General features: G+C 34.0%; 10 protein-coding genes and 1 pseudogene across 13 annotated transcripts in view; 7 read left to right on the top strand and 4 right to left on the bottom strand.

Annotated features, from left to right (window-relative positions):
• Positions 1-332, bottom strand: part of LOC120161364 (transcription factor UNE12-like) — a 3,761-nt gene extending 3,429 nt beyond the window's left edge. Inside the window, exon 1 of the mRNA XM_039171643.1 lies at positions 1-332. This exon is cut by the window's left edge and continues 210 nt beyond it. Coding sequence (XP_039027574.1) covers positions 1-123 — 123 coding nt within the window. The 5' untranslated portion in view covers positions 124-332.
• The window catches only part of LOC120161367, an 18,739-nt pseudogene extending 3,718 nt beyond the window's left edge, over positions 1-15,021 (top strand).
• Positions 2,539-5,785, bottom strand: LOC120161369 (V-type proton ATPase subunit F). Its single transcript, XM_039171646.1, has 5 exons — positions 5,707-5,785; positions 5,547-5,626; positions 4,632-4,713; positions 3,706-3,788; positions 2,539-2,906 (listed from the first exon to the last, which is right to left on the bottom strand). The coding sequence occupies exons 2-5, from the start codon at positions 5,607-5,609 to the stop codon at positions 2,742-2,744; spliced, it is 393 nt and encodes a 130-aa protein (XP_039027577.1). The 5' UTR covers positions 5,610-5,626; positions 5,707-5,785; the 3' UTR covers positions 2,539-2,741.
• On the top strand, positions 8,764-11,513 carry LOC120161095 (light-inducible protein CPRF2-like). Its single transcript, XM_039171377.1, has 7 exons — positions 8,764-8,813; positions 8,939-9,395; positions 9,493-9,568; positions 10,460-10,655; positions 10,982-11,057; positions 11,144-11,269; positions 11,454-11,513. Exons 1-7 carry the CDS (start codon positions 8,764-8,766, stop codon positions 11,511-11,513), a joined length of 1,041 nt encoding a protein of 346 aa, XP_039027308.1.
• LOC120161365 (basic leucine zipper 25-like) lies at positions 11,552-12,506 on the top strand. The gene is made up of 3 exons (XM_039171644.1): positions 11,552-11,598; positions 11,697-11,760; positions 11,874-12,506. The coding sequence occupies exons 1-3, from the start codon at positions 11,567-11,569 to the stop codon at positions 12,291-12,293; spliced, it is 516 nt and encodes a 171-aa protein (XP_039027575.1). The 5' UTR covers positions 11,552-11,566; the 3' UTR covers positions 12,294-12,506.
• A 390-nt stretch (positions 15,022-15,411) lies between the features above and the next one.
• Positions 15,412-17,205, bottom strand: LOC120161225 (guanine nucleotide-binding protein subunit gamma 1-like). Of its 2 annotated transcripts, XM_039171487.1 has the most exons (4): positions 16,884-17,205; positions 15,979-16,031; positions 15,666-15,710; positions 15,412-15,573 (listed from the first exon to the last, which is right to left on the bottom strand). In XM_039171487.1, the coding sequence occupies exons 1-4, from the start codon at positions 17,010-17,012 to the stop codon at positions 15,489-15,491; spliced, it is 312 nt and encodes a 103-aa protein (XP_039027418.1). In that variant the 5' UTR covers positions 17,013-17,205; the 3' UTR covers positions 15,412-15,488. The 2 variants fall into 2 exon arrangements, with proteins under 2 accessions (XP_039027418.1, XP_039027419.1); XM_039171488.1 differs by lacking the exon at positions 15,666-15,710.
• Positions 17,206-24,636: 7,431 nt separating this feature from the next.
• On the bottom strand, positions 24,637-47,550 carry LOC120161334 (protein SPIRRIG-like). Its single transcript, XM_039171609.1, is given in 21 exon segments — positions 24,637-25,789; positions 25,913-26,059; positions 26,191-26,497; positions 26,701-27,009; positions 27,131-30,148; positions 30,259-31,607; positions 31,609-31,710; positions 31,712-31,896; positions 31,979-33,093; positions 33,197-33,299; positions 33,382-34,078; positions 34,312-35,471; positions 35,621-35,735; positions 37,308-37,373; positions 37,479-37,670; positions 37,792-37,968; positions 40,077-40,133; positions 40,235-40,370; positions 45,103-45,188; positions 45,272-45,344; positions 47,307-47,550. Coding segments are annotated over 21 exon segments (10,752 nt in total). The 5' UTR covers positions 47,519-47,550; the 3' UTR covers positions 24,637-24,643.
• Positions 47,551-52,112: 4,562 nt separating this feature from the next.
• Positions 52,113-63,552, top strand: LOC120161203 (protein LIFEGUARD 2-like). Of its 2 annotated transcripts, none has more exons than XM_039171465.1 (5): positions 52,113-52,487; positions 52,580-52,693; positions 53,712-53,869; positions 53,977-54,226; positions 63,540-63,552. In XM_039171465.1, the coding sequence occupies exons 1-4, from the start codon at positions 52,235-52,237 to the stop codon at positions 54,181-54,183; spliced, it is 732 nt and encodes a 243-aa protein (XP_039027396.1). In that variant the 5' UTR covers positions 52,113-52,234; the 3' UTR covers positions 54,184-54,226; positions 63,540-63,552. The 2 variants fall into 2 exon arrangements, with proteins under 2 accessions (XP_039027396.1, XP_039027397.1); XM_039171466.1 differs by lacking the exon at positions 63,540-63,552 and adding an exon at positions 54,297-54,394.
• LOC120161202 (anamorsin homolog) lies at positions 56,107-58,597 on the top strand. 2 transcript variants are annotated; one of them, XM_039171464.1, is made up of 9 exons: positions 56,107-56,127; positions 56,190-56,219; positions 56,465-56,609; positions 56,815-56,972; positions 57,053-57,142; positions 57,546-57,708; positions 57,813-57,949; positions 58,208-58,282; positions 58,417-58,597. In XM_039171464.1, exons 2-9 carry the CDS (start codon positions 56,217-56,219, stop codon positions 58,453-58,455), a joined length of 810 nt encoding a protein of 269 aa, XP_039027395.1. In that variant the 5' UTR covers positions 56,107-56,127; positions 56,190-56,216; the 3' UTR covers positions 58,456-58,597. The 2 variants fall into 2 exon arrangements, with proteins under 2 accessions (XP_039027395.1, XP_039027394.1); XM_039171463.1 differs by having other exon boundaries at positions 56,815-56,981.
• LOC120161204 (non-specific lipid transfer protein GPI-anchored 19-like) lies at positions 59,771-61,036 on the top strand. The gene is made up of 3 exons (XM_039171467.1): positions 59,771-60,111; positions 60,375-60,419; positions 60,836-61,036. The coding sequence occupies exons 1-3, from the start codon at positions 59,790-59,792 to the stop codon at positions 60,967-60,969; spliced, it is 501 nt and encodes a 166-aa protein (XP_039027398.1). The 5' UTR covers positions 59,771-59,789; the 3' UTR covers positions 60,970-61,036.
• Positions 63,553-63,639: 87 nt separating the features above from the next.
• LOC120161201 (probable inactive patatin-like protein 9) lies at positions 63,640-65,298 on the top strand. The gene is made up of 2 exons (XM_039171462.1): positions 63,640-64,804; positions 64,992-65,298. The coding sequence occupies exons 1-2, from the start codon at positions 63,875-63,877 to the stop codon at positions 65,214-65,216; spliced, it is 1,155 nt and encodes a 384-aa protein (XP_039027393.1). The 5' UTR covers positions 63,640-63,874; the 3' UTR covers positions 65,217-65,298.
• Positions 65,299-70,059: the final 4,761 nt, after the last annotated feature.

Here is a 70,059-nt window from a genome sequence, read left to right as displayed (position 1 = left end):
AGCGGTTCCAGCCAATCCACCGTCGGGTCCCGCTGAACCCGCCTCCGAAGGCGCGAAGTTAGGGAGACCGAGGATTTGCTCAAGGAAATCATCGGCGGGAGCTTCGTGGGGGTTATTAGCCATGAGAGAGTCGAAAGGAGTTTGAAGTGAGTGGAAGTAGCGAGTTAAAGCTACCAAATAGCATCAACATGCAAGAAATAGAAAACCCAACAAAAGAAAGAAAATGAAGTTAGTTCATATCTTTCCGTTTCTAGCTTCAATCTCTAGAGGCTTGGTGGGTTCTTCAGCTGAGCTCTGAGGGAGAAAGGAAAAGGGGAAGGGCAGATTTTTTATACGCTTGGTTAAAATGTACCCTTTTATGTAAAAGATCAAACTTTTGTGGGAAAACATGCTTTTCTTCGTCTCTTCTATGTCCAATACGAACAGAATATTTAGGAGTGTTCATGTCATTTTAATTAAATAAATAAATATAAACAATTAAATGAATATAAAATTTTGTTTTTATATTTGTATTTATTTTTCGTTGAAATAATAAATAAATATAAAAGAATATAATCGAACATAAATTTAAACAATTCAGAGTTTTCTTCAATCTAACGTTAAATGGAAAAAAGAATAAGTTGTTGGATGACAAATATATATATGAAAAAATTTAAAGGAACATAGAGAAATAAATTATCAAACGTTCACAAATATGAATGAGCGAACGAATATTTTTTTTGTCCGTTCATTTAATTAAACAAACATAAAATATTATCAATACTCATTTATTTAATAAATAAAAGAACATAAACAAATATAAATGAATACAAATTTAAACGATTTAGGGATTTTTTCAATCTACCATGAAATAAAATAGATGATGAGTTGTTGGGTAGGAAATAAATATATCAAAAAATTTAATTGGACATAAACAAACGAATATAAAGGAATAGATTAACGATCGACATAAATGAACGAATAAATGGATATAAACGTATTTTCTGACGAATGATACACAAACTATTTACTAAATATTCGATTCATGTATAGCTAGGCCTGTAAACGAACCGAACGCATACGAACGGAGATATGTTAATGTTCGTTCATTTAATAAATAAACGAACATGAACATAAACGAAGAAAAAAAATTTGTTCATGTTCGTTTATTAAGGAATACAGCTTGTTCATGTTCGTTCATTTAAATGATAAACGAACGTAAACGAACACAAACGAACGAACATAATAAACGAACATAAACGAACAACACAAACACAAAAGATAAACTTATTCGAACACAACAAATGAATGTAAAAAAAAGTAAACAACAAAAATAACAATTTAAAATTTATTAATATAACATGTAAATTTAGAGTTAATTTGTTCGAATACGATAAAAATATACATAAATCATAAATAAACTATATGAACATAATAAAGTCTTAAAGTTAATTTGTTCAACACAACAATATTCTTGAAATACAAACAACTTCAATAATCATGATAATATATTCAACTTATTCTCTGTTCGAACACAAATGAACGAACATAAGCGAACATATAATTGAACGTTCACGAACGTAAATGAACGAACGAGCCATTTGTTTGTGTTTGTTCATTTAATTAAACGAACGCAAAATCGTGTTCATGTTCATTCATTTAATAAATAAACAAACATAAATAAACTTCTTGCCACACGATTCATGAACGATTCACTGAACTTTCAGTTCATTTACAAGCCTATTTATAACCCTATTAAGTTGAAAACCAATGGTCTTAAAACGGCGTCCATTTTGTGCGGTATGGCCTGGGAGGCTATGGAACTGAGAACAGTTCGATTTTCAGTTTTATTTACTTTTATCCAATTTCACCACGTGTTCATGCACACCATCTTACAGTCAACTATCAATTTGTTCAGTGAAACTGTTTTCTATGTGATTTTACCGAAAAATCATCCTGACAGATTTTATTTACCTGTCATATATCCTTTCAGAAAATTTTACTGATTTAGTACCATAGTACCATTTACAGAAAGGCACAAATCATAATCCGCATCTTATCCGAGTTAGCTCCACATCAGCGTAAGACGCGAATGATGATATTTACACCCTTACTCCAATTGAACATAAATCAAACTAAATTTAAATGAATTAAATTGAACATCATGTGGATTTTAGAGTTCAAACTATGAAACCTAAGGAACTTAAGGATTAGTGGCATAATTTCACAATTTTTTGACTTACAAATAAAAGGATAAAAAAAATTATTGTTATCGGAACATTAAATGAACATAATATGTCGTTAAACAAACAAACATGAACACCTTCAAAAATAAATAAACATATACAAACATGATACTGAAAATTTAAATGAATACAAACCAAATATGAGCTCCTTCAAAAATAAACAAATGAACACGAACGTAACCTTACTTGTTGAAACACAATTCATTTACACCCTTACTCCAATTAAACCATAGACAAGTTGACATTTCAATCAACCCATTATTACGTCAAGAAGAAAGCATCAAACAGACTTTTGCCTGATAACACCTCCTACCTCCAAAAGTTTCTTCAAACATAATTATTCAATTCAAAAGGCCATAAAAGCATATCTTAGAACAACAGATGCATACTGTACCTAGAGGAAATTATGATGAAAACCCCTTACCAACTCTCGGGAAAAGGAATTTATATCATACAATGCGCAAAGGAATAGGAACATGAAGCAATCGAGAAGTGATATAAGTGTACATCTGGCATTTAACGCCTCCCAGATGCCACTGATTCTGCAGAAAAGAGGTATTTAACCCGTGAAAGGATAGAATCATGTGCAGGATCATATGGATGATCCTTAGATGGAATCTCCAAAATTGCTGGAACAGGCTTATTGTAGCTATCCACTAGAAACCTTATCATATTTGCAACCTGAAATTAAAAGAGTAGAGGGCCGCATCTTAAATTCGATACCAAACCTGAGCTGAAATGCAAATCAAATAGAAATTCTTTATTGCTCTATATTTGTGTCTGGATTGGTATCATTATAGATGAAAATATGAACGTTAAAGAATAAGAAGACAACACCTTCGGTTAGTCTAACTAGCTAGTAAACTAGTAACTCAACAACAGAATAAGATGGAGCTACCAAAGCAAAAGGGAAATTTATCAAAATGACAGTAAGAGCGTGCAAGATGAGACAGCCAATCTTGCCGATTTTAGCACCAGAGTTCAAGATGCTCTGGATGGACTGAAATATAAACTAATCGTGCAAAAGAGAGTTTAGAAGATCACCAAATTTTACAATGCATTTTATCAAATGGCAGATTTTGTATTTGACCAGATTTCACCATCAGTATTATGATTTACTAGTATCTTTGGTTGTTGTTGATCATGTGATTCATGTAAATAAAAGTTAGAACATGTAATCACTCAAATAATGCACGTCATTACTGAATCTACTATACGTGTCTTTGATGTTAAAACAATATAGGTTAACACATCACAGATAATTGACCAACAGTCACCTGTGGAGTGCTATAAGTGTGACTTAGTTATGATGATGGAAGCAAGAGATTTTACATGATATATGCTTGTTAGCATTTCATAGCCCTCCAGCCACACGTTAAGACTTCTGTGCATAATACAGCTTAACAAACAAATATACATTTGCGTAAAAGTGCAGAAAACAATTGATGTTTTACAGCAACATAATCGGCAAAAAACTTACATATTGGCTAATCAGAACAACAGCAATATCCTCTCTTGTCATGAACTCCTTAAAGGCATCCTCTATTTGTTTAACGGTGGTTTCTAAAAGGCAAAAGAAAAAAAAGCATCGAGTAAATGATAAAAAGTCTGGTGATATTTAATTTGATTATGAAAATAACTATACGAGATTATTTGTTTATAGAAAAAACAAACAAAGAAAGAACTAAGAGGAGATAAAATCTGATATTTATTCTGATCCCGACAGTCATATCAGAGGATTATACACTATCTTTCCTGTTCAAGCTTCCCTCCCTTGCTACCAAACGAAAGGACATTTTTTTGGGGGAGGGGGGGTTTCCTGAAAAATGATTAATTACTTCGTTTCCTTGTTGATACACATACAATGTAAAATGTAGAAACCTTCCTTTTGAGATATAAACCATTTTGTACTTCTATACAGGTAAAGGCACAAACATGTGGTTCCACCCAAACAAAAATTTAAAAACAAGACACCTGAAAGTTTAAAATAAAAAATGACTTGCAATCAGAAGTTCTGAGAACATAATTCAACTATGATAATGTGTAACAACAAATATTTAACAGACCATGTAGTTACAAAAATTAAAGAAAAAGTACCAAAAGGCATACATTTAATTTAACAATCCTGGATGGCATTTTCCTTACTACCAGATCATGTTCTTCCACTCGTTATCTAAACAGAAGATAAACCACGGCCAACCTGAACATAATTCGGCTAAGCTAAAGCAAATACCCTAAGGTGATTTAGAGAAAGTAAATAACTGATGAACCTTTGAAATGGATGAGAGAATGGAAGATAAAATAGCAAGTAACTATAAAATGTTGGCAAGAGTTTGGCAGAGACCATTCTTAAAAGGTGAGTTATTCAAATGATAGTAATAAAACACATAAAGTTACAGAACATACTTGAGTCTACAATAAGATAATTTGTCTTCCTCCGCAGGTCAACATTACCCACGCCAGCCAGCAGAAAACCAACCACAGTGTCCTAGCACAACAAATTATGAATCAGACAGGTTGAATAAAATGCATTGAAAATCACATGTAATGACACTATCATCATATTAACAACATTAGTAGAGGCAGAGCATATAATCATCAAACCATGACATACACATAGTCTTATTCATGCTATGGTAGGAAACATGGTAAATGAACGAATAGGTGTTTTGGGGGAATTCAATAAACTGTATGGCAATGAGTGAACTTTTCCTATAAAATACCAGAATCATTCAAAAAAGCAAAACCAGTCATGAAATTCATGGTGTTATGAACTTATGCCAATGTGTCATAGAGCTAAATCTAAATGGTATTTACTATTCATTCCCATAAAAAAAAAAACAAGCAAAATAAGTTTACGAATCAGCTAGCACAGCTAAAGCTTTATAGAAATGTGAACTTTTCCCTTAGCATACCAGAATCATGCAAACTCACCATGGAGTTTATTGTGTAATGAACTTATGATTGTTCACCATAGAGCTAAATCTGAATGGTATTTACTTTTCACCGTCTTCAAAAACAACAAACAGATTAAGCTGAGTTTGCAGATCGGTTAGCACGGTACTACTAAGTCCAAGCAACGTGCATCAAACTTAAAAAATATTTCGTACCGATTCACCCAATAGCGGCTTCAGTTAATCTAACTTATCCATTCTTTTTAAAGGGGGAAACTCCAAATTAAATCTGCTCTCACAGTGTGAGTTAATTCAAGAAGAATGACCGGCAAATTTACAAGAGCAAAATACAATAAAATGACAGAAAAGCGGAAAAAGGAGCCGAGATCCGTGTACTGATTTAGGCAGCTTCAAAAGCAAGACTCACCTCGTCGGCAATCATTGCAATAAGAGCTGAGTTGCTAGTGGGGATTTGAGCTCTGTTCGCCATTAATAAAGTTTTTTGAACTACAAAATCAAAAGATGATTTAAAACCTAGGCTTCTGATTGAGATTTGGGATCAAATATGAGGAGATAAATAACTCTACCTTTCTCTAATGAATCGCCTGTTACGTTCGATTTTAAGTACCTGGGCGAATTCAGAGAGGCTGACTCACTGTACGTAAGAAATTTACCGGATAATACGAGACCCGATCGAATCAAAACGCTTTGATTTTGAGTAGAAAAACATTACCTATTAAAACGGCAACGTCTCTATTTCTGCTCCAGAATGGTTTACGTGGAAACTTCCGGGGGCTAAAATATGTTTGACCCTAAATTTTAGCCAAAGATAATCTGAATAACTCACTCACGGCTAAACTAAAATATAATTATAAAATTATTTTTGGGGGTAACGTAGCACTTCTGGATTTATAGTTTCATTTATAATTTAAAAAAAATATTTTAATCTTTTTTCATGTCTAAGACGATAGTTTAGTGGGTTAATTTTTTCTATTATTTAATTCTTTTATTTAGATTTAAATATTTTTTTTATTTTTTTCCTTTTGATATATGTTTATAACGTTTATTTTTGTCTACTTTATATTATAATTGTTTTTCTGTTTTTATGACATTATTCTTTATATCGTTTTGATAATTTAGTGTTACGTGTCTATTTATCACGACACATCTCTTAATCAAAAAAATATAGACGGTCTTTTATAGTTAGATATCTTTCTATGTCATATTGTTGATTAATTTAAAATCTTTCACTGAACAATCTATCATATTAGTTCCTTCAATCTTCACATCTATACCAATGTTACGTCTAGTTTTAAATAGAGACAAAAATATTATTGAAAATTGTTAGATTTTTTTAAAAGATAAAACATATATTTAAGGGAATATTTTGATTGTATTTTCTTTACACTCTTTAAATTTTTTTTATATTAGATTGTGTTAGCTTTGTTGTATCATATCTTGTTATTTAATGAAAATTTATTTTTTATTTTTTAAAATATCCCCACGTGCATAAAAACAAAAATTCATGTGGGCTAAATTGGTACAAATAGTGGTGGGCATGGAGAGTGATTTTTATTTAATGATTATACGTCTTAAATTTTCATGGTATTCTATTTTTCTTGAATTTTAAAATAAATATTTATCTTTCAATCCGATTTGATAAAAGATTATTTTCGTTAATGATAAAAAATAATAATGTCTCTTATTTAATTATTATTGAACTCACTCGATGAATTATTATGAAATTTATGCATATTGTTTAAACATTAGACTAATTAATACATAAATATATATTTGAAGGCTTAAAACCACCCAACGTACGTATCCCTATTTAAACCCTAGCCTTCCATGGGGAGTTACTGTCCATAACCAACACAGCAATCATTTGGATTTTTGTACATAATTTTAATTTAACAAAATATGTAGACACAAAATAACCTTACAAATATTTGAAGAGGATTGGAATATGGATGTCTAAAAATTAATTTTTAAGATAAATTACACCATCAGTCACTTCACTTAGGAGTATTTTAACTGTAGTTATGAATTATTATATATATATATATATTTAGTTATAGCATTGCACTTTTTGAATTTATTTATTTTTCACTATATCATTAAATTTGAAACAGTGGATGATATAATATTTTGGGTAAAATAGACAAATGATCTCCGGCTATAGGATATTACTTTATTAAGTCCACAGGATATAAAAAGTTTCAAAATAGTCCTCCAATTATAGAACGTTGTTTTGTTGAGTTCATCGACTATTAAAAGTTACAAAATGGTCATATGAACTGGATGTTAACATGTTGATTGAAATATGATAGTTATTTGAGACTGTGAAATCAGATTTTTTTTATATCTCAGTTAGCAAGTTAACGTCAAACTCAGACTGCCATCAAATTTTTAACGATTAGCATAATGAATAATCGGGTGACTATTTTATAACTTTTAATAGTCGAGAGACTCAACAAAGAAACACCCTATAGTTGAGGGATAATTTTGTAACTTTTAATAGCAAGAGAACTTAATAAATCAATATCATATAGTCGGAGGATCATTTGTTTACTTTATCCTAATATTTTTCACGTGAAAGTTAAAATATATTTTTTCTCTTTGTTTTTTTATTGAATTTAAGAGTTCGAATGATAGCGTTTATGTATGAAACAAACTGGATTTGATGGGTCGGTCTCATAGTAGACCTTTACAAAACTCAATCTAAAATAGTTGATTAATAGATTTAAAGTCGATGATTAAACAAAAAATATTAATAACTTTTTTTTAATTATCGTTGAAACTCGAAAGTCATCATTTACAATATCCTTATATGATTATCCTATACACAAAAAAACTCATTTTATCATCTTATACTACTCTATTTATTTATATTTACCTACGACATATTAATAATGGTTGGTTGGTTGTCCCTTGTTCTCATATGTAATGGGGTAAGGGGGAGATAAGATAGTAGGCTGCCCCCAACACCAGGTTGAGAGCAACTTTCGTAGAAGACCTCCGAATTATAAAATGCAATAGCATGAACCGCCCAACCCCTCCCCCCCAAAAAAAATTTATATTAATATCTAATATTGTTTTCACCAACAAAAATGTAATTACCCTATTATTATGATTCTTAATTTAATTATCAATTTTAAATATATTAATCAATTAATTTGGATTAAATATTATAAAGACCTATTATAGGACAACTTTTTTAATTCAATTTATTTACATTCACAACGTCATAATTAGAATCTGTATTATTATTTATAAAATCTCACCTTATTAAATCATCCTAATATTAATTTTTATGAAAACCAAATTACACTTTCAACTAAAACACAAAAGTCACCTAATATACAAATTATTATAACATCTTGAAGGTAAAGAATCTCTCTGTAAAAAAATATTTAACGATAATTTATTTTATATTGAAACAAACTATTATATTATAAATATAACTTTACTCTTTTAATTTAATTTCATTACTATAATTTAAAATGTAGCTTAAGGATAGTCCAAACAAAATTCCCGACAAATGGGCCCACATTCGCATTTTGTCCCTAATGCGTTCAATTTTCATGGCATCCGCTCATCTTTCCCTCTTAATTTCTTTTTCGGCCTTAGCCCACAGATCTAACATGGCAAAATCAACTGTTCCAAATTTCAGGCATAGCTTTCCCATCACCCAGTAATAAACTAACACGTTCACGAAAGACCAGGATGTTATCCACGTGTCGTATTATTACTGGATTTATTTGTAGACAACAAAGCGGTAGATATTTGCTGTTTGTTCCCGCATAAATGATAAAACAGGAAGGAGGAAAAAGACGAGTTGCAAATTGCAAATAGGGAAGAAAGTGAGAAAATTAAGACTTCACTGAAAACGATGAATAGTGTGTTCTCAGTTGACGATTTCTGCGAACTTTTCTGGGCGGCTTCAACTTCAGGCGCGGCGGCGGGGATGAACCGAAGCCAATCGGAGTGGGCGTTGGACAAGTTTCTAGAAGAATTTTCTGGTGCGGGTGTGGCGATCCCGGGGTCACGTGCAGGCGAGAATGTGAATGGTCCGTCCTTGGCGGCACCTCAGCCGTCTGTTTCGAAAGCTGAAAAGGTTGACGGGGATGGTGGCGTGGTGGAGGTCAAAGAGCTTAATAATCATAATCGTCCGGCGTCTGATTCGACGCCGATGGTCCCGATTGACTCGGATGAGTACATCGCAATCCTCAAGAACAAGCTCCATCAAGCCTGCGCTGCCGTTGCCCTCTCTCGTGTATTTAATCTCTCTAATCTTCATTTTCCATTTGGATTTTGTTTATATTTTTTAAAACTGAAATGTTATATTTCAAAAAAATAAATAAAAAAATCAGGCGTCGGCTGTGAAGGCAGAAAGTTCGTCTGCCAAAGCTGAAAACCAAGCGCTTCAATCGGGATCAGATGTTCAAGGTAAGCTTTTGCTATAGCATGCCTCTGATTTGATATTTCTTTTTAATGAATCCGACTATTTGGACTTTTGTTTTTCCCTCTTATGCAACAGATGTAACTTTTTAATACTGAGGAAAGGAACAGTTACTGTTGTTATAATCTTATTTGTTGACATCCTTTTTTACCAAATTTGATTGCATTTGTTCAGGCGAATTTTCTTTACAAGGAAAAATCAACTTAGGTTTCTTTTATCAGTGTTATAGAATTTTCATCTGTTTTAATATTTAATTTCCGGTATTGTGTTCAACTAGTAAAATTTTATGTACGGCAACTCGTGTCGGTTGAGAGCTGTCTTTGCAGTAATTAGATTGGATGAAAGTCGGTTGGTAATGGTAATAAGTGTTTCTGTTCTGATGCAAAATGAGCTATAGTTTGTTTAAAACATATGTTTTTCTTCATCTTAGTGATACTTGTATTTTGGGAATTGATGAACTTATGAAGGTCTCTGACTTACTGAAATTCAGTACGATCAGAGTTCTGGTGGAATGTTGGAGTTTAATATTGAGTGCAATGTGATTAATTCTCCAATTTATCTTGTGTTTAAAGAGAGAAGTAAAGGAAAATGAGAAAACAATGGAGGGATACATAAAAATGGAAGTAACTTTCTTTACTAGATTTTCATAAATTTTGTTTTTCACATAAACTTTAGGTAGGTATTCCAACAAAACAAGGAACCTGCGATACATCATTTTTCTTCACTTCTTTTAACCAACTTTTCTTTACATTTTCCAAGATTTGAATAGTAAACAATATACTAAAGAACTCTAGAGCTCTTTATGACATATTCTCGTCCTGTAATTACTTATTAACTGAATCTTGCTGATTTTATTAATTCAAATTCCATCGTTGTAGGGTCCTCAAAGACACATGAACAGATTGAACCTGATACTGGTATTTCAGCTGTTTCAACTAAACAAAAAAAATCAGGGACACTAGTGAGGCAAACCACAAGTGGATCATCAAAAGAAGATTCAGATGATGGTGAACTTGAAGGAGATACTGAAACCACCGAAAACATGGATCCGGCTGATGCAAAGCGTGCAAGGAGGTAATCATTTTTGTATTGTTTTGTTGTGTCATTGATTTTGAGGTGTTTGAAATGCTATCTGTTCCTTTTGTTATATTATCTTTTGCTTAGAATGTTAACTTTTTTTTTTTCTCTTTTCCCTTGTCCTAATTAAAGTGGTATATCTTCTCTTTTAATCTTTGAGTAATAGCAGGGGGAAAAACCTCTGAAGTAAATAGAACTTAAGCTTATCCCTTACCTTACTACCAGATGTGTTAATTAATAAATTCTTACTGAACTCACTTTTTATTTTGCTGACACCGTCACAAAATTTCCCTCAACTAATCGGTATTTTGGTGATGCCTCAGAATGCGGTCAAATAGAGAATCAGCTAGGCGCTCTAGAAGAAGAAAGCAAGCACATATTAATGAACTTGAAGCACAGGTTTTTCCACATCATTATCCCTTCCCCTTATGGTCTCATGCTCTCTGTTTTCTGGTCTTTTTTTATCATGTTAGTGATTTTTCTAGGTTGCTCAATTAAGAGTTGAACATTCCACGTTACTCGAGCGTCTAACTGACACGAATCACAAGTACGATGAAGCTGCTGTTGACAATAGAATTCTGAAGGCTGATATTGAGATGTTAAGAGCGAAGGTAAGCCTTGCCCTTTCATTCTTCAGTTAGTTAATATATGGTCTCCTGAAAGTTGAAAACTTACTTCGAAATAAATGACAGGAAAATATGTTAATTTGACAACAGAAGTTTCTGAAGATTAGTCTGTGGCAAATTTTGAAAAAGCCATGAGCAATTCACATTCCTTCTTCATCTAGAATTGAAGGATTTAACTGCAAATGTGCTTGCAGAATATATTATCAGCAATTCTCTTGAGGAAGGGTGATTAATTTGGTTTTTGGCGATTTGTATGTGCTTCATTCCAGGAATCTGCTGGACATGTCTGGTACTGACATACTGTTACTTCTATGGTGTGTTCAACCGTCCATATACCTAAAATTGTTCATGATTTGTATGTCTATCTAAATTTATACAATAGATACTGACATGATCTCTTGTGTAATGTCAGTGTTTGGACTGTTGACAACTGTGAAACACAATCATGCATCTTTATGTCTGAAACTGCTGCAAGAGTATTATAGTTATTTAACTATTTTACTACTTGCTAAAAATCACTGTTGGTTATGATCTCTGCAACTTTGTTTCTGGGTTGTCAGGTTTGATTGTTCTATTCTGAAATTTTCAGGTGAAAATGGCCGAGGAAACAGTTAAGCGAGTGACTGGGATTAATCCTTGTAATATATCTCGGCCCACTGTACCTAGTGTAGGCATGCCTTTCATTAGCAATCCATTGGAAGCATCTACAGGTTTGGTGGCAATGCAGCCAAATACTAATCAGTTATTTCACCAACCAGTTCCGAGCATCGCTTCTCCCATGCATCACCCGAGATTGGACAACAGTTATGGAAGCAACAACTTGGTTTCTCCTATTGTGAATCCACAAACAGAAATAGGAGTGAAAAATGTTTTTGAACCATCTGCATTGCAGCACACGCCTGGTGGTGTGCAAAAGCAGATTTGCCCTGTTGCAAGTCCATGCGTACCCATTCCTGGCTGGGAACCCGGACTACCCCATTCGGCTGCCAAGAACAACAAACAAAGCTGAATATTACTGCGCTTCCTGTTGTGTCATTGAGCCAGGGATTCAGAACTTAGCTGTTGGTAAAACTATTGGTTATATCTATTCATTGGCATTGATCATTCTCACTAAATTTTTTGTACCTAAGATCATCATCATTGGCCATCATATCATATCTGTCATCATAACATTGGCTAGTTAGCTACTTGGTTAAAATTTAAAGGGTAAGTAATTCTGTAAGAAATTGCTATGAACTCTATTTTTGGTGCTGAAGGAGCTAATATGGTATTACTTCATTTCAGCTGTTAAAGGTGGATGGGCCATTGACAATGGCTGCTCGTTGTTTGACAAGCAGGCAAGTGACCTTGAATTGGGTTATCTACTCGCTTTAGAAAATTTGATCTTTATTACTTGCACATGCAATTAATTTGATCCCAATTTTAATTTAATTCAATAAATTTAATTCTCCAGTTAGATTGTGATATATGTTGTACTTGGTTAGAGCACTAATTTGTGATAGAATAGAATATAATTTTTTAATATATTTTCTAAATAATTTAAAATTTATATTCTATCATAAATAATTATTATAAATTTAATTTTTAGAATAATTTAATATTGATTTTATAAAATATATAAAAATATTTAATCATTTTCTTATTTCCAAGTTAATTGAAAAATATTTTTCTTTAATTTAATAATATTATAAAACATATATTAATTCTAATGAATCATAAATAAATTTCTAGTCCAACTGAACGATCAAGTATTTTAATACATTTGTAAAATGTTTTAGGTTTGAATCTTAGATTTAACAAATATAATTTATTTTATTACGATAATGTAGTAGAATCTAAATATATACGTGTTGAGATACAATATTACTAACATACTTAGCCTGGTGGTGGCTGAGTGCATGACCTTACTTCAAAGTGGCTAAGGATTAATTCGTATTGTTTGCATTTAAGAATTTTTTTGGTTCATTTTATTTTAATAAGGTGATGAAACAAAAGTATTACTATTAACTTTTTTTTTGGAGGCGAGGGATCAAAATACAATAAAACTTAATATTATGTATGATATTTTAAAAAATAATAGTTAAATGACCAAAATAAAAACACGGGAATAAGTAGTGACTAAATATGTAGTTTACCAAAAACCTATTATCAGTCCAAATGAGGAAACCCTGGGAATTTACGGCATGGAATTCACTCAATTCAGGTAAAAGAAAAGGGTAGTTATGTAATATGTGCGAAAACTTTTGAAACGGTGAAATCGAAGAACTTTCCCACCCAAAATTAACCGCCATTTCGAATTTAATGGTCAAACGAATCTCAGCCTGGGAGGAAATATCAACCTTCCACTTCTCCTCGAACAAAAAAATCTTGGCTCTCCACTTCCCCATCTCTATCAGGTCTCTTTCTCCCCAACCTATTTTTTTCCGATTTAAATTTTATACTTTGAATCTGATTAGCGTTTAGCAGATCTCCGATTTTACTAATTCCTGGTAGTATTATTTTTTCCTTTTATATTGGGTACTGATTCAGAATCAACTGTGGTTTCTTTATCGCTAAGGTAAACAAAGATGGCAGGAAAAGGCGGAAAGGGGCTTTTGGCGGCGAAAACAACCTCAGCTAACAAGGACAAGGATAAGGACAAGAAGCGCCCGGTTTCTCGTTCTTCTCGTGCCGGAATTCAGGTATGTAGTATCTTTGATTCTCAGAGGCATTTTTAATTAACTTTCATCAATTCTTTTTTTGTTTGGTTCCTAATTTCTCCTTGCACGAATATGGCGCATCTTTGGAAATTTTCCCGCTAATAACATTAAATAACTTGTCATTTTCCTGTTTTCTGGGTTAAACATATTTGCTTTGTTAATTCTTTAACACAATCCAGTCATCTTTGTTTGCCAGGTGTTTGGATTAGCCAGGTTGTAAATGGGACAAAACATATAATAAGCTATTCGAGTTTGACTCCATCAAAGTTTGATTGACACTCAATTCGAATAGATTTGATTGAGTTTTTAACAAGCCCAAGTAGCAACTCGAAAAAAAAAATATTAAAATCTGATTTTTTTCAAATTAAATTATTAGTAATATTAGCATCTATATGTTAAGTTTGAGAACGTTTCAAGTTCAAGCTTTTTTTTTAGCTCAAGTCAAGCTTCAATTTTTGACTTTGAGTTTGAGTCTAACTAGACAATTTTTAGCTTGTGAGTTTTTAAGCCGAACTTAACAATACTCAAACTCGACTCGTCTTATTTACAGCTCTAGAATGAGCTATATGCTTGCTATATTTAGTATTGGAAAAGACCCTTAAACGTTCCATGTTTCTTCTTAAATATATTTAGTTCCCAGTGGGTCGTATACACCGTCATCTCAAGTCTAGAGCCTCTACAAATGGCAGAGTTGGGGCCACAGCTGCTGTTTACTTGGCCTCTATCCTCGAGTACTTGACTGCGGAGGTTCTCGAGTTGGCTGGAAATGCAAGCAAGGATTTGAAAGTGAAGAGAATCACTCCGAGGCACCATTAGAGGGGATGAAGAGCTTGACACCCTTATCAAAGGTACCATTGCTGGAGGTGGTGTCATCCCTCACATTCACAAGTCCCTAATCAACAAAACCACCAAGGATTGATTACATTTGCCTATTTTAACTCGACGAGATACTTTGATATGTACTTTAATAGTGTGTGTTGCTAGGATTGCTGTTTTGGACTTGAGGATCTTTGTTTATTGTAGGAATGATGTTTGTTGGATATATTTAACTACTGTTTTTCTTGATGCTTGGTGTGAATTCCTTTCCAATGTTGAACACGCCATATGTTCAGATACTAGCTGTTGTTTTAGTGGTGTTGCTGCCGAGAATGGTGGCTGGAATTCTCATAAATCATCAATAACACATCCTCTAAAGCTCAGTGATCTTGTTTGTCTTGGGGGCTTGGATTTAAATAGCTTAATTCTATGACCTTGCGTATATGTGTGTGTACATGGAAAGGAAATGGAGGGGAAAGCAAACAAAATCTGGTATCTGCAAAGCATGTATGATGTATCTGATATACAAATTTCATCAGAGCCAGGATAGTAAATTGTACAACTCCATTTAATCCATCTAAAAATTTGGTATTGCACACTGAGAGTTCCAATTGAATATTTGTTAACAATTGAGCAGTCACATGTTAGCATGTGGCATATGTTGTCAACACATGTTAGATTGTATCAGATCAGAGCATCCAGCATCGGCAACCTGGCAAGTCTTGTGGCCCTTCGAACCATCTATCCCACGATGGGTTTATAGGACCATTTGTTCTGTAATCACAATCACAATCAAAGCATTAGACGTAAAAGCAACTTTGGTCTAAAACAGAAAACATGATGACAATATAAGTTATTGTAATTACAATGGAAGGAGTGGATCTGGTCTGTTCACCGTACGAAGCAGCATACTGAGGGAAACAAAGAAAGGCAGATACTAATTCCGGTCAAACGTGTTATCATACAACTAAAGTGAGCGAAGCAAACCGACAGTTGATTGAGTTAATAAATTAGATCGAGAAGCCCAAGGTAACATGACTATCTTGAAAGATAATCAGCATAAAAAAGGACTTTTGAAACCTCTATTGATGGAGTTTGCTAATATAGTGATAAATGTTTTGGTCCTCCTTTCTACTTTTGAAGTTTCATGGGAAAGAAGAACTTGGTTCTTAAACTTACTCTTCACACAATGTTGAAACATTATCTGTTCTATCAAGCTCTTCCACCTCTTCCTGGAAAAATGTTGCACAGAGAAAGAATCATCAAGTGTTAATGGATAAGGCAAATTAGCCACCACCATGTAGAGGTGCACACCATGTCTGCAAAAAGTTCCTTTATTTAACTGATGGAAAACATCACCGATGACGGTGAAGCATAGCAAGATTAACAAAACAAATACCAATTCAAAAAACTCTTTTCCATAACAAAGACTTTCCAGAAGCATTTTAAACACTGAACATTGCCTTAATTCTTCATCATGACATATAGGGGAGCAATCAAAGTACGGTTTATGATGCCGAAAAGACTTAACCAGAAGAGGCTTTCATTAGTAAATTCAAGGAAAAGAATCAAAGAAAGTTTAGAACTTGATGAATGAATCATATCTTCAACATCCCTGGTGGATTTTATTGTAAGTTCAAGAACTCAAACTTTGCACAAAATAAGGAAACTATTAACCACCCAATTTAAAAGATCTGTTTTGAATAGTTTTCATCCAAATAAAGCTTGTAGCATAAAGATGTTAGCTTTCTCTTCGAATGGCTTCAAGCCACCAAGTTGAACAAACCAATTACATGGATTAATCAAAATAGTGGAATTATAACCATCATTTCCTTTAAAGATTGCAAAAGGGAATTTTTTTAAAAGAAAAAACTCAGGCTTTCTGATCGTGGTATATTCAAATACTTTTTTTAAGCTAGATTCAGTCTCCACCTTTTTTTATTCTTAAATTGATCAAAGTACAAACAAATTTAAATCCCGCCACTTAATTTCTAGAGAAACTAAGAGCAGAACACAACTGAAAACATGCACAATCCAAGAAAAAAGAGTGAAAATAGGAATAAAAGAAACAAAAAAAAACTGACCTCAAGGAACTTGGATTCTTGTTGGACACGCTTGAGTTCAGCAAGAATCCGATGTTTGCCTCTGGTATCAGCTGCTGCTGAACCAAACGCTTGATGTTCATCTGCGGACGAAGCCGTTTCGGAGTCCATCGCATCGCGCTCGCCTGGCCACTTGAAAAAAGATGAATGCCAGTCGCTCGTTCGAGATCACAGTACATTTGTTTTCCATTGCTCCATTTTTAATTTATTTTCGAAATTTGAATTTTAACAAGCATCCAACACTTTTAGACCCCTGCAGATCTAGAGCTGTTCGTACAAAGCTTTGATATTTTGGTTGAAGCTTGTTTTCTCTCTCTCAAAATTCTGAAAACACAAACCATTAATAGGTTAAATTACAAATTTCATCACTCAAATTTATTCTCACTCGTATTTGGTTATTAAAATTTTAAAATTTTAATTTAATTATTTAACTTTAAATATTGATTTTTTTGTCACTCTTCCGTTTTCTCAACTATTATTGTCTAGTGAAATTGATTATTTTAATTTTTTAGTTATATAGGAAACAACTCGTTTCTCGACCACAGGTTCTCGTCGATCATTGTTTTTAGCGATGTTAGACTCAAATTTTTTAACTTGTCTTATTTCAATCCTCAAGTTTAAATCTAACTTCCATTTCACCCAAATCTCATTGAACCAACAATCACTACCCTTGTTGCCCACAACCACTACGTCAGATGGAATATATGAGACAAATATTGTAGTGTTCTCACATTCAAACTTTATATTTATCTATAAAATCTTACTTACCGTCAGACTTTGTTTTATCAATAATTTAGATATCTGTTAAGCTTATTAAGTTACTCAAATATAAAAGAATGAAAAGTTGGCTTGCTTAATCCACCACGAATCATCTCAAAACTCCAACATTTGCTTGAGGTTCCCAATGATGAGAATGCAAAAGAGATAATGAAGAAATACACATTTCAAAATCAATATGATTGAATATTTAAAGGAGGTAAGATACAAGAACTAAAGTGTCCAATGCTAGATGCATGTAGTTTGAGGTGTTTTCTTATTAAACATACGCTATAACCGTGTTAAGGAGATAAAACGAGTTTGGTGAAAAATTTTAAGATTCATCGGCTGTCGTATACGATGGTCAGTCACAACAAGTAATAACTAAAATCTGGATAGATGAAGAGAAAATAAGAGGAAGAAAAATGAGGATAAGAAAAAATGGATTTTATATGGATTATGTCACACCCCAATTAAGGGGCTAAAATTTAAAAAATTATAAAATAGTGAATTTAATTTGATATTTTGGAAGAAATTGAGGATTAAATTATAAAATCGCAAAGTTAGAAGATCATTTTAAGAAGTACAAGAAATTCAATGACTAAACTTATAATTTAGCCATTTTCTTTTATGAGAGAATTATAAGTTCTCTTCCCCGATTGTTTTCTGCAGAAAATGCTCAATTTTCCTCATCCGGTCAACTCACTTTCAACTCCGATCTACTCACCGTCTGACCTCCAATCGATGGACCGAAATCACCATCATGTTCGTTGTCAACCGAGGAACAAAACCCCTCAAACCTTTCGTCGTGAATCGTCGCCGTTCGTCGTTAATTTCAGTCAGAAGTATGATCGGTAATAACTCGATTTCAGTTGGTTTTTCGTCGATTCACGACGATCCGACCATATGTTTACGACACATTCCGCACCATCGTGTTCCTTGCATCATTCCGAGTTTACCAGTGTTCTCCGTTTCTCCTTCGTCACCGGCGCGTAGAGGGATGAGACCGTCAAAATTTCTGACATTTTGGCATCGAGCTCTCCGCCGTTCAAAATTACGAACCGAGCTTTATAAGTGCCTCAAAATCGCTTAAAATAATTTTTAGGAATTTTTCCAGGAATTTTTCGACACCGGGTTACTGTTCACGCGCCGGACGCGCCACCCCTCGAGATTGGGCATCGTCTGGGTGATAATTTTGTAATTAATTTCTATTTGGGTGCTATTCGTGTAAAATTCGGGTGTTAGTTTAGTAAATATTAGTAGAATGTGGCTAATTTGGTAATTAATTTTTGTTAGGGTGATATTTGTGTAAAATAGTCGACTGTTGACCAGCGTTGACCACAGTTGACTAGAACTTTGACCGGCTTTGACTGGGCATTAAACGACTTTTGACTTCGATCGAGTATACCTATCCTAACATTTTTTGACGTTCCAAATCCGATTCTGCAGTCCGTTTTGACTGAGAATACTCCGGTATGGTAAAATTATGAAAATACCCTTATGTTGTAGGATGACAAGAATTATCCCTGGAAGTTGGTTAATAACTCTGAAAAGACATATTGATCCGATATAATTACAAATGTGCATAAGAAATAATAGTTTTGTTTAGAAAATTTGGATAACTGATTTTTAACGCCAAAAAGGGTTTGCGCAAGATGCTAAAAGTTTGTTAAAGAATAATTTCAAGATCAGAGAATGTTCAGGAAAGCAATTGACCATAGGATCTTTAAATTATAATTATTTTCTTTAAGAGCTATTATCGAAATTATTTGGTTAAGAAATTACGAAAATACCCTTAAGAGGTAAAATAGTCTGAGTTGACCCTGAATGAGAAAGTACTTTGAGGATTTGTACTTAACTCGATTAAGTACGAATTTAATTGTTAAGATCCTGTCTTTGTACAAAAAAATTCATGATATTCCGTTTGTAAATTATGATAAGGCACTTGACCCGAAAATATTCGAGTAATGAGTACATACCTGAAGAATAATTTATCGGGGGTATTCTACTGTCAGAATTGTTCGAAAAGACTGAAATAAATAATAAGATTGGATTTAATAGTAAGATCGGACGGAAGAAAAAGATTAAAATACACTGAATCTGTAAAATGACCAAAATACCCCTGTAATAGAAATGACCAAAGAATATCACCAAGCTCAGAAATGATTGGATATCCTCGAGCTCTGAAATGAATGGAATAAAACTAAACACCAAAATTACCAAAATAACCTTATAGCCTAAACTAAGTAAATGTCTTGGATTAATTAAGGAATCCAAATAAACATAGGTATTGGACTACATTTAAAAGTAATGGAACACAATTTAAGTAAGTAGATCAACCTAAAGCTATGTCAATACCTGAATGGCATAGATATTACTGGAATGCATGTTCGTCTTCTCAAGTTTGGCTCAATGATAAATTTTGGAAGTATTCAGCTCAACTCAACTCTAGATCGCATTCAGTACTAAGAATTGGACGTTTGTTCGACAAATCAACCACGAAGACCAAATTGAATGAAACGGAAGTACAATATATATCTGAAATTCAGTAACGTTTGAATTACTCTGGAAAATCCCGAAGTAACTGGAATAGACTTGAATGCTAAATGAACTAAGTAACCTCAAGGACTAAGGATTAAGTAAGTGATTTGGATGAGTCTGGAAACGTTAATGAACATATATGATGTAATGTTCTTATGGGTCTTGAACTACAATCAAGCATGCCAGCATTTCATGATATAGTGGAAGCTTGACATGAAATAAAGACATTGGAAGATTTATTCAATGATGATTCCGAAGATTATATATGGACTAGAATTTGTAGTATTAAAGTGTAAATACCCTGTAAGGACAATGAATTGACCAGTCAATAAGCATTAATTATGGGAGATATTCATCTGAAGTTGTTTGATAATGAAATCAATCGACATAGACTGTAAATGTTCTGAATCTTCATTTCTTCCTTATCAGCCCAAGTCATATTCTGAATAACTGATGATTTCGTTAGTTATTGAACTCTTCCTATAGCGATTCTAAATTTCGATATCTTATCGGTATACTGAAGATTCATGTTTCTCTACCTGCTAAGATTATCCAGTACCTCTGAATAATTTCTGTAAACTCTGGTGTCTTCCCTAATCACCTAGATATTTTATATGATTTCCGTTTTGATTTCTATTATAATACCTGACCTGGATTCTGATCGGATACTTGACATGGATTCTGATCGGATACTTGACATGGATTCTGATCGAATACTTGACCTGGATTTTGATCTGATACTTGACCTGGATTTTGATCTGATACTTGACCTGGATTATGTTTTGATTTTTGATATATCCGTTTACGAACAGAACATGTTTTATTTGGGGGGTAATGTTGGAGGAAGTATACCTGGAGGCTCCTTGGCTGTGTGCTCAGGGCCTTATTTACCGGCTCCCCTGCTATGTGCTCAGAGCCTTACTGGACTTGACGGTGGGTGTATGGTTTTGGGGAACATACACATTTTGGACTTGACGGATGGGGGTATATATATATATGTTTTAAAAAGATCTGAAAAGTTACATGATTTTTGGGAACACACTAAAAAACCTATTCTGATCTCCTGAACCTAAACATCTCAAATATTTTCCATCAGAACTGAATACCACCTGTTAATACTTGAAATATCAATGGGACCTCAGCTCAGCCTAAGAAATCTGTAAATATCTGAACCAATAAGGAAAAATACATTTATCTGTATCTGCATGTTCTTCAGCATCATCTGGTAGTTCTGTATTACTGAGCTTTCCGAAGCTCACTTTGTTACTCACCTTTTCAGGTTAAAAGAATCGTATCAGTTCATCTATCAACATCAGTAAAGAAGTTATTCTGGAGTTGCTTGTAGAGTATGGTACATGTGATTAGGGGGCATGTAATTGTATTTTGTTTTATATACGAGTCTGAAAATCTGTTTTATTTTTAAATAGTGACAAATGATTTTATGAGTTTACATGTTTTAATAAAAGTTTTAAATTTTCCGTTATTTTTACAGTGGGTCGCTCCGGTGGCCCTAATGTGACACCTCAGATCGGATCGGGTTACCCGCATCGGTCTGGGGGTTACAGATTTGATGTCGTTTTGGTGTAAATTTGATTTTTCTAAAACAACATCATTTTGATATTGTTTATCATGCCATAACATCATTAACTATTCAATGGTAAAAATTTCAATGATTACATTGAAAAATTTCAAGTTTAGTGACCAAAATAGTAGTATGAAGAAAATTGAATGATGAAATTTGTAGTTTACCCAAATTAATAAAGATAAACTGCATTGGTAGTCACTAAAATTTTAGGATATTTTTACTTTAGCCACCAAGCTTTTAAAAATTGCATTACAGTCATTAAACTTTTAATTCAGTTTCATTACAATCACTATGTTTAGTTATCGTTAAAAAAAATCTGATGTGACTCATTATCTTCTTCCTCTACTCTCTTTTTCCTACATAACCAAACTTTCTTCTTCAATGTCGAACTCTTAACCCACCACCTCACCATCTCTACTGGATTATTTTTATGTCTAATGTATATTTATCAATTTCTGCATTCACAACTTTTATCTTATTGAGTCATACAATGATAGATAAAAACAAGTGGTTGGCAAAAAGAGATGAACCTCTATGCACTAGGTTGTTTTGTAAATTCATTTTTTTTATATCAACATCTTTTATGCACTTGCATTTGTATAATATGAACTCTCCACTCGAGCTCCATCTAATTTTAAATGTGAGTAAAATAATATGCTTTCAAGAGGTGAACTTCTATGCGTAAATAGTAAGTTGTTTTTAGGGTGCACATATTCTATATATTAAAGTTGTGAACCTTTGTGTATGTACAAGGAAATGAAACAACTTAAGTTGAACTCAATCCATATTAGCCTATAACATGTTATGATTGAGTGTCTTATTAACCTTAGTAGGGGTAATGAAGACAATTAATGTACTTTCTTTAGACTCGAAACTCATTTAGTGAACTACAAAAGTCAACCTCAAATAGAGTCATATAAAATCTTTATTGAAATAAGTACACATGAAGATTCATAACCATTATTTGTTCTTTGTTTGTTGTTTTAGGACATTCTTTTTATGTAATAGGATAACAAACATGTTTGGGTAAGATTTTTAATAAAATATGTATGAGTAGGATTTACATTTTGGCAGTTCTTTGCTTTCTATGTTTTTTCTTCTTCTCGTATTAACTTAATTTTCATTGTTTTTTTTCTTCTTTTCCTCGTTTTTCTTACATGCATCATATGTTGATTTATGTTTGGCCGCTAAAAACCGAAGGCGTCCATGATTGGGATAAACCTCATAATCTAATGATGGGTTGAGTATAGTAGTTTGTGGACTTATTTGATAAAATAACGACTTCAAGTCAAGAAATTGTAAATATAAATCTCGTGTCCTCATGAAAATTGTTCTATTAGAGGATCCTCTTATTAGTTTATAAATTTATCATCATCATTATTATATTATAAATTAAGTACAAGTAATGTAATAGCGGGCCCTTGAGATGAAGTCAATGTTGTAAATATTTATGAATAAGTATTTAATCATATGTTTATAAATACATTGGTACACGTGAGTTCAAAATGACTAGAACGGAACTTCGTAGCAAACAGTGCATACATTTGAAAATTATTTGACATGGAATTACATTTGATAATGACTTTACATGCACACTGTCTTTGTCATTCATATAACAAGAGATCCTTTAAACCATTGGATTCATTCATCAGAAATCGCCACAGGAGAACAAACCCCATTCTCAAAAAGCTAAAACTTCTCGCCCAAACAATTTTCAAACTACCCAATGGTGAAATCTCTCACTAGACAAAAATGTATAGCATTCTACATTCAGCAAATGAGTGACCATCTTTATGGATTTTTTTCTGGGTAAACTATACTTTTAGTACCTTAACTTTTTCTTTTATTCCATTTTGATACATAAACTTTATTTTTTTCAAAACCATACATAATGTTTAGTTTAGGTTTCATTTTGATATCCGCTGTTAAAACCTTAATAGAACCGCTGATGTGTTATCATAAGATAATACAACATCATTGAAGAAAATAAAAAAAATGTTACATCAAAAGTTCTATTAATTTTTTAACGACAAATATCAAAAATGAAACTTAAACTAAACATTAGGTATAATTTTGAAAAAAAATAAAATTTGGATATCAAAATAGAATAAAAGTAATAATTTAGGTACTAAACATGTAATTTACCCTTTTTGCTTGGAATGTACTTGATAATATTTAAAATTTTAATATATAAAACCGAAGTGTCATGATTTTTAACGCTAAAATGCAAAGAATAGAACAATTTGGGTTAGAATTGGCACGGTTTCTCTTCGAATTTTGTAATGACTTTTTCCATAAGAAAAACTATAAAAATTGTAGATTTTTAATACTGTTATATCTTTCACTCAAAATATTATACAAGAGAAATAGAGTTATCAATGTTTTCCTTTAATATAGTGTTATTGTCATAAATCTATATTAGTTTTTTTCTTTTTCTTTCTTTTTTTTTTGGGGGAAAAAAAGGACTGACTCATTAACAAAACTGATTTTGGATTGGAATTTTTTTTTCAGCTATACAACTTGATTACAAACTGTTAGCAAATCAATGTATGTACATGCAAAACATACGAGAAAACCGTCCACGTTCACAATAGAGAGCTGAAGTCACCAGGCAAATGCATTGTAATAAAAGCTTCAATGCTTCTAAATTTCACAATATGTATGGAAGGTTTGAAGAGATTTACCTTTATAAATTATCCCAGCTTGCCATGTTGTCTTGCTTTGGCTTTTCATGTTATCATGAACAAAATAATCAGTGTTTCTGTCATAAAAAAATTGGAATCGTCAAAGGGTTTTAACATAAACAGGAGCTGAAAATCAGTGGATAGTTGTTATCAAACCTGATTTTGTAAGAAGATTTTCAGGGTGGTAACGTCCATGAAAGCAAATGGCCACCGGAATCACCGCTCAGCAACTGCTTGAAGTCAGCAGTTAAGAAAAGGGAAGTAACTGGGTGCTTATGAAACGTCAGTACCTTGTGGAGAAGCAATCTGTATTCTGGTGAATTGTCCAAAGGCAAGCCACCCCCGGTTCCTATGCTAGTCGAGTTGCTTATCGTCTCGATGTCGGTGCAGTGAACCATATGCCAGATCTTAACAGCCCCATCGTGGTGACCTGTTACGTACCAGTTTGTGTCCAGCCAATCAGAGAAGGTAGAACTTGTTGTAGAGAGTATATAATCAGATGGGATCTGGGATGTGCTAATTACTGCTAGACAGCAGCCATTGATGCTCCAAACAGCAAGCATCGTTCCAGCAGCAGTCATGATTTCACCAGTTAAATCATTTACATAGACTGCAGAAACTGGAGCTGGGAATTCAGGAAGTTGCCTAACAAAGTCTAAGGAGATAAGGTCCCATATGATAACTGTGCAGTCATCTGATCCGCTCACAATTAGCATATAAGACTGACTGACATAAAGACATGTGATTTTGGATCTGTGTGCACAAAGCACTTTCTTCAACAGCAACCGACTTGAGGCACGTGGATTCTCTTCACTGATTCTCCAAACATATACTAAACCATCATCAATGCCAGTGACCAAAATGTGACCATCATGACTAAAGCCAGCACACTGAGTCTGGTTTCCTAGGTGAAGATTCTCATGAGTTGAAAGGAGTCGATCTTGGTCAAAGCTCAAAAATCTAACACTGAGATCAGGAAAACCCCAAGCTACGTATTTGGCATACATTCTAGGTTTAAGCTTAGAGTTTGCCTTGCCGATAAGAATTTTCTCTTGGAAACTGACAATCTGAGTAATGGAATAAGAGCTTTTACGTATTTCATGTGGAACAAGAAGAGTTGAATTCTTCAGAAGATGACGAGGAAGCTTTCTCTCAGGCCGCCTTTTAACATGGGGTTTGAGGAATAGTTGCTTAGGTGTCTGTCCAAAATGATTGATCTGTGCTAGAATTGAAGCTTTCATTGAAGGATCTTTAACTGCGTCTATGTCTACACTTCCCTCATATGTGTAGTGGTAGAATACATTAGCAGCTTTTTCAGCAGCCTGTCAGTTGTAACAATAATATACAGTATTACAAGAGGAACAATGAGAATCAAAATATAACCAAAAAGTTACGAATTTTCAAATGGAGGGGAAAATATACTTCAAGAGAATGCCAATAGTTACCTTTCCCCTTTGTTTGTATCCAAAAATGAGGTCTATCCAATGGTGCAGATTTTCTGAAACAAAATCAGATTCTAAGGCCTCTCTGTGCATCCGGATGAACTCCCTAGCACTGCCTTTAGCCCAAGGAGGTAGGATAACGTCTCCAACCTAGGGAATATGAAACAACACAAAATGACAAGTTTATAAGTCTTACAATACCACAAATTTGGCACATTACAAAGTAGAATTTATTATCACACTATACAACTCAAAAGTTAAAATTTTTAATCCGGACAGACCTTTTCCCCCGACTGTTTCACACCCAAGTCAAGATTGAATTGATTTTCCAAAAACTCAGGCATGTAGAAGAATTCTGGAATGAGTTCTTTCACATCTGATGTGTTACCCTTTCCAGCAGCACTCGACCAAGTGCCTCTTATGCTACTGAAAAGACGATCAGCATGATCAAACTGGCCACCCTGTAGTTTCCGATTTTCTGCACTGAATGGTGGCAAGCGAAGAAGATAAAAGAGAACAATGCCAGCACTAGAATAATGAGAACCATAATGAAATTTTGGGACCTCAGGGTCATCCCAGCTCTCATACCTGAAAGATTAAAGAGAACATGAATGGTAAGCATATACAACTTGATACATGAATCTTAGAGACCATATTAAACCATCACATCTATGATCTTTCATATAAAAGTGAACATGACAGTGTAATTACTAATTGCTAATCTGAATATCACAAAGTAAATGTGTGACAAAGATAGGCAAATATTTATTTGAATAGATATTAGGATTGACCTTGACTTAAATTCCTCTTCCCCTTCTGATGTCTGACATCCCATTGGTTTTTCAAGCTTGCGGAAGGTTTTGGGATCTGACAAGTCCAAATTTTCACTCTCATAATTAGCAAGAACCCATGGGAAAACCGGGTATTGGGTAAGATCACTATATCCACGTCCTGCCAAGGTATTGAGATGCATGAGGTACTGGAAATTGCTGATTTCTCCATTTTGCCATCTCCTTGAGAAAGATTTAGCCGTTATTTTAAAGAGACGACCACTCTCATAGATTTCTTGTTTTGTTGATCCGGAAATTGTTGTGTCTAACCTGAAGCAAGGAAAAAAAATACAAAGTAAACAATCATTTTCAGGAACTGACACTTAAATGATGAAGGGAAAGTAAGAATAAAACAGCTTTGAACTGAACAGAAAGGCTGGTGGATACATACATGCTGTTTCTTGGTAGATTTACTACAAGCAGGTTTTTGAATACTTCTTCTCTTTCTCTTTTGTGAAACACCAGGAGATCATTATACCCATCCATGCTAAACAACTCAATAGCAACAGGACGTAGCTGGTAATCACGCTTCAAAATCTCATGAATTCTATCAAGCTTCCACATACGCCAAGGGTGAGGTAAATTACCAGTGGCAACCACTTTCTCCTTACCCCATGCACCCCCATTGTAGGCCCAGGCCCTTCCCCCTACCAATGTCTTGTGTGTTGTGTCCCAGGATGAAGTTGATTTTGACTGACAATCCATACTGCCAGTAACATCCTTCTTAACACCCAATGCCTGATCAATAACAGAGAGCTCATCTTCAGATTCCTTCTCACAGATGCAGCCAGAATTATCAATGTAAAAGTTCTCTATTACATATAAACAAAGTTCCCCTATCAGAAATATACCATCATGTTTGTCTAGAACAACTACTCGCTCACAGTTATATCTGAATCTTATCTTATCCATAGGTTCTAGATAAGGTCTGATTAAATATTCACTATCATTTTGCAGATCCTTGTCTAATTTATCCTCAGTAACTTTGATTCCATCGATCCTAACGGCAGGTGACAGCATCGGAAATTCAGCTTCAGATCTTCCCGATATGCTTACCGATATAGGGACGGAAACTGCACTAGGTTTTGCACCAAATTCAGGGGCTGAGTGTACACTAGCTTCAGTTACACTGCTAGCTTTGTCATCATTCCAGCAACTTTTAACAGAAGTTACATCCTTCAATTCATCTGGTCCTATATACAATGGTTCATCATATAGTTGAATATCATTTAAAAGATTGAAAATGGCTTTGGAATCAGAATCAGAAACATCTGGACCATCCTCATGTTTGACCTTGGAAAGCTCCATCTCACCTAATTCCAACTCCCCATCAAGAACATTTTGGATACTGTTAATTCTTACTTTACAACACTCAAGCTTTCTGCGCATCCTGTATGGACCCTCAATGGGGCAAAGTTGCCATTCGGGATCATCATCAAAAGAAGAGGGTTTCAGGATTGGGAATATTCCACGTTCGTGTACAAGTTGTTGAAGATGATTTTGCCATTCGCTCTCAGCATGGAGAACCCACCCATACTTATTCTGACGAACAACTCTCAACTCAGTAGACATTTTCTCACGAAGCCCCCCCAATGCATATCTCCTTTCATTCACTTTCTCCCTATGTTTTAGTTCAATCTTCGAACTATCCCGTGATCTTCTTCCCATTTCCCTTTTACGACGCCCCTCCATGGCTTTAATTCTTACTCCAGGAAATTTTGTGGAGCCGGAAATATACTGCACCCATATTATTGCAGCACATTGCTCCAGTACTTTTTTTACCATGTCTTCAGATGTTCGAAGCCAGTCAAAGAAAGCAGATAAGTTTCCTGTCAACAGTTTGTCAAAACCACCATGCAGTACATCTATGCGCTTTCCTTTGTTTGGTTTAGAGACAAGCAAGTCTTCAAGAGCAGCTTTTCGATGAACCAGTAAATACTTGAAAACATCAATTGCCAGGTTCTGCACGTTTCGCCTTTGGTCACGAATAAGACAGATTAAATTTACACAAAGACAGCAATTTAGATCAATATCAAGATTGGTTGGACAGAATATTATTCGTCGGTGAGAAAATAACAACCGCAAAACATTGCTGATATCAATTCCTTGCTCTTCTTGTGAAGAGTTTGATGGTGATCTTTTCTTAGGTTCAGTTAGTAGTCCCAAAGAGTAAAGGAGATCTTCTTCCCCTATGGTAATGAGGAATGGTGGTAGGAAGCAGTACAGTATCATCCTATTTGTATTCTTAAGAATTGAATGCACGTAAGCCTCGAGTTGTTTGGTTCCTCTTGTAATAGACAAAAGACTCTTTCCAATAGGAGGTGCTTCTTCAATTCGACCATCTTTGTTTGCTAATTGCAACATTGATAACAAAAATTCTAAAGTTCTCAGTACACCAGAAGGTTGGGGGAAAGCTCCCATGTAAACACGATCAACAATCATCCAACATAGTGCATCTAAGTTTGAAGACCATTTGATCTTATCTAGCTTTTTCTCATCTTCTTCATCATCATGCAAGAGATGCCTTTCGATGAAGTTCATTAGTCTGCTAAGAAATAAACCTTGAAAAACCAACATAGATTCAGCTCCAACATGTAGTGGAACCATTTCCAAGATGCTTTCCACAAATTGTGCTGCTTTTATTTGCTCTGTTGAAAGGTCAGCCAGTACTTCAGCTATAAAATCCAACATTGCAGATGCCCCAGCAGAACAAGGGCCACCACCGTAGCCAGAATCATCCATTTCCAGAAGAAGCTTTGGAATAACTGAAAAGGTAATATTTGTAGCGTTTGGCACTAGAGAACCAGACTTCGAGTCTGAGGATTGATCAATATAACCAGTGTACATAGAAGACTCCATGAGATTTTTGAATTCATTATGGTTTGAAGCTGAACTTAACCACGGAGTCAAAGCAATAAGGGGAGATGAAGAAGGCCTAAGGGGGATTTTGGAATCGAGTTTCTCAGAGAAATTACAAGAATCTGGACTGGAAACAAATACAGAACTCTGTTGATCTGGTGGATGAATTGCCTTATTGTCTTTGATACTATGGTGGATAATCTCATTTGTGCTTGAGGTGGAAGAAACCTGATTAACACTATCTCCATCTATGCTCTGATTAACTTGGATATCTTCATGCAATGAATTGTTCAATTCCTCTTGGGGTTTAGTTGGCTTCATCTCTTCTTTATATTCAGCACCGAAACTTGAGGGAAGCATTCCTTCAGAAGTTGAACTGACCTGCCCTTGAGGGAAGCTTCCATCACTAATAGAAGTCGTGGCAGACTGTTCCTGTTCTACAGGGAATATAGAGGGTGTATTTAGCGAACTAGAATCATCACAAACATTTAAATTCTTCTCTTCTTTCTCTTTTGTACGCTCTCTTGCCATCTTCACTGTTTGACCAGACCTGCAAGCCAAGTAACCGAGCAAGATTACTGCCTGATGAGTCAGATTAGAATCATATAGCATTATATTACATTATATGTGTATATAATGTGAATGTATCTCAAGACAAACCTAACACAAGAAAAATAGAGGTCAACACAGCATTCTAGAAACTCAGCTCGTTTGCAAACAGCAGAGAAAGTAGGGCACATCTTTGCCAAATCAACCATGAATCTCAGAATTGAAGTTGTAGTAGCAGGGGCAAATGCATCCCCACCCAATAGTCGTGCAGCATATGTCTTGTGCATGAGAGCTTCACCCTGAAGCTCGTCAGTCATGTCTGCATTTTCCTCAACCAGTTCTGCCACACTTTGGAAAAATTTTCCAGTTTGGCTGGCAACTATTGACTGCATGCTCAGCCTATTGAAGGTGGATTTTGCCATAGAAATTATAGATTCCAATAGTTCTACAAATTTCAACTCGACGCGGCCTCCATCACTTGGCATTAGTGCATGAAAATCCAACATACGAACTTCTGGCAATCTCGGATAAACTGGCTTCCCAAAGACGAGGCAGAACAATAGATAATATATATCAGGAGAATCATAGAAACTAGGAAGAACACGCATAAGGCCATGATAACCTCCACTTGTGCGAAATTTAAGAGAAAAAGCAGGAGAAGAAGCTAGACGTACACCAATAAGAGTCATGATCCATCTCATACTAGTAGGATGAACAGCTTCATCAAAAAAATAAGTTATTAGTTTAGAAGATACCATTTTATGCCACTGTTCAAGCATATCTTCTGATTTGATGGTAACTTGAAGATCCATAAGCTTCTCCAAAAGCAAATTCCTAACAATAACGTGCTTTCCCATTAGCTCACGTGTCATTTGATGCCGTGGTTTCATCTCAGGTGGATCAAATGACATAATAACAAACCTAACCACATTTTCAATCTCAGATGCCAGGAATCCTTCTTCCAATATGACCCCAAGGACTGCAACTAATTTTTCCAAAACAGGAACTTCAACATCACCACGCTGCAAAGTCACCAATAAATGTCTGACAAGGTTGATTTTTCGAAGAACTGTAAGGTTGTGATTCCTATACCTATGCACGGACACAAGTTGCTCTAGAAAATTTAACAGTGCAATTTGAATGGACACTGGGGCAGTGACCCACAGTGTCCAGTCCAGCAAAACCTGTTCTACCATATCTACATTTGACAGGATAATACAGTTTGAAGTTTCAGATGGCATATCAGCATTTTCTGGATCTGAAGTATGACTGAAAGAATCCTTCAAAAAAGAAAAATCATCCATGTCAAACTGAGTTCCACCTGAAGTTTTATCATGGAACTTTGGGAAATTAAGATCCTCAAAGCTGGTTTCATGAATTGTTTCAATAGGTGATGCAAAAGTTTGAATACATTCCAATTTTCTCGGTTCAGGAAATGAAGCTTCACATGCAGCGATTTGTAAAAAATATCTCAAGACACTGCATATCAAAGGATGACATCCTTTGCCGCAGAAATAGAGCTAGCAAATGATATCCTCTGTATGTTTGCATTTCTTTGATGTTTTTGAGGATTGTGATGAAGTGCACAAGAAAGAAAGGACAGCGCCATATGGAGCATATCACTAGTCTCAGCAGCCTCAACGAGGGCCAAAATGACAGACATCCCACCAACAGAGCGGATGGTGTCACCAATAACACGTTGCCTACAAATATTGATATCCCCACGAAGACGTCCAAACCGTGGTATACCTGCATATACAGCAAAAGACAGTAATTAAGATAGGACAATTTTTGCAATGATTACATGTAAAGGGATAATATGGTTATTCACCTCCAATGGGAGAAGCAGCAGCTGACAGAGGATCAACCAGATTGAGCATGTAAGGTGTCCCAGATGCTCGAACAGCCTCTGTACAAGTTCCGTCAAATGCAAATATGAGCTTTTTACCTGAGAGCTGGAATGAAATGTTTCTAAGTCTATCCAAATCCCAAACAATTCCACTTCCATCTGTCTTAGAGTCTCCCTGCTTGTTTGCACAATCAAGCTTCTGTGTTCCATGAACGACAGACAAGTCAGCATCTAACGAGTCTAAGATAGCCAAGCTACCACCCCCGCAAGCCTGGTAGGGGACAAAACGGAGAAGATCTGCATCTTGGAAAATCCCTCTATATCCCCCACCTAGGATGAACATGAAACATATACAACCTGGCGTGAGCACTTCCTCAAAAAGATAGCAAGAGCGGAGTCTCCATTTCAACTCACTAACCCTTGCAGCAGTAGCTGGAGTCCCAATAGTCACCTGCAAAGGTTTTCCAATGGGAGAGGGTGAATATCCTAATCTTCCTGTTTGCATTAGCTTCCCATCAAAATAAAGATAAGCAGTACTAGCTTGGAATAGTCCAGCAAGAGCATTTGGTTTGCTATGAACAATAGCAAGGTGGTGCCATTGGCCTTCCTCCAGCTCTAATCCAGAAAATGACAAAGAGCAAGAGTTTCCGGTTGCAAGGGTTAAAACACCATCCTCTTGGAGATAAATTTCAGCATAGAAAGTATTGTCACTGTTTACTGCACCAACAGAAAATATCCGGAGAACTTGATGATCATGATGCTGCCCATTTAAGCCGGTTTTAATCTTGGAAAGACCAGATTTGGCAGGCTCAGTTTCTTTCGCTGGTGTTTTCAAAAAGTTTTTCATCTGAAACCAACAGACAAATGAATAACCAGCGGCAGGAGGCCAAGATCTTTCTCCCAGAGACACCTGAAAAGAACCATGTCCAACCTTGCTCATCTCCATTTCAACAAATGGAGCCAAAGAAACATTTTTTAAGCTCATATCTCCCATGAGAATTAATCTATCCATCATATTAACAATTGTATGACATGGTTTTTTCAGCCTCGTTTGCAGAACATATCTTGCAAGCGTTCGGAGTTCAGATGCAGACAACCTATCAACGGAAATACAAGACTAATTTCAGAAATAATAGAAGAAAGAAAAATCAAATAAACTGAGTAAATATGATGATTCCTAGACATGACCACAAGGCTTACCTATATGCCCCTAGAACCTCAACTATCTTCAACGCATGAGACAGTAAGAGTGATGAGCCTGAAAGGAAGGGGTGAATTGTCTCCAGTACAAGTTCCACACAACCTAAATACATTGTAAAAGGAAATATTAAGAAGCTAATGTCTATTATCAAAGACTATAAAGGCAATGGAAGACTCTATCTCACCTGCAGAGGTGAGATTTTCCAGATTGAAGGGCCCAGAACGAGCAAGCTTCTCGATAAGATTCAGCACTTCTAACTGCACTTTAGGAGTAAAAAGCAGCAGTGAACGGATCAGAACTCTGATAGCACCAGCATTGTATACTCGTTCCTTATGATTAACCAAACCAGATGGGCTGGTCAAAGGAAAACTAGTGAACTTATTTTCAGCCATATCTGCTGATGTGGCACTCTCCGGTGTTATGAAAGGTGGAAGGTTAATTTCAAGAGCAAGTTCCAAAAACAGCTGAATCACTTGCTTCTCATAATCCACACACAGCAACCGAGACTCTGCGAGAAGATCATAAAAAGTTTGTGATGATATGATAGCATGCAACTTTGTCCTGTTAATGGCATTACCACACACTGCAGCTGTCATAAGGCGTGACAAGTATGTGAACTCTTTGATGCAATCTAGCAAAGAAGATTCTTCTGAGCGTCCTTCATGACCCAGAAAACTGTGGAGGGTGGTCAGCAGAAGAGAAAATCCACTGACTTCACCAAAGACTCTCTGAGCTGCACTATTTACTCCTAGAATGCGCCACAATGCTCCCATTGTATCACATTTCGCATCACTTTGAAGCTTGTATTGATGCCCTGAAACACTTGTAACCATTCCACTCTTTAGAACTTCAATAAGTACTCCTAATTCTTCAGGATGACCCTGAAAAGAAATCGTTTCCAATTTGGTGTTAAAAGCTGCGCAGGCAGTTTACTCATGCACAAAAGCATGCTAGAGAACAAGGAAATTTACCATTACACCAGTTGGAAGTGAAGATTACGGATGCTCATTATGGTAAGGAAAAAACAGGGAAAAGGGGGAGAAACAATATTCTTGCATGTAAGATCTATTTCAATTTAAATCCATCAAGGGGAAAAGTAGGCATCTTAACAAACCTGCATGGTGTCTTCAGCGATCAAACATGACAATGTCCGGAGGACACCCGAACGATGAACATTGGACACCAGGAAGGGGAGAACAATGGCCACACCATTGGCGGATCGGAATGAAGTTTGGCTAGCTTCAGCTTCCTTTATTAATGAAACCATACAGTTCCATGCAATTGCAATTGTTTCCTCAGCTTCAAAAATAGGAAACTTCCCTGACCCAGACTCCTCAAATTTGGGTGATGTAATACTAACACCATCACTGTCGAAGTGTTTCTTGAAGCTGCTAGAGCTGGATTTTCCCTCCAACTGGTTGGCATTACCATCATGTTGGTTTTGACCTAAAAGAAACTTATGTTGCTTCAAACCATCCAACAAGACTTCTAGCACACCTACTTCTCTTAGGACTTTCTTGTATAGTTGATCAAAGGAAAGGAGCTTTACGAAAAAAGAAAGGATGGTGAGCTTTAAGTCTGATGTAATTGGTTGCTGCAATAAGCAACATAGAGACAGAAGTTCCTGCTCAGGAACACAATTCACTACAGTCACAGCATATTCAAGAATTTTCAAGATTTTCTCTTGCAACGATGACGGATATCCAGCCATTGTTAAGATCAAGAGAGAAACAGTCCTCACTTGCTGACACAACTTGTAGTTTTCATGATGACTTGAAAATATTTTGAACATTCTGTTTAATACTTCTGCCTGGAGATCCCTGCTATCTGCCTTGAGAAAAATGTCTTGCAGCATCTGGACAGCTTCAAGATCTTTAACTTTATTATTTACCTGTTCCCAAATTTCATCACCACGGCTGTCAGTAGATAAAGCTCGATTTCTGCTATGACCACTGACCTTGGTGTGAGAATATTTGGATCTTTTACCATCAGCTGGACCTGTTTGAGCTAGGTTAACAAGAATATCAAGAAGCCTACTCAAAGTGGGTGAAACATGCTCAGAGGAAGGGTCCTCTTTTCCTATGAAATCCTTTTCCTCTATGTAAAAAGCTTGAGCAATATCAGAACCACTAACTTTGTCAGTCTGATGCTTCAAATAAATAGATTCAATGCCCTGATTCTGTGGGATGGAAGAAAGAACTAGAGCAAACTGGACAAGGAAGTGATAACCATGGGCATTATGTATATCTTCCCTTAGACTGAGACCACCAGCCTCTACAAGTCAAAGTTGCATGATATCAACAATAACTCAAGGCAAGGAAAAATACAAAATAAGAAACATTAAACACAAGAACATCCAAAATCCATACACTAACCATACTTTAATTTAAGAACTCAAAAAGGAAGAATCAAGATCCGCTTACCTTGTCTGTATGACAACTCCACACATTCAAGTAACAAGTCCACAATACCAACAGTGTAGGCAGGGTCCCCACAATCTGGATTAAAATCTTTGACAGCCATTAGAAAAACTTTTATCTGCACAAAAGGACCAAATGTGAAACATATATAGGGCACATTTAATGAATGAAAAAGAAACAAATAAAAGACCAAACACATAGCAGAGAAACATATAAATAAGAAGATTGCTGAAAGAAACAAAATATGACAAAACAAAGTTAACAGTTAAACTTTTTTGCATGGTGAGAATAAGAGATGCCCCACAACAAAAGGAGAATAAGAGATGTCATATCAAACCTAAGATAAAAATTAGTCATGCAAAGACATGCCTTCACTAGCGTCTCAAATCTGAGTGACAAATGATATTCTCCTGCAGTGGCCCTGACCCACTACATCTTAACAAAAGCTTTACTATTTCCTTCATTTAAAATGTAGAGCACAGGAACAGGAGGAACTGTTCTCAAAACCTCAATCTAGGTCATTACAATAAAAAATTTCTTCTAATAATATTTAATAGAAGCTACACAAAAAGATGCATCTATAAAACAGAACTTAGGCAATAAGAGAATGACATTTAATGTAAGAAATCACTACTATATTGAAATTATGTACTGAAGATTCTGAAAGTAAGTAGTATAAGAGGAAGAAATAGCACTCTAACTGTATGGTCTACAGAAAAAGAACATGTCAAACAGGTAATGAAGGTTTAAATCCTTCTGGCTTTCTACAAAGTTTTTGTCGTTAGACGACACCAATCAACATTGTTTCTTTTCTTACTCAGATCTTTCTCTTTGATGAATCAATGTCTTAGCAACAATTATATTGAAATAAGCCCACAGAAAAGCTTAAACTCTAAAACAGTGAAGTAGCCTGTCAAATGAGTTTACCATTGCCACTGGACTTGAGTTGATACCCAGAAAATAGACTTAAAGAAGCATCCTGCAGTAACTCCCAAAGAAAAGCCACCTCAACTTTTCCACTCTTAGTTAGTACAAAGATTCTACCCTCACTTAAATCATGGAATCCACTGCTTTCCAAAAAAAAAATTATAAGAATAGGGCCTCACTAAAACCCCCCTTCATAACCATCAAGCTCCAAAAAACTCAACGGCCATTGGAAGGAGGAAAAGAGTGCCCAAAATTTTATTGCTAAACATAAGGAGTACATCCAAGAACAGACCAGATACAATACAAAAGTTCCCCAATTAAACACCCAAAACATACACCCACCTCACCCAACCAAAGCACCTCACCTCACACTAGCCTATGCCCGATTTAGCTAAACAATCTGCTTCCCCATTAATACATCTCTTAACAAGCCTAGTTATTACATTGAACTCCAACACTGTCTTAGCAATAACTCTAACCAAATGAACATAGAGAACAGGGCATGTCTCCGGATTGTTAATCCACTTCAACGCAATAGAGGATTAATAATTCATATCTTGCTGCCTATACAATTCTTCATTGTTTCACCCAACACAACTGTAAAGAAGCCTTAAATGTATAACCAAATACATGGTCCAATGACTAAAGGTTCTCTAAAGCGTAGGGAACCATAGTCAATGAAGAAGAAAAACAAAAGACACAGCATCTAGAAAGCAACCTATGCTCTTTAGATAAGCTTTTGAAAATTTCCAAAAAGGCATACCAGATGATATTTGTGTATGTATTGGGCCGTGCTTCCATTATCATTGACTAAAAGTAGTCCAAGGATCTGATAGGACAAGAAAATTACAACAACAATTAAAATTTTGCACATGAAGCTCATATGAACCTCCATATGGTTGAACATTGATATATTAAAGCACAAGAAATTTACCTGCATAGCATGTCTATGAAGTTGTATGATGTGCATGGAAACAAGACCCTCCTTATACCTAGGGAAGGCAGTTATAGATCCATTGGCTACAATCTGAAACAACAACATCAGAGAATCGTCCTCAATTAAACTCTGTGCTGCTGACGGATGGCTGGCTAACGCTTTCATAATATGCACAATGCTTCCTTCTACCTGAATCAATAGCAATAAGTTTACAGTCAAACAAAAAGGCATGATCCAAGTCACCTCTGTTCAAATTATTCAATTTGTGAACATATAGTGCTGTAGATATTTAAAAAGACTAATAAACAACCTCTACTCGACCGGCTTGCTCAAAATCAGCAACTGAATCTTTTCCAGCTAGCAATGATTCCTCAGAATTGGTAATTTTTGGCTTGTGATTGGACTCATCATGACTCAAAAAAGCATTCAGAATTTGAATGAGACAGCAAAATATCCCAGAATCAAGGAGTGCTTGTTTATCAAAAAGCTGCAAACAACATAAATAATAATAACAATTAACAGTGTCTAAATATCAAGGATGAACAGAAATTAGGATATCAAGTGTGATGCAAAATTATGGTAAGTACTTATCCAAATTAATCAAATCACTTCAAACGATCAAAGTGTGTAGGTTAGTTTTACAACAACAGAATTCAATTATTATTATAGGTCGGAGTATCTATTTTCTGGTGGAAATAGCACAGCTTTTTGTGTCGGATAATGTGATAGTACTTGAGCTTGATAAACTGCTATGTATGAGTGTTTTGCTGTTAGTGGACTGTTTATTAGATAACTTAATATTTAATTATTTAATATATATTTTTTGTTTTTTGTTTTTGTAAAGAAGAAGAAAGAAATTTTCTCTCCGATTTACTACGGCGACGAAGAATCAAATTATCACTATATTTATTCCTTTTTCTACTTCTTCCAAGTGCAGGATAACCCCAAGGGGTTGCGGGGTTTTTTCTACCAATTGGAGCCCTCCCTTCACCAACCCCATGGGGAAAGCTCCAGATTCGATATAGGACGACTTAGTATTTCTTCATTCATTCCCATCCAATCAACTCAGTTTTCCATATGGTATCAGAGGTCATCGGTTCTTTCTTGAAAAAATAATCTTCTTTTTCTGTAGCCGAATTCTTTTTCTCCCAAGTCGTTATTTTCCGCTTCACTTGTGAAGGTAAACTTGTGAAAAAATGATAGCCGAAAAGGTAAAAGACAATATTGGTTGCCAAAGGGTATACTCAAACCAATGACATTGATTATCTGGAAACTTTTCCTCCAGTTGCAAAAATGAATATGGTACGAGTTTTGTTATTTTTAGTTGTCAATCCAAGTTGGAACCTACAACAATATGATGTAAAAAATATGTTTTTTTTCATGGCGATCTAAAAGAGAATTTACAGGGAGGTTTATCTTGGTTTTAAATCTATAGAAGGAATGCTGTGCTAGTTGAAGAAAGTTCTTTATGGACTTAAAATATCATCGTTCAAAAGATTTACAAATGTAATGATCACCTTGGGATATAAACAAATCCAAAGAGACCATACTGTATCTATGAGGCACTCAAAGATAAGGGGAGCAACAATATTGTTAGTACATGTGGATAATATCATTGTAACAAGTAGTGACATGGAGGAGATGCAAAATTTAAAAGAATGCACGCTGAAAGTGTTTGACATCAAAGAACTTGGAAATATGAAATACTTTCTTGGCACTGAAGTAGCATACTCAAAGTAGGAAATTTTTATTTTATAGCAGAAGTATGTGCTTGATTTGTCAAAAGAAAGAGTGTTGGGCTGTAAGTTGGTTGATTCACCCATAAGTTCAATCATAGACTATGTGATGCTAGAAGATTCTTTTGTAGATAAAAGATCTTACCCCAAGACTTTTCGGAAGATTACTCTGTTTTTGGCATATGCAAGACCCGGTATTACATTTGTTTGAGTGTAGTCATCCAATTTATGCACGATCCTAAAGAGATATATCTCAACGCTGTAAATAGAATTTTGCAGTATTTAAAGGGTAATCATGTGAGAGGAGCCTTGTTCAAGAAAGGAGGAAACGTGACTTTAGAAGTTTATACTGATGCAGATTGATGATTCATTAGTTGACGGAAGATCAACTTCATGCTATTGTACTCTCCTAGATGGCAATCTAGAAACTTGGAGGAGAAAGAAGCAAAATGTAGAGGAAAGATCAACAATTAACATAGCATATAACCCAATGCAACATGATAAAAGCATACATGTTGAAGTAGATAGACATTTTATCGAGGAGAAACTCAACGTTGGACTTATTTGTACCCCATTTGACTTCATATGAGTGTTTTTTCTTATTAGAGGATGGTTTATTATATACTTGTATGTATATAAGATAGGTTATTTAATTTTTTTAGAGTACTAGTTACTGATAGGTTTACTTAGTTTGATAAGATTGAGATCGTGTATGTATAGGAACTGTAAAACTGTATTTTAATATTTTTTAATAACTATCCTAGTAAATTGGTTGTCCACATTTTGCAAGCAATAAATTATTGACATGATTCCAACTGTAGAATATCAAATTATGCCATTAAAGATAAGTGAAATATACCCCAGACACAAGAACTTCAACAGCAGTCAACAAATTTGAACCGATACTGATGCCATCCTGCAGATAAGTATTCATGAGCTAATTCCAAAAGAGAAACCTAGAAAATAATATGGATAATATATATTGAGATATAAAGCAATTGGATCCCAAATCCAAACCTGGGTGACTTCAGAGAAAAACTGTATAACTTTTGATACATCCAAAGATCCTTTTTTGCTGTTAAGTTTTAACTTTTCAACATCCGTTACAAACGCTCTTCCCACAACAAAGGAGAATATATGTGTTTCTACTAACCTGTAATGATTTAAACTCCTAAGTGTTGGTCAACATGCTAACGGTTGGAGATAGTCAAAAAGCAACAATATTATTTGAATAAAGAATAATCACAATTGACAATTTCTTTATGAAATCTGAAGTCGAAGCAGATGAAAAACTAAACTTTAAATCTTACAAAGAGCTAACTCTAATAGCACCAATCTTGATGAGAAGTTTGTTTCTGGATGGATAAAATTGTCTCAACAAAAAACCACTATCTACATAGTTTGAATAATCAAATGTTGTACTATATTTTGTGAAGTGAATCTTAGCTAATAACTAAAGCCAGCATAAATCAAATAAGATAAGTGTAGGAATTATAGAGATGATTTGTTACCATTCCTATAGAGATATGATTTGTTACCATTCCTATAGAGATATGATTTGTTACCATTTCTATAGAGATATGATTTGTTACCAATCCTAGGATTATTATTTTTCCTTTCGTAGAGTTTCCTACTTTAGAGAGATATTTTGTATATAAATATGTAATCTGTCATATTGAAAAGAATAAGAAATTACAGAGAATTACTCTGATTTCTACATGGTATCAGCTTAGGTTACGGTTTCTTTCCAACCTAGATGATGTCCACAACTTCTTCTCCTACTCCGGAGATCACTTCAAATCCAGAAAATTTTTCTGGTTCTACTGCTCAATCAGAAGGTAATCTGGTCATGAAAGAACCAGAAGGTAAACCTCATGCTACAGTTTTTTTCTCCTCCCAATCGTCCCCTAATTGGATCCTAGATTCTGGTGCTACGGATCATATGACTGGTAATAAAGATTTGTTTTGCAATTTTTTTCCAAACTTTGGTAAAGCTGTCAAAACGGCTGATGGTTCTTTGTGCAAAATAGAAGGACATGGCACTGTTATTCTCAATGACCAGATTGTACTTAAAAATGTCCTCTTCGTACTAAATATGGCTTGCAATCTCGTTTCCGTTAGTAAACTTTCCACCGACTTGCATTGCTCTGCAATTTTTAATGATATTGATTGTACTTTGCAGGCACTGAACTCGAAGAAGATGATTGGTAAGGCCAGCTTGCATAATGGTCTCTACATTCTTCTTGCCTCTACTAAAACCGAAATCTCGAAATCTTTCACCGCTTTAGAAAAAGTTGATAATGTTATGTTATGGCACTATCATTTAGGTCATCCTAGTTTTCACTATCTAGCAAAAGTTTTTCCTGCTCTATTCATTCATAAAAGGCCAAATTCTTTTTCTTGCAAAGTTTGCTCTCTTGCCAAACATACTAAATCAACTTATTCTCCTTCTACATATAAGCCTTCTCACCCTTTTGCTTTGATCCACAGCGATATTTAGGGTCCTTCTCGGGTGAAGAATGCTGAAAATTGTAAGTGGTTTATCACTTTCATTGATGATCACAGTAGGATAACTTGGACTTATTTGCTAAAAGATAAATCTAAAACTGCAGGTGTTTTTACCCAATTTTATAACATGGTTCTCACTCAATTTGGGTCTAAAATTCAGCTCTTTAAATCTGATAATGGCAGTGAATTTTTTACTAAGTCTTTGGGTGCGTTTTTCAGGGAAAAGGGCATAGTTCAGATTAGTTCTTCTGTTGACACCCCACAACAAAACGATATTGCCGAAAGAAAAAATAGACAACTCCTTGAAGTTACTCGTTCTCTTCTATTTACCACTAATGTTCCAAAATATTTGTGGGGGGAAGCCTTATTAACTGTCACATATTTAATCAATCGAATGACTAGTAAGGTTTTACAATTTCAAACACCTCAATCTATATTTTTGCAATACTTTCCCCATTTTAAACCTATCTCCTCCATTCTTCCACTTAAAATATTTGGTTGTATTGTTTTTATCCAAAACATTGCTCCTAATAAGTCCAAGTTAGATCCTAAATCATTAAAGTGTGTATTGGTTGGGTATTCTTCACTTAAGAAGGGTTATAAATGCTATCATCCTCCTTCAAAACAATTTTTTGCCACTATGGATATAACATTTTATGAGCAGGATCCCTATTTCACTCAGACTGAAATTCAGGGGGAGATATGGAAGGATTTTCAGCCACATCAGGTATCTCCTCCTACTCTTCATTCTCAACCTTCAGAATTGCCACCAATTTTGTCCTTACCTACAGATTTGTCACCTGTAACTATTCCCATTGATCCACCGGTAGTACCTATCACTACTTCACCCATACCCACTTTAAATACCCTTCCTGAAAATACACCTACTCCCATTCAAAATATTCCACAAACAACACCAATCAAACAGCTCCGTTTCTATACAAGGAAAAGAAAACATATTCCTGAGGCCGTTTTGCAATCTGATGCTTGCTGAGAATTGGATTTGGGTCCAGCTGCCGAAATAGAAGAAGAAATCAGTAAGTTCACTTCCCCTACTCTAGATGACTTCCCTATTGCTATTAGAAAAAGGGTTAGACAGTGCACCAAGCATCCTATTGAAAAATTTGATGGTTATAATTCATTGATGTCGTCTTTTCAAGCATTTACAGCAAATTTGGATAAAGCACAGGTTCCCACAAGCATAGCTGAAGCTCTAAAGGATTCAAAATAGAGAAGGGTTGTTGAAGATGAAATTTGTGCACTGGAGAAAAATACTACTTGGACTGTTACGGACCTTCCTCAAGGAAAAAAGGTTGTTGGCTGTAAATGGATCTTTACTGTAAAGTATAACTCAAATGGTAGCATCCAACGATACAAAGCGAGACTAGTGGCCAGAGGCTTTACACAAACATATGGGATAGATTTCACAGAAACTTTTGCACCTGTGACGAAGCTGAATACTGTTCGAGTACTCCTAAGTTTGGCTGTAAATTGCGATTGGAAATTACACCAATTTGATGTAAAAAACGCTTTTCTTAATGACAAGCTAGAAGAAGAAGTCTATATGAAGTTGTCACCTGGCTTAAAGTCTGTTGAAGGAAGTAACAAGGTGTGCAAGCTCAACAAGTCTCTATACGGGTTAAAACAATCACCCAGAGCTTGGTTCGAGAGGTTCACTAAAGTCATCCTAAAAAACGGCTACAAGCAATCCCTTGACGATCACACTCTTTTCATCAAGGTAACTTCTACAAATAAGAAAGTTATCCTTATTGTGTACGTGGACGACATAATTCTTACCGGAGATGATGAAGAAGAGATTTGCAATTTGAAGAAGTTGTTAAATAAGGAATTCGAAACCAAGGACTTGGGAAAGCTAAGGTATTTCCTAGGAATGGAGGTGGCAAGGTCAAAAGAAGGACTTGTGATCAACCAAAGAAAATATGTACTTGATTTACTCAAAGAAACTGGTTTTCTTGGTTGTAAGCCGATTGATACACCAATGGAGGTAAGCTTGAAATTTAACAAAGAAGATGGGTCATTGGTAGGCAAAGAGAAATTTCAAAGATTAGTTGGGAAACTAATTTATTTATCCTTGACAAGGCCAGATATAGCATTTCCTGTAAATGTGATAAGTCAACACATGACTAATCCTACTGAAGAGCATATGACAGCAGCAAATAGAATTCTCAAGTACTTGAAGAAAACTCCAGAACACGGTTTAATGTTTAAGAATACACAAGACAGAACTGTTAAGATCTTTACAGATTTTAGTTGGGCCGGAGACCTTACTGAAAGGAGATCCACTAGTGGCTACTGCACCTTTGTTTGGGGAAACCTTATAACTTGGAGAAGTAAGAAACAATCTGTCGTTTCAAGAAGTAGTGCTGAAGCTGAATTTAGAGCACTAGCATTGGGAATATGCGAAGGAATTTGGCTACTTAAACTACTGAAAGAACTTGTTATTAATCAAGAGGATCACTTTGAAGTTTTGTGTAATAATCAATCTGCTATTCAAATTGCCAATAACCCAGTTCAACATGATCGGACAAAGCATGTTGAGATTGATAGGCATTTTATTGCTGATCAAGTTAATAAAAAGACAGCCACACTTTCATACATTCCTTCAGAAGAACAAGTTGCAGACATTCTTACTAAGGCTTTGCCAAAGGTTGTTTTCAATAAATTCCTATTCAAGCTGGGATTATACAATGTATATTCTCCAGCTTGAGGGGGAGTGTAGGAATTATAGAGATGATTTGTTACCATTCCTATAGAGATATGATTTGTTACCATTCCTATAGAGATATGATTTTGTAAATAGATTTCTACAATCCCTTATTTTAAGGGATCATATCCTAGAATTATTATTTTTCCTTTCTTAGAGTTTCCTACTTTAGAGAGATATTTTGTATATAAATATGTAATCTGTCATATTGAAAAGAATAAGAAATTACAGAGAATTACTCTGATTTCTACAATAATAGAAAGAATAAAACTCTTCTAATTGAAACCAGAGAAAGTCACAACAAGAATGAATTAAAAAGTATAACCAAATATCAGGAGATGTGGTTAAATATAAATATCAAGAGCATGGATTTAGATACCCAAACTTTGTAGAGTACAATTAACTCCACATCAAAATAGTTTCTGAAGGAACATGCGAAGTTTTACCGGTACCGAAGTAGAGTTTCTCAACAATTCAAACAAGTTGACGAGTAGTGGACAGAACAGAGCAATCACGGAAGCAATGCTTAACAAGTTGAGCTTGTACGGAAAAGTTTTGCACAATGATCAAAAACAATAAAGTCGTTGACAATACTTTATACTAAGTAAACCATGCGATATAAGAAAATAGACAGGAGGATGGGCATTCATACTGGGTGACTAATTGAGATACATTAGCATGCAGCTTGATTAATCTACAAAAGGCATCTACAGTCAAACTCAAGGCCATTTCTTTCTCCTGCAAAAACAATACAAACATAACGGAATTTGTTATTGTACACAAAAAGACTGCTAGGAATTAGAATATCGATGAGAATGAACCTTTTCAGAATTGGATGAGCAGAACTCTTCCCAATATCTATTAAAGTCCAATTGCAGTTCATGTTTGTCTCTGCTGTAACAAGAAAAAAAAGGGAATGTCAGTTTAGAAAGAATTGTCACATCCATAGAGCACAAAAAGTGGAAGCAGAGAACAGAAGGCACTTTAACAGTGTTTCATGTATAAAATTGTAATCCAATAAATATACACAAGCAAGCATAAGAAAAAAAATGTAATCACTTAAAACACAATCAAATAGAAGGGAATTTACGAATATAATCAGAAGACTAAATACTGCGCATCTAAAAAGGAAGAAGAAAAAGTATAGTGAAACAATTGAAAGTTAAACCAAATATTTTACATAATCTCATACACTACACGTTAGTATAATGGAACAAAGAAGCATATTACCCACTGTTATCAACTTCCAACTTTAAATAGAACAGGATGCAGTAGCACAAAAAAGGATCTTGCTCTGTCATAAATAGATTCATACCAAAATAATTTTGCTAAAAAGAGAAAAAGATCTTCTTTGTCATAAATAGCTTCATAACAAAACATATATGTACGGATATACCAATTATCCACACCACTCAAAACTGTAAAAGCAGGTTTACGCCTAAGAATGATTCCAAAAGCACCTCTCGTTTAGATCACCCACATCAGAAGTGTCAACTCATATATGGATTTCAGGAGTGAGTGAAACTTTTCAAAAGCAGAAATAAAGCAAGGGCAAAACAAAACTTCAGAACCTCAAGATTTGAAATAAAAAAAATCCCATAACTAGTAAATAGAAAGGTGGCCTTTATTAGGGGTAAGCGTTCGACCTAGTCGAGTAAAAAAATTTTGAGTTATTCGAGTTGAAAAGTCTTACTTATAACTTAAACTTTATTTTAAATCTTTTTGAGTCGAGTCGAGTTGTTTGAATTTCTATTTATTTGAAATATTTACAATATTATGATACTATTTTATTCCAATTCAAACGGTTTTCTATAACCATATACAATACATATATATTTCTTCATTTTTTTCATATGTGATATCTATATCATACAGAGTCGAGGACTCTACTCAAACTTGAAAACCAATCCCCTAATTACTAAAAAAATCGGTTTATTTGAGTTCTATTTTATAACTCAACTCGAATTTGAAATTTTTTAAGTCGAATCAAGTTTATGAAATTACGACTTGAAATCAATTCATTTCGAGTCAAATTTTACTCACCCCTAACATTTATCATATTCCGGCGTTTGTCCTATATTTTATAATAGCCAACTAAATTCTTATTGTTTTCCCAATTACATTAACAAGGCCTTCACCACAACTTTAGTCCAATCCTTAGTTAAAAATAAAGTACACATATCTACGCATTTTCCTAAGAGAATTCATTATAGGTAACCCCAAGAACTTCAATAGGATCATTTTTAGCTCATCTTTTTCCTATTTTCCTTTCTGCTTCCTCATATGTTTTCATTATTTTTTAATCTTTTAGAGGAAACAACTATTCAGAGCTACCTGAATTTGCTTAAGTTAAGTTCAATCGCACAACCTTATAAATGGAGTAATAGTTTCCCTAGCAGATACAGAACTAGCCTACAATCAGCAATACTTACATCCCACAATACTACACGTTGGCACCTTAAAATTAGGTTCCTCCATGGTAATAAATCATCTAACAAAATCAAACAATTATTCACAACAAAGTTTATATCTTTAAAGCTTTTTATTGTAGAAAAATACACCAGAATTCTTTAGAATATCCCATAGTTTACTTTATCAAAATAAAATAAATAAACAAAACACATGATGTAACTGAAGTCATACTTTTAATTGCACCAAATACATTGGAAAGAAACGTTAAAGGTAGTCAAATGCAAGTAAAGAAAATAGAAGAATTTCCTTTTTGAAATGAAAATAGATGAAGCATGCAACTAATATCCTACCAGTTCACCTCATAAATTAATCATCATTTGTTGATGAAAATGCAAACAAATCAACATAAATCATTCAAAAAAAAGTGAAAGTAATAAATCAAACCTCGAAGGAGAGGAGGAATCGAAGCTGTAACGAGTTGAGGAAGCATTGGCATCACGGTCGAAAGAGGGAGGAGAAGAAGACAAAGATGAAGGAGAAGAAACGGAGGTAGCAATGGGAGAAGCAGTAGAAGATGAGGGTAAACCGATCTTTTCCTTGATTTCCTTAAGCAATGATGCCCATTTCATCGTTTTCCCGTTCGATCCTTGAATCATTCACATGCGCCTCCCTCCTCTCATCCTACGCCGCTGCTGCAAGCACCGTATCATCACGTTCCAGAAATCTCGTCGACAATCATTCTACCTCCAATTATTCCCCCCAACCAATACGACAACTCCAAACAGAAAATTAAAACCAAAGCAATTCAAATCAAAATTTAGAGAATGAAATAATTAGAAATTCAAATGAAACCATGTGAATACAGCTGAAAAAATCAATTAACATATCAATCCGATTAGCATGAAGCTTCAAAGCATGACTTCGCGAATAATCTATATATTTTTCTTTTTTCTTCTACTTTCCTTTTGTCGTCTCAATTGTTTTTCTAATTTTCAAATTTGCAGTCGTTTTTTCTTTTGAAGAATATGTGATTTTTTTAACCCTAAAACAGAGGAGAACTTACAATAAAACGAGATTTCGTTTTGGAAAAAGAAAATGGTGATCATCGTCATCTATCAAAATGACTCTCTCTCTCTCTCTCCTCTGGTTTTTTTGGACGGCCACTTCGCGCCTTTTTTCTCGCCGTGTATGTCTTTCCTTGCAGCCTTTTTTTTTTCTCTCGTTCATAAAATTATAATTTTAAATTTTCATAAGCCCATTACACTAAAAATCTATATTCCATTTTGTTTATTTCTTACTATCTATACAATTAAAAAATATAATTATTAAATATATTCATAAAAAATCTATGACTTTTTCTTATTTTTAAAATTAAATTTAATCACTTTTTAAAATTATCCCTATTTTATTTTTACTATATTTCGATAATTTCAGTACTAACCAATTGATTCGTTTGGTGATTAAGAGACTATTTTTTTCTTGATGTTTGATGTTCAAGTATTATATTTTATATGTTCTAATAAAACTCTCAATCATCTAACATTGAACACTCATACCCTTAATATTCATGGTATTCGAATTCGATACTTCAAGGAATAACATTAATTCTTTTATCACCGATGTCGATTGATTGGTGTTTTACTTTATATTCACCTCGTAGTAATAAGAAAATATTTTTGGTAAATTTAAATACATTTTATTTAAGGTAAATCATGCGTTTAGTACATAAACTATTAGTTTTGGTCCGTTTTAGTACTTAAACTTTTAATTTTTTTTCTAAATCATACATAACGTTTAGTTTTTGTTTTATTTTCGTACCTCACCGTTAAAAACTCAACGACACTACATTTTTGTATGGGTAAATTACATCATTTATCACTCAATTGTCTTCTCACTCCTATTTTGGTACTAAAATTTAAAAAAAAAATGAATTTAACTACTCAACTTTCAAATTGCTCCTATTTTAATAACTCTAATTTATTTTATTAATATTTTTTCTAAATTTACTTTTTTATTATTTTATTAATATATAATTAAAAACAAAAAAATTGAAATTTAGAGTGATTAAATTAGGAGTAATTTGAAAGTTAAGTAATTAAATTGAAAAAATTAAACTTTAGAGGCCAAAATAGGAGTGAGAAGATAGTTGAGTGATGAATTATGCAATTTATCCATAAAAAAAGTGTCACGTGCAAATCATCTATTAAGTATGGTTTTGAAAAAAAATAAAATTAGGTACTAAAACGAATCAAAATTGATAGTATAGGTACTAAACGCATAATTTACTCATTTATTTAATGTCTATTTTCGTTTAGTTATGAATAAAAATAATTTAGTAGTGAAATATATGTTTAAAAATAAGGATGATGATGTCACGCTCGACGAGCACGAATGAGTACCGTTAATGATGAACATCATTAAATTAATTTATAAAATATTAAATTATAAAGTACTAAACGTATAATTATAAACTAGTTAGAAATTTAAATATAATTTAATTAAAATACAATATTTATAAAGCATTAGAAACTATGAAAATAAATTAAGGTTTATAAATTTCCCAAATTAATATTTGATCTAATTATAATTAAAATAAAATTATAAAAACTAATATTTTATAATATAGTATTTTAATTAAATCACATTTAGATTTTTAACCAATTTATAATTATACATTTAGTACTTTATAATTTAATATTTTATATATTAATTTATTGGTGTTCGTCATTAACGATGTCTATCCACGCTCGACGAACATTTTAAAACTTTTCTAAAAATAAATATAATGATTGAAGTAATCTAAAATTTAAAAAATATATTAAATAGAAAATTGTATATAAAATATATAGTTTACAAGGGAATGCTAAATTGCAAATACTGTTTCTCAATCCCCACATATGATTGAATGAATTCCAAAGCCAAATCTCCATCTAACACGTGTATATGTCATAATTAAGAATTGGATAAACTACCAACGGTCGCTGAAGTTTGAATAAACTTTTATTTTCATAATTAAAGTTCAAAAATTAACAAAACAATTACTAAGATTTTTTATTTATAACAAAATAGTCTCCCACAGTCACTCTTATAAAAAAATCGATTTATCACGTTTGGACAATTGAGGTGGCATCGTTTGGCCACATCATACTATAATTGAATGACCCTTTGTTTGAAAAACAAAAAATTTAATTTTTTAAAATTTTATAAACCCTAATTTTAAGGAAGAAACATATAGAAAACAAGATGATGATGATGAACAATATAATGAAAGGATAAGTAGTCTGAGTACTAATTGAATTTGAACACTTGAAGTTACAATTTACCCAATTAAATCATTTGGGAAAGCATCCTAGCATAACGAAGATAGAAAGATATATAATAAAAACAACAACGACATCACTTGGCTTTATAATGGCTGCAAATTAAATTAGTTTAATATTTAGTTAATACTTAGAAATTTCTCCACCATTTCAAGTTCCAACCTAATGTGTGGTACCCATAAGTTCTCTTTTGTCAAAATTATATATATATATAATCATCTTTTCTTTCTAAAATTATATGCATATGCAACCATTTGTCCTTTTTTAAAAAGAAAAAAGAAAAATAATATTTGTCCTTTGAATGGTTTTAGTATGGTGGATGGAAAAGTTTCAACCAATGTTTAACATGTTCCATAATTTTGGAGTTTGATTTGTATGTTTGTTCTTTTGTTTCGTTGATGAATTTTACATCTATGTTTACCATGCAGTTGCTTATGTTTTCTGTGGTCAGGTATAGGGGTGTAAACGAGCCGAGTCGAGCTCGAGTATTGCTGAGCTCGACTCGACTCGAAAACTTTGAAATGAAGCTCGACTCGACTCGAAAACTCGCGAGCTTAAAATTTTCAAGCTCGACTCGAACTCGAAATCCTAAACTGAAGCTCGAAAAGGCTCGAAATGAAAAAAAAATATTAAACTTAACTCGATTGAAGCCTCAAACTCAAACTCAAACTCAAACTCGAACATGAACCTTAAATACAAGAAATCTTACTGTATTTTTTTTATAAAAAAATCAATACATAAATATTAATATTATTAATAATTTATTTCTAAAAAATAAAATCTTAATATATTATATTTTCAAGCTGCTCACGAGCTTTTCGAGTCGAATATCGAGTAGCTCGTTTTGGCTCGTTAAGAACTCGAGTCGAGCTCGAGTCGAGTCCATTCGATCTGAGTATTTATCGAGCTTTGATCGAGTCAATCTCGAGTAGCTCACGATCTGTCTCGTCTCATTTACAGCCCTAGTCAGGTAATGGTTTAGCATGTCGAATGATTTGGTATCTCAATAGTTGTGAATGTTTGGTAGCCAAATGGCTCAGCTGGAACCAATTTTCAATAATTTGGATGTATAGTCTAGTGACATATCTATAAATATTTTTTTAGATAAACATATATATATATATATATATATATATTAATAACACAAATTTTGCTTGTAGATTAATACAAATAAAATCTTAGAATAAGTACAATCATAAAATAAATAACTACTTGAAGAAAATTTAGATTTTAAAGTAATTGATAATAACTAACATCTACTAATGTATCTCTAGAGTTTCTCGAAGCTTCCAAAGTTTTATATCCTCCATCAAACTATGAACTAATGATGTGACCACTTGTAAACCCATGTGATATATTTACAGTTATGTCTATTCATTCATCAACCTATCGGGCATCGACTATTAGGAGATAAAGAAAATCGTTTATCATCTTCACTAGATCATCGACAGTATAGATGCAAATCATGATTCTCTACCCAAATAAAAAAATGAATAGTCCAAAAATATAACAGAATGTTACCTTCAACTATTTAATTTACAAAGTTGAATAATAAAAATATTTAGAAAATTTATATTATTAAATTATGCATCTAACTAGTTGAATAATTAACAATTTACTTGCTCAGTTTTCCCATAAATCGATTTAAATGGTAAAAAAAAAATATTATTGTTATTTAAAATTTCAAATTCGATCACCATAAATATAAAAATAAACATCAAATAGTTAAAAATTAACTTTAAAGAAATAGCACCTTCTGCTTACCTTATATTAATATTTGCTCAGTTTGACCGGATCGAAGACAGTTGTATGAAGAAAAACTGAAAAAAGTGTTTATATTAAGCACGTTAGTTGTTTGTTTTTAAGCCGTCTACCTTTTATCATTTTCTTATTCCCGCACGTGTCAGCATTGACCATTTACAAATCAACCGAACAACAAACCTAAAATTGAAAATTCTAGACCCCAAAAAATCCAGCCCTAAGTTTGCAGCACTTTCAATTCATTCCTTTCAAATCCCAGATTTTGAATTGATTTCTAAGATTCTTAGGACGATGTGGAATCAGGCGTACCGGAAAATTGATGATGAGGAGGCAGGAGCTAGGCCTTTGTATCCCATGATGCTAGAGCCGCCGGAGATGAGATGGGCTTTTATCCGGAAAATTTACTCAATCGTTGCCATCCAATTGCTGGCCACAATCGCGGTTGCCGCCACAGTGGTTACTGTCCGTCCGATCGCTCATTTCTTCGTCAGCACTGGGGCTGGCCTTGCTCTTTACATAGTCCTCACCATCACGCCTTTCATTGGTATACTTCTGCTTTTGCCTTTCCCCCCTCCATATTAATTTCGTATTTATGACTTTTTGGTTGACTAAACAAAATCGATTTGCTGTTTGCAGTTCTTTGTCCATTGTATTACTATCATCAGAGGCATCCTGTGAACTATCTTCTTCTTGGGGTTTTTACCATTTCTCTGGCGTTTGCAGTTGGATTGACGTGCGCTTTTACCAGCGGTTAGATATGGATTTTTAATCTTTTTTTTCCATTTATAATTAGGGCTAGCTTCTAGTATCGACTATTCTTTTGAATTTTATAGCAATTGTTCTATCTATGAGGCATTAAATTCACATAAAAGCAGTGTGATTTTTGCCTCTTTCTGAATTAGATTAAGGAACTTAAACTGATTATACAGTTAGTACTAAGTTAAATGCTTATTGAATTTTGAAAATGGAGTTTTTGTTAATTAAGGTGTATAAGGGAGTTATTACTCCGTTTATACTTTTAGGGCCAAGACCTCCAATGTGATTGGATGGTATTTCTTGGGGTTTTCTTTCATCTAACTGTATGCATTTTTTTTCTGTTTCTTTCCTTTATGGTCTTTTTTCTCATTTTCCTCCATAGTAGTTGTCTAGCATGGTGATTTCATGTTAGATAGATTATTTGATTATTTTAATATAGTTTCTTCGAAGTTTTTTTTTTTGATAAATAGGAAGGCCTCATTAAAAAAAACACCTTCATATCCATCAAGCAACAAGAGTGTCTCAATGGACATTGGACGGAGGAAAAGAGTGCCTTAAAATTTTATTGCGTAAATACCAAGTACAAGAAGAGTACAATACCACCAAACCCATTGACAACCATCTCAACAATGAGCTACAATACACTACCTAAACACAGCAGTGACCATACCCTACTCAAAAAACTATCTCCTAAAAAGAATCAATAGGTGTTGGAAGATTAAGCAATGGGTATCTGCTGTGTCGTTTTTTCTTGATTTCTTTTTTCTTTTTGTCCAATTTGCGAAAAGAAATTGCTAGTTGTTGCTATTTCTATGGATTTGGATACTGCTGTGGTTTAGCTTAGCATTTGTGACTACTTATCTAATATCATGAGTATTTTGCATCTCAAAAAGTATTTACTAGGAGCTACTTAATTTACTGCATGGTTGGTAAATGCAGTTAATTCCTATCTGGATGCTACTGATTGTACTCTTGCATTAACTAAATTTACGTGCATTTTGTTTGTTGACAGGAAAAGTTATTTTGGAATCTGTGATTCTGACAGCTGTGGTGGTTGTGGCTCTCACCCTCTACACCTTCTGGGCTGCTAGGAGAGGCCATGATTTCAACTTCCTTGGCCCCTTCTTGTTTGGTGCTGTCATTGTTCTCATGGTTTTTGGTCTGATCCAGGTATTTTGATCTTGCCATCTTTATTTAGCTGTTCTTTTCGTATGTCTCTACTGTATACAAGTTTCTGAATTTTCATTGCTGGAATGTGTCTGTCTTCCTGGTTGTAGGTTTTCTTCCCGCTAGGTAAAATATCAGTGATGATCTATGGGTGCTTGGCCTCTGTCATATTCTGTGGTTATATCATATACGACACTGACAACTTGATCAAGCGCTACTCTTATGACGAATATATTTGGGCTGCTATCTCTCTTTATTTGGACATAATTAATCTCTTCCTTTCACTACTCACGTTGTTAAGAGCAGCAGATAGTTGAAGTAAACCCAGTGCCTATAAGCAATTTCTATTCATCGGCAGAAACTTACTGTCATCTTTTTTTCTTTTTTGTGTGGGTGAGTGGGGTGGGTTGGGGAGGGGGGTTGTAGGGTGCATAATGTCAATGACGTAAAAACAAGCAAATATCTATGTTGTAATGCTGAAATACTATCACTGTTAATTGAAATGGAAGATTTCGTCTCTCTTGCATATTTCATTGTGCTTTGTCTCACCTCCTGGAAATTGTACTGGTTTAATGATATAATATAAATAGAATCCATAAAATACAACTCAAATGATTTTGGGATTATATTTTACCATAGCTCAATCAACAAGTTAATGTTCGACTAAGACAACCACTAATTTTTTTAATGGAAAATGATGAATTTGGAGCATATGAATAGTCGGATAATCATTTTGTAACTTTTAATAGTTTAGGTTTTAATAAAATAACTCTCTATAGTTGAAGGATCATTTTGTAACTTTTAATTGTCTGGGGACTCAACAAAGAAATGTCATATAGTCGGGGACCATTTGTGTACTTTACCCTTAAAAGTAATAACGCTTTTATTTTTTGGGTAAACTATGCGTTTAGTATTTAAACTATCAGTTTTGGTCCGTTTTAGTACCTAAACTTTCAGTTTTTTCAAAACCGTACCTAACATTCAGTTTTTGTTTCATTTTAGTACCTTGTTAAAAACTTAACTATAAATTTTGAAAGAAAAATTAAAGTTTAGTTACTAAAGTAAACCAGAACTGATAGTTCAGGTACTAAACATGTTAAGTTTTTAACGACGGGTACTAAAATAAACAAAAACTAAACGTTAGATATGATTTTGAAAAAAGGCTTACCCAAATAAGTGCCCAAACTATACTTTTTCCCGAATAGGTACCTACATTATTTTTTGGACTATTTAGGTGCCTAACATTACAAACTTGACCACTTTAGATGCTATGGACGTAACAGTCGTTAGTTTTCTTCGTTAGGTGACACGTTCCGCAATCTAGTAATTTTGAAATTTGTTTTTTAAAAAAATATTAAAAATATTATTATATTTATAAAAACCCTAATTTTTTTAAATTACAAAAAAGCCTCAAAATCTCTAAAATCCCTAAGTCCTAACATTAACCTGCCGCTGTCGCTCTTTCCAACCATGACCACCACTGCCGACGTAGTCTCTGTTATCATCCTAGTTATAAGTTGTCGTAGTTGTCACTGATTGGACATCAGAATCACGTAGGATTGCGATTTTCATCCTAGGGTTCGCATAGTATAAAACGTCAATTCGCCGTTGATCGATCATGATTTCATAGGGTTTTTGGTCGTCAGAGGAGGCGAGGTCAGGTAGAGTTTTGTCGACAGCAAAGGGCGGCGGGCGACATGATTTATGGGTTGAAATAAAGGATTTCAAAGTTTTGGGGTTATTTTAAAATTTGTGTTTTATTTTTTAAAAATATATATAATTTTATTTTTTTAAATTTTAGATAAAAATTTAAAATTATCAGATTGTGACACTTATCACTTAACAGAAGAAATTAACGGCGTTGACGGCGTGAGCACCTAAAGTAGTAACGTTAGGCACCTGGATGGTCCAAAAAATATTGTAGGCACCTATTCTGGAAAAAGGATATAGTTTGGGCATTTATTTGGGTATTAAGCTTTGAAAAAAATGAAAATTTAGGTACCAAAACAGACTAAAACTGATAGTTTAGGTACTAAACGTATAATTTACCCTATTATTTTCCATAAAATAATTGCTTTAGAAAAACTAAGACGGGTTGCGCTAGTGCGGACTTGTGGGAGGCCTAGTAAAGAAGGGCCCAATTCAAAAACCAACCGGCCATCGGCCTCTTTCCCTTCCGCCGCCTTCATTTCCTCTTCTTCTTTGCACCGTGGAAATTTATATTGTAATTTCAAGAGCTGGAAGGTTTTGGTACGTGAAGCTTAGCAAGCCAAACCGCCGCAAAATAGCCGCTGAAAAATCTCAAAGCAATTTCTCTGTTTCTCTTCCGCGACTTTGAACATTGATCGACATGGCGAGTATCATGTTTTCTTTTTTAAATTTATTGTTCTATTTCCTTGTTTTTTTGCTTGAAATTCCTTGGTTCATGAAATGTTAGGTTATGAAATCTGTTGATTTGTCGGCTTCCTTGTTCGGACTGTTTCACATTTTATTCAAATCATTTTCTTTAGAAAAACATAAATAAAATTGAGAACTCAGACGAGTATGCTTGTTGCAGTTTTCCCTCTTTAATTTTAAACCGTTTTTATCTCTTTATAGGATTCCAAATCGGGGCGGAGCACTGTTTTGGCGATTACGGACGATGCAAGTTACGCCGTTACTTCGCTAAATACAATTTGGGATTCTGAGAAAGAAGACCCCAAACGCTTCGACCCTCTAATTGTCATGCAAGCTTCTTCTTTAGGTATTTCTTTGTTACTTATATATTTTTTTTTCATTTTCAGAATATATTTCATTGACGAACTAAAGTAAATATTCCGTGTTATTTTTCATCTACTACAATCTGTTTGTTGTTTAATTTGCTATTATATATATATATATATATATATATATATATATCTTCACCACTCATGGTTGGATGTATGTTTTGTTATTGGGGTTCATCTCAGCTCGGTTGCCACTAGATTCATCGTATGTCAACTTGGTCATTTACATCGCTCGGTCAGCTGAATTTCCTGTTGATGAGTTGTATGCTGAAACCTTTAGAGTTTTGGTGCCTGGTGGAGTGTTGGTGGTTTATGGGAGTTCGCAGTCTGGGACAAATGAGGAAGATAGGGTAAATCTTTGTGGTTTTTGACCTTGATGGACTTGAGGTGTAGTAAGACTACTTATTGCTGTTTCTTGCAGGTAATGTCTGCTATTGAGCGCAGGTTACTATTGGCAGGGTTTTCAGAAGGAAATCGTTTTTACCTAAAATCAGGTGCTCAGTCTTTTGGGGTGAGTTTTTCCTTGTTTATGTGGAGTTTTTTGTTTAGCCTAGTAACTTTATTTTTGTGTAGACTGTAATAATTAGCCATCCTTTTAAGTGTAATCCTTCAAATAGGTGCATGTACCAGGCAACAGTGTTGCGTCATTAAGAAATCTGCTTTGATGTTAGTTATGGCACTACTATTCTAATTTAGTTGATGTATTGCTTGTTATTGTGTTATTTTGTTTATTCTTCTTCCTGCTACTGATGTGTGATGGAGGAATGCAGCTTTAGGTCATATTGTAGCTGTACAGTATACTATATAAAGAAGGCATTTTATCTGAATTCTGTTGTTGATTTCAAGTTAAGCCTTACATTTCTTTGCATGAACATTTTAATGAAGATAACTACTGGCATAATTGCCCATTTCAGGTTAAGGCTAAGAAGCTGTCTTGGAAGATTGGATCTTCTTTTGCTATTAAAAAGAAGATGGTGAAAAATCCATTGAAAATTGAGATGGATGATGATTCAGATCTCATTGACGAAGATTCCCTATTAACTGAAGAGGATTTGAAGAAACCACAATTACCACCTGGTATGATGGCAATACCTGACAAGATCCACAATTATTGGTTTCCATCCTTCATGGGGAAGGCTTTTGGGTATTTATAACATAATTTAAAATGATTGTTTCTTCAGTTGGTGATTGCGAAGTAGGAACCACAAGGAAAGCCTGCAAGAACTGCACATGCGGAAGGGCAGAACAAGAGGAGAAAGTGCAGAAGCTGGAACTGAATATGGATCAATTGAACAATCCTCAATCAGCTTGTGGCAATGTACTCCCATCACTGGTTTCATTTTGTTGATTTATTGTGTTATTATGATAAAATTTGTGATGGTTATTTATACTGTTTTTATTGGTTTGTTTTGCTTTCTACAAGTCTTTTGCTTTTCAGAAATACAAATAGCAAAAGCATCAGTTAAACAAAGTCACAGTTTTCTTGTTTTTAATAAACTTTGGTTTTCCTTGTGCTCTGAAACTACGGGCAGTGTAGACTAAGACTTGTACTGTATTTTTTTTGAATTGTGAACAGTGTGGACTAGGTGATGCATTCCGTTGCAGTACATGCCCGTATAAGGGTCTTCCACCATTCAAGCTGGGTGAGAAGGTATGTCGCCTCATGTTTTGTTTCCTGCTTTAGAAAGAAAAAAAATGCTTGGGACACCATGCTGTTGTGAAAATCACATTTTTTAGCAGTGTATCTTTGAACTAGTATGACAATGGAATGATTTCTTTATCCAGGTATCTCTATCAGGGAACTTTCTTACAGCAGACATATGAATTCAAAGATATGGTTTTGGGGCCGAAACTAAAGGGGTTTTAGATACTTAAAACAGCCTTGTTGAGTTCTTTTCATTGTGTTTTGTCCGTTGTTTATCCACTGGTTTACAATTTAGGTGACGAAATCTAGTTGTATGTGGACGTTGCGACTGCATCGTTTGTGTTTTGCCAAAAAAGGATGTTTCTTTTTATTGGTATGGAATTTTCTGTGAAGGAAGAACTAAGGCTTTGCTTAATAGGTTGAAAAGAAAGAAATCCACAAGGATAGAAAATTAAAGCGATAGAAAAGTTGAATGATGAAAAATGAGAGGAAAAAATCAAGTTATACATACATATTTTTGAAACAAGTCATATTTTTCTTATATTTTCTCTTTTTTCTTTTTAAATTGGAATAATTTGTTTTTACACGAGCATTAAAAATTGATCATCGTTTTTTTTTTTCTTTCTAACTAAGCTCATTTTCATTTTCACTTCCCATTTTTATCAGGGAGAAGAATCTCAAGGAAGAACATACCTTTGCATTTATGATTCGATAACAATATGTTTACACTTGAATACAATTTACATGATTAAATATTTTTAATTTAAATAGAAATTCAAATAAATATTTGTTTAACTAGAATTAATTTATTCAGATAGTGACTGTGACGGTGAATCTTACAGTATATCACCCTTTTTGCACCAAAGATAACAGTAATTGCAATTCTACAATGGTAAACCTTTTCAAAGAACAAGAACATGATGATAAGATAAATCATGAATTTATCTGTCCGAAAGATGTATTGTAAGGGAATAAACATATTTGGTCGGTCGGTATGTTGTTCTAGTGAGTCGCTCTTCTTCTTCTTTTTCTATACAGTCCTCTTTCAAAGAATGATGTTGGTTAAGGGAATCTTTTTACTCCTTTTTCTTTGCTGAATTTATGGCAATGGAGTCCGGAATTTCTAGCTTCCACGTATACATTTCATTAGCCTTCAGCTTAAAAATGGATTAGGCTATTCAAGTCGTCTTTCAGCTTCCTTCAACCCAAAGAAATCACCAAGAAGTATAGTTTTCCCATACATTAATTGATTCTTTAATACAGCTGATCACAATCTGAATAAAATAGAGAAACACCGAAGGCTGACTTTATTTAAAACCCATTATTTTGTAGTGTTCGTAAGCTGGAGTTGTTCACCAAAGAATCTGTTACAAATAAAGTAGGCAAAGTTGGTGAACTAAATAAAGCACAGCTGCCCTCCTTTTATCATCACATTTTCCCCTTTATAAACCAAACCCCTTGTCTTCTCCCCCCCAACCCACTCCATTTTGAGTAATCAGTGGCAGCAAGAAGCATGAACGGAACAATATTCGCAGCAGTGTTTATAGTTGCAGTGTCTTTATGGACCGGAGGAGCTTTGGCACAATCGAGTTCGAGTTGTACCAATGTGCTCATTAGCATGTCCCCATGCTTGAGTTACATACAAGGAAACTCTTCGACTCCATCTTCTTCATGCTGCTCTCAGCTTGCAAGCGTTGTGAGCTCGCAGCCTCTGTGCCTCTGTGAGGTTCTTAACGGCGGTGCCTCATCGTTGGGGATGGATGTTAACCAGACGCAGGCAATGGCTCTCCCAACGGCTTGTAATGTTAAAACTCCACCTGCTAGCCAATGCAATGGTAAACCTAAACTAAGTTCTTTTCCTTCACTATTAGGGATTTAAATTACCATTGCGGTCGCGTTGCGTTCACCGCGATTACGACAATAACATGTGTTATTGCGATTAACACGTGTATTGTGATGGTATAATAACAATTTTGATCTACGCTTTTAATCGTTATATAACGATTGTAATTACCGCTATTTGAACCCTTGATTACTATTATTTTTATTATTAACTTTTCATAATTCAGATTGATTGATTTTAGTTGTCCATCCACAGCTTCTTCTCCCTCTGGGTCTCCTTCAGGAACAAATCCTCCTTCAGGTACAACTTTGAACAGACTTTTAGGTTTATTTTTAGTTTTAGTCCCTCTACTATCTTGAAATTTAAGTTTTAATCTCATTTCTTTTATAGTTAAACTCGATAATGATGTTATTAGTGGTTACCGTTAAGTTGATTGTATAATTTTTTTTAACAACTTTAAACCTTTGATTTATATAAGTTTATTATTAATTAAATACGATTGACTGAATTTTCATGTGATTTGTATAATCGAATGACAATATTATTTCGGACCTACTCATAATATTGTAAAAATAGAAGATTGAATAATGTTAAATTAAAGTATATGTATTAAATCTCAAATTTCAGAGTATTTGATGGACTAAAAGCAGTAATTAGACCAAGTTTTTAAACTTTGGTATTGTATGAATTCGAGTGATTGGTTTTTGTGGATGAAGGCGGTGGTTCTAAGACGGTTCCCACGACGGACGACGGCACATCAGGTGGGCACTCTGCCAAATTGTCGTTTTCAGTGCTCTTTTTATCGCTTTTCATCGCGTCGTCGAGGGCTTTCAGCTTTGTTTCCATCTAAGCAGCTCTTACCATATTCTGTGCTTTCTCTCTGTTGATTTTCATTTTCAATGTGATGTAAAATTATTGGGTGGAATAAATACTTGGGGATTTTGTATTGGTTTTATTACTTTATTTTTCTTCGAATATATCATTTTCATTAAAAAAAAAAGGTCATATATAACTACTGAATTTGTGGGGTTAGTTTTTGTGGTTGTTCCAGTCGCTCTGCTTTCTCCATCTGTACCTTCCTTCTTGGCGTCTTTATTATTGTTCTCTCTTCAGTCATCGATAACAAGTTTTTTGTCAGTGACAAGGCATATATATATATATGAAATTATATTAAAAATTTGTTTAACAAATCCAAACTCATGAGCATAAGTATATTATAAAACAAATTTGTAATTCAAAATTTTTTTATTAAAAAATGTTTGTATAAATCTGCTCCCTAATGTGAAAGTATGTGTTTGTCGTACCCCATCACGAGAAAGTGTCACATCTCACATTTATTTTATATGCAAGCGGGCGCGTTGTACATCTTATTTGATATTTCTCATCTTATATAATATATCTTTATCTTTTGAGTGTCTTAACGAAGGATGTACGTAAGGTAGATCAATTTTGATTGTTCGATTTCATATCGAGCGCTCCGATGTATGAGGTGGGGAAGATAAACCAACCATAATAATTGTTTGTGACAAGGGTGTTACGAGTTTGGATAAAATAAAATATCATGACGTTCTAATGAGAGAGTTAGGGTTTAAATTATGTTTATATTTAAAATTAAATTTTTAATTAATCCTGTAATGATGAACTATATAATTAATACAATTCAAACTTTAAAAAAATGGACCTAGTATTAGGCCCCAAATAATATATATGGGTCAGGCCTTATGGATTCTTAATGATTGCTGAATGCTGAATTTTTCCAAGAGGTCAATTGTGTTTCTCCTTTGTAAGGTTTAGATTTATAATCCATCCGTCAAATCGGAACAACTCTGTTTCATGACCACCTAATAACAAATAGTTCTGGTGTACATCGAATTGTTTTTTCATGATTCAATAATTAAAAGTCTGATCAATCTTACATATTAAATCAACAGATAAATACAACAAGCATGTGATAATTTGAGCCAAAGTATTATATCTTCTCTTATATGTGAATGGTCAGGTAGCTCTTAGACATTTGAAGCATATAATGCTTTGAGGACAAAAGGAAGGACCTCTTACTCTCACGCTATCACGCCTCTTTTTAACGTTCTTCAATTGAGAAATGAAAAAGAATCTTTAAGAAAAATTGTGCATTCAAAACAAAGAAAACCTAAATGACACAGTGACTACATACATGATTAATACACAAATTTCTGATTTCTGAGAGGTAGATAATGAATTGTTCACCGTCAAACACATGAAATGGAGAAGATTTATTTTCTCTCTTGAACTCGTTTGGGTCCCCAAAGAAATGGAGAAGATTTCATGGACTTCGATCCAGAGAACGATGGGGGTCGAGCTTCCATCTTGTCAAATGATGCTTCACATTTATCACTCTGCAAGTAGACATGTTTCTATGTTTTTGCACGTCCCGTACATGCCCAAACCTCATTATTATTAAATTCCCGTTTCAATTTTACTGCTGCTAATGCTATAACTGCACCTTATGGGTTTATTGTAATATTAAATGAAAATGTAGGGGGAGGACATACATGTTTCGGTAAATGATCTGTTTGCCATGCTTCGGTATAATGTGTACAAAGGATTCAATCAATTGTTAACTGTCACCTCTGTTTCGAAACTTATGTTTGTTCAACGCAATAACAATTTCAAATGAAAGTGAAATACAAATATTTGTTAACTGTCACCTCTGTTTGGAAACTTATTTGCGTTCAACGCAATAACAAATTCAAACGAAACTGAAATACAATTTTTTGTTAAATTGAATGATAAAAAGTTGGATATTATTTGAGTAAAAAATAATTAGGTTTAATCACCGATATTCGGTCTATTGATTGACTATTTTAGATTAAGTTTTGTAGAGATGGGACGACTCACTCAACCAATTTACTCTTTTCACAAACATTAATATTCAAAATTCTAATCTTATTTAAGAGAATAAAATTTTGAAATAAAATATTTCAGATGAAGAAAATTATGCTAAGAGAATATATCTCGTGTTATAATTCAATCTGATTTGATTATGAATGTTGTGAGATTTTAATGCGACTATTGGGCATTACAAAATTTTAAAAAAAGATTTGCAACATTTATTTATTGTGTCTGTGAGGATAGCACTAAAATGTAGAGTGAGGCATAGAAATTTTCTTTGGATACCCTGTAAATATACAGGACTTGTCTGGTATGTATGGTAGGCACATTTAACATTATAAAAGTAAGAAGGATTAGGATCCTAATTTCCCCCCTAAACCATTCAAGAAAGGTAAACCGGAGCCGAGGTTGACACTTCCCGTATCCCGATATGAACACGTGCAACGACAGCCCATACACGTAAGAATCTCACTGCCGAATAAAAATAAATATTTCAGTAAAAACATAAAAACTATTTTTTTTAAAAAAAGAACTCCATGCGTTACTGCGCATATATTATATGGTATATAATAAACTAAGCTCCACCAAAGGCCAACCATCTTATTCCTCTCCTCAACTCGCTTGCTCACTCACTCCCTCCCTCCCTGTTTTCAACTTTCTCTCAACGCCCCAATTATAAAAAAACCCTCCTCTCAACTTTCACTCGCAATAGGGAAAGGAAACAGAGAATAAAACAGCATACGAAGGTTTATATTTTTGCTTATCGCCACCGTTAATGCTTATCAGCAGGACAGCGTGAGCCGAGCCAATTCTCCCCCTTTGAGGCTTTGAAGAAAATCAAAAGAAAAAGAAAATTGTTTTCGCGCGAAGAGGAAACGCCTAAAATGGAGCTTAGTAAGGTAACTTTGGAGATCTTCACCAAACTGGAGCAGAAATGGTTAGCTCACTATGAAACCACCAAGAAGATTCGGATCCTCAGCATTGACGGCGGTGGAACCACCGGCATTGTAGCTGGTGCCGCTCTTATCCAGCTTGAAGACCAGATCCGCCTCAAAACCAGTGATGCTCATGCTCAAATTGCCGATTTCTTCGATGTGATCGCCGGCACCGGGGTCGGTGCTATTCTTGCTGCCTTGATCTCTGCCGATGATGGAACCGGACATCCTCTCTTCACTGCTAGGGGAGCTGTTGATATCATCACTCAGAATAACTCCGAACTCTTTAAAGTTAACAAGCTAGCCGGATTTCTTTTCCGTCGGAAGATTTTCAACGGTAAGAGCATGGATAAGGCGCTGAAGGAATTGTTTAAGAGAGAAGACGGAACGGTTTTGACTCTCAAGGACACGTGTAAGCCTCTACTTGTTCCATGCTTTGACCTCAAGAGTTCCGCTCCTTTCGTTTTCTCTCGCGCCGACGCTTCCGAATCACCTAGCTTCAACTTCGAGCTTTGGAAAGTATGCCGCGCCACGTCAGCCACTCCTGGCCTCTTCAAACCTTTTCCATTGACATCTGTAGACGGCAAGACCTCATGCTCCGTCGTGGACGGCGGTTTGGTCATGAACAACCCTACTGCAGCGGCGTTCACTCATGTTCTCCATAACAAGAGAGATTTCCCTTCGGTTAACGGCGTAGAGGATCTGCTGGTTTTGTCGTTAGGCAACGGTCCGTCGTGCGTAAGGTCAAAGGTCAGTATCAATGGTGAATGCTCAACTTCTTCCGTCGTTAACATTGCGCTTGACGGAGTCTCGGAGACGGTGGACCAGATGTTGGCGAACGCTTTCTGTTGGAACCGTACAGACTACGTTAGAATTCAGGTATGCACTGTCATTACATTTTTTTTCCTTTTACTCCTATGAATGCTCTGTTTGGTTCCTAAGAAAAAAAATTAATCCGTTGCTAAATCAGTTTGACTGGCTTAAAGTGATTCCTTCAAATAAATTTCCTCTAATTTCTCAGTAGCCAAACAGATTTAAAATTGTCATTTATTTGTGAAATTTGCAGGCAAACGGAGACGGGCGCGAAAAGATGGTGGGGCCGAAAATGGAGGAGGTACTGAAGGAAAGAGGGGTAGAGTCGTTACCGTTTGGCGGGAAACGGTTACTGACGGAGAATAACGGACAGAGAATTGAGGGGTTTGTTCAACGCCTTGTTGCCACCGGCAAAACCAGCCTTCCTCCAAGTCCCTGCAAGGAATCAGCTGTTCTCCCACTTGCTAACGGCCGTTAGCTACTTTTTTCAATTACTTTTCAGTCCTTTTGTTTTTGTTTTTTTCTAAACTTTTGACCCCTTGTAAGTTGTAACAAACTCCTTTTACTTTTAACTGTTCCCTACTTTCAAGTAAAAATAGCTAATTAGTCAAATCAAATGTCTCAGTTGCGGATGAATTAATTAACTAGCATTCCTAAGTTAATGTGAATTAAATGACACGTCATTATTATTAGCAACATAACGTATTATTATGCTTTTTAAGTCAAATTATCAGTTTTTGTGCATTTAAACCTTTAATTCTCAACTTATCAACGGAGTACCTGGTTGTTATTAGTTTGGAGCGTTTTCCCAATATATACATTGAATAGCAAAAATTATATATTATATATATGATGATATCATTCAATATATAATATTTGACAACTTTCACCTTTGTCAGTATCGTGTGTTACATTTTTATGCAAGCTGCATAATTAAAATATAATAATAATATGCATAATATCAAAGTTAATCTCTATTTTTATTAAAATTATCATTTTGTTTTATTCTATTTTTTAGAGTATTTTAACCTTCAACGTTCTAGTTTAGAATAAAAAGGTCATAACATTTGATAGAATAATCATTTTGTCTATATTTTTTGTATTCTAGCTCTTAACATTTTATTTTAAGTTAAAAATACTCCTATTTTGGAGCATCCATCATGTGTTTACTAATAATTTCATCTATAGATGAAGCATTTTGCACCAAAGTGATATTGGGTGTCAAAATGATCTAAAAAAAATATGAACCAAAATAACTATATTAATAAACATCCGAGACTATTTTTAACGTTATGTCATATAAATATGACATATTCAGTTTTCTAATATTTTAAATTTGTAATTCATTGACAAGATCTGATGGCATACATATAACAAAAACTTTTTATTATATTTGTTATTATATAAATTTAAATATAATGCAAAATTCGAGGAATGTCTATGTCACTAAGAGTAGCATGTACTTCTTAAATGATTCGAGTTCGTATAAAATTATTAGTTTTATTTAAATTAAAAATAAAACAAATATTATTATACTATTACATTTAAGAAAAAAATATTAAAAAAAAGCTCATTATATTATCAAAGTACTGAATCTAATGAAGTGGTCCTCAAAGCAATAAGGATTTTTTTATCAGAAACAGTAGAGATTCAGAGTTTAAGGTTTATAGAAATCGAATAAATGGCATAGTATGTTTACGAGCTAAATATGAACAAGTGAATAATTTGCATGAAAAAAATTAGTGGAAATGTATACCAAAGAGGAGAAGCAAGTGGTACAGAGAGTGGAGTGTAAGCTGAGTCGATAGGGGAGGAAAGTGGGGAACATTACTGCAGTAGTAGTTACAAGGGGTATCCCCACACTCAGTAAATATAAACCAATTTTAACTTTTTCCCTCAATCATCAACTTTTCTTTTGTTTTATTTCCTTGTAGCTTTCACCTAATAATTATGGCATGCATCCTCCTCTCTACGCTCCTCATTTTAGTAGGTAAGTTTGCCAACTCACTCTTCCCTTTGCATTCAATATAAAATCATGGCCCTTCTTTTGTTGCCTTCCCATTTGCTTCACGCAATCCTCAATTAATCACTTATATATATATATATGGTTTATTAATCAATTAATCTAAATTAGGTATTATAAAAGCTCAATATAGAGTGAACATCTCGATTCTATTTACTCCAATCATAAACGTTAAGATTTAAATATTTAACATTGCTTAAATGAACTAGTGTCTCGTTTTAATTAACCATATAATTGATGCTTAAAGAATATAATATCTCGTTTTAATAAACCATATGACCTGACTTCGCCAGCGCATCTATTTGAGCTCAATCGGTATATAATTTACTTATTATGATATTTTTTTAAGTGAACTAAATGTTAATTTTTAATCTTTATTTTTGATAAATTTTGCAAAAATGAAAAAAATAATACTACTGGAGCTATAACATTAACGGCGAAAGAAATAAGAGTTGTTTTGGGTGTAAATGTGTAATGGTGGAAGCCTTGTGGTGTACCCTACTCGGTTGACCAACCTGTTTGATGTGGACGCTGCTGAGCTCCGGCACTGTAAATTAATAAATGATTTAAATTTTATTTTAATTTTTTTTTTCAAATCTAGTTAAATTTATGAAATTTAAGTGATCAAGTCAAGTTGTTTGAACTTCTTTTAAAATTTATCTGTAATTATTTATAATGTTATAATATAGATTGGTTCTAATTTAAAAGAATTTATATGATTATATAAGATATATACACATATTTCTTCGTACTCTTTTTTCACATGCGTAAGAAAAAATTATAATGTTGTTTAACAAATCAAATGTCATCTAATATTATAAAATATTTTATAATGTTATTTTTAGGGAATATTTTTTAGGACAAAGTATTGACGGAGTACAAGAGTAAAGAAATAGATGAGAAAAAAGAATATACAAAATTGCAGTTGAAGGATCATTGTGAATAAAATATAAAAAAGGGATTAAAATATAAAAATAATAAATTTATTGCTGAAAAAAGGATTTGAAGTTATATAGGTATTATATAATTGTATTAGAATAGGTGGTTCAAATTTGATAAAAATGAACTTAAAGCAAAAGATGAATTGGAAAAAGAATGATAAAGTCAGGTAAAATTGAGGGATTAAAATAATAAAAAAATAATTTTCAAAAAGAGAAATTAAAACTATACAAGTATCAAAAAATAATTTGAATAAACGATAAAATTTGAGATTAAATTATAAAACAATCAAATTCAACTTTTTATAACGATAAAATTCGAACTCAATCCAAACTTGAAAATCAACTTCTTATTTTAAATTGAATCTAATAACATTTCTCATATATAATTGAGTTTTAAGAAGAAAATGAATTATTTTCAGCTCTTCTTCTAAGCAGATGCTAAGAGCAGCTTCAAACTCTTTATTTAAAACTGATGACTTTTGTTAATATCAAGACAAAATGCACAAACATTTGAAATTAACACTAACAACCAATTCATTAATAAAAAATAATCTAAAATGATATATTTTTATTTAAAAAAATACATTTCCAAATTAAATCCATTATCGTGGATCCGATCCGATTGCCCTGATTTGAAGCCAAACTACCTGAACCCGACAAGATCTGGAATTGGTTGGCCGCACCTTGTTCAGATTTCAGTCATTTGGCTCTTGGCTCAATACCGCTTTGATTCTTTTATCAAATTCAGTTCTCAGATTCCTTTTTCCGAAAAACAATGTTGTTCCATGAATTAGATAAAAGAAAAGTAAATTACACATGTGGTCATTTCATTTTTACGACACTTTTATCTTAATCACCTAAAATATCGTTTCAATTTTTAAGAAATTACCATTTCAGAATTCATCAACTAGCCTCATTGGTAAATTAACTTTTATTTTAAACGGTATCAGTAAGATATATATGTGTTATCAATAAATTAAAAAAGTTACAAACATATATTATCTTGTATTCATTATATATTATTAAAAAAAGATATCATTTCAACCACCTAACCGTTGAACTCCTAAGAAAATAAACTTATATTTATTTAAAGCAATATTATTTTTATTTTTATATATTTTTTATAAAATATTTGGGGGCGTCAAGCACTATTGCATGGGTGACTCCCCCCATGTCTATAACATAAACTTAGATATTTGTTACTTTATTTACCATTATCAATTTTTAGGTCAAATTGACTATTTAAAATTGAGAATAGGGTAGAGAGAAAGGTTGTATGTAGATTATCGTACCCCAAGTGGAAGATGTGCGTGCATCGTTATGGCTATAAAGGTCCCATGAGATATAAATAAGAGTACGTAGCATCCCCTTTTAGTGTTAGTGTATAGGCTTTTTCCTGCTCGTTTTAATTATATGGTTTTCCCATCGGCTGCTTATTCTAGTAAAGTAGATTCGAGCACCACCATTACATCCTATCCACTTCTCCCACGTCATAAAAGTTAAGATTAAGTGAATTGATCAGCTGTTTAATTATATTGTATAATAACTCCTTCACCCATACTCAAATAATGAGAGAGAGCAAGGATAACAATAATCAAGAACAAGAAAAGCTCTTTCATTGCTTCGATTATAGTAGTTTGGAATATAGTGTAGGTGTTGGAGTATTTTAAAAAAATTAAAAAAATAAAAAATTTCGGAGGAAAATCAGATATAAAATAATCGTTTAAGGATCTATTTGATGTTTTAGGAATAGTTTAGGGGTAAAACTAAATATTAATTTTTTTCGTTAATGTTACCACATCATCAAGTTAGTGGAGATGACAGTGGATTGATCATTTTGTTGCAAATAGATAACGTTAGTGATCATTTTATTACAAATAGATAACATTAGTGATCAATTTGTTATTTTTTGAAACTACAGTAGGGAAAACAAAAATTTGCTTAAACTTAAGTAACCATTCATGTAGTTTACTCAGAAACGGACAATAGTTATATTGGGTTGGCGGCTTATTCTCTAATCACTTCAATCTTATCTTGGACCTCTTAATTAATATTGCTTTCCAAACATGATTGTTGGTAGACTATCACATTTTTTTAATGATATAACATAAGCGTGCAATAGTTAAGTCTCTTAATTGACATTTTAAATAATTAGGATTCAATTAATTATTATTTGATTTAATAAGTTGAGATGTGAAGTCTCTCAAGTAAGATATTTTGAAAAAAATGATTTTTAGAAATTAAGAGGCATAATTTTAATAGGAAATGATGAAGAAAATTATAATTTTATAGTCTCGTCTATAAGACTTTTACAATGTTATATCATATTTTCAAAATGATTTAGTGATGAATGGGAA

The sequence above is a fragment of the Hibiscus syriacus genome, unplaced genomic scaffold (genome assembly GCF_006381635.1).
Source record: "Hibiscus syriacus cultivar Baekdansim isolate YM2019G1 unplaced genomic scaffold, ASM638163v2 tig00111398_pilon, whole genome shotgun sequence".
NCBI classification, from domain to species: Eukaryota; Viridiplantae; Streptophyta; class Magnoliopsida; order Malvales; family Malvaceae; genus Hibiscus; species Hibiscus syriacus.
The sequence above is the reverse complement of the archived record's forward strand: the minus strand, read 5'-3'. Positions and strand labels throughout refer to the sequence as shown.

Bases quoted from the DNA above. Each gene is read 5' to 3' on its own strand.
- LOC120161369 (XM_039171646.1), bottom strand. From the start codon at position 5,609: ATGGCGAACAGAGCTCAAATCCCCACTAGCAACTCAGCTCTTATTGCA. The intron at 4,714-5,546 runs GTGAGTCTTGCT...TTGTTGTGCTAG, and splicing joins TTGCAATGATTGCCGACGAG to GACACTGTGGTTGGTTTTCT. The intron at 3,789-4,631 runs GTATGTTCTGTA...TTTGCCTTTTAG, and splicing joins TTATCTTATTGTAGACTCAA to AAACCACCGTTAAACAAATA.
- LOC120161095 (XM_039171377.1), top strand. From the start codon at position 8,764: ATGGCAAAATCAACTGTTCCAAATTTCAGGCATAGCTTTCCCATCACC. The intron at 9,569-10,459 runs GTAAGCTTTTGC...CCATCGTTGTAG, and splicing joins ATCGGGATCAGATGTTCAAG to GGTCCTCAAAGACACATGAA. The intron at 11,058-11,143 runs GTTTTTCCACAT...TGATTTTTCTAG, and splicing joins TTAATGAACTTGAAGCACAG to GTTGCTCAATTAAGAGTTGA.
- LOC120161365 (XM_039171644.1), top strand. From the start codon at position 11,567: ATGTCTGGTACTGACATACTGTTACTTCTATG. The intron at 11,599-11,696 runs GTGTGTTCAACC...GTGTAATGTCAG, and splicing joins GACATACTGTTACTTCTATG to TGTTTGGACTGTTGACAACT. The intron at 11,761-11,873 runs GTATTATAGTTA...TGAAATTTTCAG, and splicing joins TGTCTGAAACTGCTGCAAGA to GTGAAAATGGCCGAGGAAAC.
- LOC120161225 (XM_039171487.1), bottom strand. From the start codon at position 17,012: ATGGACTCCGAAACGGCTTCGTCCGCAGATGAACATCAAGCGTTTGGT. The intron at 16,032-16,883 runs GTCAGTTTTTTT...ACATTTTTCCAG, and splicing joins AAGAATCCAAGTTCCTTGAG to GAAGAGGTGGAAGAGCTTGA. The intron at 15,711-15,978 runs GTAAGTTTAAGA...TGTTTCCCTCAG, and splicing joins GTTTCAACATTGTGTGAAGA to TATGCTGCTTCGTACGGTGA.
- LOC120161203 (XM_039171465.1), top strand. From the start codon at position 52,235: ATGTGGAATCAGGCGTACCGGAAAATTGATGATGAGGAGGCAGGAGCT. The intron at 52,488-52,579 runs GTATACTTCTGC...TGCTGTTTGCAG, and splicing joins CACCATCACGCCTTTCATTG to TTCTTTGTCCATTGTATTAC. The intron at 52,694-53,711 runs GTTAGATATGGA...GTTTGTTGACAG, and splicing joins GACGTGCGCTTTTACCAGCG to GAAAAGTTATTTTGGAATCT.
- LOC120161202 (XM_039171463.1), top strand. The intron at 57,950-58,207 runs GTACTCCCATCA...AATTGTGAACAG, and splicing joins CTCAATCAGCTTGTGGCAAT to TGTGGACTAGGTGATGCATT. The intron at 58,283-58,416 runs GTATGTCGCCTC...TTCTTTATCCAG, and splicing joins CATTCAAGCTGGGTGAGAAG to GTATCTCTATCAGGGAACTT.
- LOC120161204 (XM_039171467.1), top strand. From the start codon at position 59,790: ATGAACGGAACAATATTCGCAGCAGTGTTTATAGTTGCAGTGTCTTTA. The intron at 60,112-60,374 runs GTAAACCTAAAC...GTCCATCCACAG, and splicing joins ACCTGCTAGCCAATGCAATG to CTTCTTCTCCCTCTGGGTCT. The intron at 60,420-60,835 runs GTACAACTTTGA...TTGTGGATGAAG, and splicing joins AGGAACAAATCCTCCTTCAG to GCGGTGGTTCTAAGACGGTT.
- LOC120161201 (XM_039171462.1), top strand. From the start codon at position 63,875: ATGGAGCTTAGTAAGGTAACTTTGGAGATCTTCACCAAACTGGAGCAG. The intron at 64,805-64,991 runs GTATGCACTGTC...TGAAATTTGCAG, and splicing joins CAGACTACGTTAGAATTCAG to GCAAACGGAGACGGGCGCGA.